This window comes from Dendrobates tinctorius, unplaced genomic scaffold, assembly GCF_039654945.1.
Source record: "Dendrobates tinctorius isolate UK_male_01 unplaced genomic scaffold, ASM3965494v1 ptg000027l, whole genome shotgun sequence".
Classification (NCBI taxonomy): Eukaryota; Metazoa; Chordata; class Amphibia; order Anura; family Dendrobatidae; genus Dendrobates; species Dendrobates tinctorius.
The window spans coordinates 16,285,213-16,357,301 of NW_027361695.1; positions in this window are offsets into that span (position 1 = coordinate 16,285,213).

A 72,089-nucleotide genomic window follows, 5' to 3' on the forward strand; every position below is an offset into this window, starting at 1 on the left:
TCCAGCGCTGCTCAAGTGCCCCTAGCTTTGCTGTTTCAAGGTGAGTTAGTGGATTATTGTAGATGGTGAACTTTGCGAAAGCCAAGTAGTGCTTGAAGCGCTCTGTTACCGCCCAGACAATGGCGAGGAACTCCAGCTTAAAGGAACTGTAGTTGTCGGGGTTCCTTTCAGTGTGACGAAGCTTCCTGCTGGCATAGGCAATCACTCTCTCTCTGCCTTTCTGCACTTGTGACAGCACTGCTCCCAATCCCACGTTGCTTGTGTCAGTGTAAAGTACAAATGGTTGGTCATAGTCAGGGTAGGCCAGGACCTCATCTCCCATGAGGGCCAGTTTCAACTTGGTGAAGGACTTTTCTATCCTTTTGTTCCACTCGAATGGAAGATTCTTGTTCTTGGCCTTCTTGGATTGGCCCACTAGAAGATTTTGCAGCGGTGCTGCTATCTTGGTGAAGTCCTTGATAAATCTTCGGTAGTAGCCTACTAACCCAAGAAATTGCCTCACTTCATGGATAGTGCTGGGTCTTTTTTCCAGTCCCGGATAACGGTGACTTTGTCAAGATCGGGTGCCACACCTTCCGCGCTCACCACATGGCCTAGGTACTGCACCTTGGGTTTCAAAAGGTGACATTTGGATGGTTTTATTTTCAGGCCAAAGTTTGACAGGGCTTCGAATACCTCGGCTAGGTGCTTCAAATGGTCTTCGCAGGTTTTGGAGAAGACGATGATGTCATCCAGGTACAGCAGAACGGTTTCAAAGTTTTTATGTCCAAGGCAACATTCCATTAACCGCTGAAATGTTCCTGGTGCATTGCTTAGCCCGAACGGCATGTAGTTAAACTCGCAGAGGCCCATTGGTGTTGTAAACGCCGTCTTCTCTTTGTCTGCCTCTGCCACTGGAACCTGCCAATACCCACTGGTGAGATCTAAGGTAGAGAAATAATTAGAAGTTCTCAGTGCAGCTAGTGATTCCTCAATTCTAGGCAATGTTTACGCGTCGTTATGTGTAATGCTGTTAATCCGCCTGTAGTCTGCACACATTCTCATAGTACCGTCTTTCTTCTTAACGAGGACTAATGGAGCTGCCCAGGGGCTACAACTATCTCTGATTACCTGTTAGCGTGGGTGGTCTGGACCAGGAAACTCCGGGAGTGGACTCTCTGGACCGTGGCACCGAGGATCCCCGGGCGAGCTGCCAGGTGGAACCGACCCCTATACAGGGACTGTTAGGAGCAGGCCCAGGGGTTTGAGTACCATGGTAGCCGGTACCGAGAGGGGCGGCTCAGGATGGACCGGAGTAAGATTGAGACTGGAGTAGAACTTCAGGAACACTGAAGGCAGGACTGGAGTAGGACAGCAGGAACACTGAAGGCAGGACTGGAGTAGGACAGCAGGAACACTGAAGGCAGGACTGTAGTAGGACGGCAGGAACACTGAAGGCAGGACTGGAGTAGGACGGCAGGAACACTGAAGGCAGGACTAGAGTAGGATGGCAGGACTGTAGCAGGACGGCAGGAACACTGGAGACAGAACTGCGGAAGAGAACAAGGAACACGGGTAGCAGGACTGAGAAGCTGCTGCGAGGAGCAGCCGACACTGGTACTGCAGGAGCAGAGTGCACACGATGAAGCAAGGCCAGAGTGTCAGGAAACACAACGATCAGGCGCCTCCCTCAGGGGGAAGCAGTCTGATATGGCCCCATCTGGTCAGCCATTGGTCCAATGGTGCTTCCGGGTCAGGGCCCAGCTGGAGCATAAGAAGCAGGAAGGAGACGCGGCCGCGGCCTATGGCACATGCGCATAGCATGCAGGGAAGGCATCGGTCGCGAGCCCGTCTCATGTGACCACCGTGGCCGTCGGGTGGAGAGAGGCTGTGGCGTGGGAGCAGAGGCCGACTGCGGCTTGGGAGCGGAGGCCGGGTGAGTATGGCGGAGGGGTGTAACATTACCCCAGTCTCCTTCATCTCGTAACATACTCTTGGCACATTGGTAGTGTGCTGGGGGTACAGGCCAGTATCTCTCTTTAATGGGTGGATGATCTACGGTGGGGATATTATGTTGAACCCCTTTTGCCTGCCTAAAATCTAGAGGATGCTTGCTGAAGACCCGTTCAAATTCTCGAGCCACCCAGTAAGCCCCATGCTTTTGGTGTGAAGGGGTGGAATCAGTGCCTACGTGTAGCTGCTGACAACAATCCTGCTGCCCTTCAGAGCCATTCTCTTCCACCTTGTCAGACGGAAGCAAGGGTTCTAGTGTCTCGATTGCATTGTTACTGACGGTGAACAATTTAGCAAGGGTGGCATACCGGGGTAACTGGACCTCTCTCTCCCCACAATTTAAGATGCGTATTGGTACTTTCCCCTTGCGGACATCAACTACTCCTCTGGCTGTCAGGATAGTGGGCCTACTATCAGAATACATGGGTTCTACCAAGGCTTGGTAATCTTGACCCCTTAGGTCTATTGCTGCCCAACGCCAAATTAACATTTGACTTCTGGGAGGTATTGCAATGGGGAAAGGATCACTTACTCTGACACTGCTGACTTCTCCACCAGACAACTCTACCTGTTGTCTCTGCATCAGGGCTCTGATCTCCTTTTGCAGAACCCTTGCTGACTGGAACTGGTGGTCTCGGCTACCTGTTGTAACAAAACAATAATTTCTCCAAGACAATTTTCAATTACATTAGTGCCTAAAGTGATCATAGGATGACATTCTCATTTGTCAATATCAACTATTATCAAACCTTCCGATTGCAATTCTACTCGGCCAATCTTGATGGTCACCTCTTTATATCCCATCTGAGGCAAGGGCTGACCATTGCTGGCAAAAATGGTAAGGTCTTTATCAGGGCTATGAGTAATGTCTGAATCTGCCCAGTATTGCTTAAAAAGAACATATGGTATCGTTGTCACCTGGGAACCAGTGTCCAGTAAAGCGTTCATCTGAAAACCATCAATCACAACAGGCAACACTGGTCGTCCTCCTATGTACTTGTTTCGCCAATTTGGTGGGCTTGGTCATCTTACTCCTAGGGGATGGACATTTGCCCAGGGGTTGCTTGTTTAAATGACAGTATCTTGCTAGGTGTCCTGCCTTGTTGCAGCGGCGACAGATGGGCAGTCCGTCCTTGTCGTAACGATCGCTGTCTCTCCCTCTGGTCGGCGGGATACTCTTCTGCTGTCGCCACGGGATGTCTTCTGGACTGGAGGCCAGCTGGATCTTCGTCTTTGGAGTCACTTGCAGGGACTGCACAGTTTTTTGAGTGTGTAGCCACACTTTTACATAGTTCCTTGACTTGGAGACGTAAGTCTGCAGCAGAATCATCATCTTGGAATGGCTTGTCAGTCTCAATAGGGGCCTTTTGAAAGGATGCTGTCTCCTGCTGGTTTGTAATTGCAGGATGCTTAGAGGGCTCTGTGCTGCTAGGGTTTGGTTCACGCAGCACTCTGAAGGCTCTATCCTTGAAGTGTGCAAAGTCCAATTCAGGATTTTGTAGAGCCAATATGCGCAGCTGTGTCCTTCGATTGTTAGACTGGAGTCCCTCTATGAACTGCTCTGTTAGTAATCTATCTTCATCTTACACGCATCTTACACGCTCTCAGGATAAACCTGCTATGCAGCCCATAGTGCCTCCAGAAGATTAAGGGCATAGTCCCGTATACTGTCCTGCACTCTCTGTTTGCACCCAAAAAATCTCATTTTTATCTCTGTTGCAGTACGGGTATCAAAAGTGTACTGTACTTCAGTCTGGCTAAAATTTGTTTGACAGTTCCTTTATCAGTGTCCAGCCAGGACTTTACTTCCTTCTGAAGTAACTGGCCAATGAGGATACTGACTTCTTGACTCTCAGACAGGGGGTACACTTTGAACAAACTACATAGTCTTTCCTTAAAATCGATCAGGGTGTGCGACTCCCCTGAGTACTGAGGTAACCAGGCTGCGCCTGGTATATAAGGCATTGATAGCAGCATTATGGAGACTGCGGCTGCAACCGCCGCTGAATCTTCACCCGCGTTGGGCATTTTCTTCCTGTTTTTCACTTGCTCACAATAGAGTGCAGTGCCAGCTTCACTGGCATGCCCCTCTCTGCTGTGTGATGCAGTTATGGCGGTGATTTGAAAGCTCATTAAAGTCTCTAGCACTATAAAATAAAGTTTATAGATGGTTAAATACGTGACGCCACCTGTGGTATTCTAGTCAGAGGTGACCAGCGCTGCGGTGTTGCTTCTCTGGGATGGATGTTGGGTGCAGCTATGATGTTGTAGCCCTCCACAGGTAGGGCTGTAGTCCCAGGGCAAAAATGTTAAATAAATAGTAAAAGTGGCAGTAAGCGTTGGGGTGCAGATAAATGAGAGAAAGACACAGAGAGGTGCAGTTTCTTTACCTTTTACAGGTAATAGGTTGCAGTGTGTGTGGGTCTCCACTGTATATGACTATGCTGCGACCCTCTATTCGTGATGGTTTCACTAACCTGTACGGCTGTCAGAGTGAGCCTATTCCACGGGTACCGTTCTCTTCACCGTCGGCCCCGGGCTCCTTATCCGCTGCCGTGCCCTCAGGTGATTAATGCGCACAGGAATTTACAATCCCCTGTACTTTCAGATTCGGCTATCAGGACTTACAGCTCCTGTCAGCCTAGGACTCTGATGTCCCTTTTCTCTTTATTAGCGCTTCACTCAGGGGTCTGCTATATGCAGTATTTTAGCTTCCCTAAAGTCTCTCAGTCTCTGCTCTTGTCCTTTCCCTCTTTACAGATCAGCTGCCTGTCTTGAACTGACAGGATCTTCCAGAAAGATCTCTTTACCTCACGTCCTCTCGTTTAACTGGCATTTTTCCTCACAGCTCACAGCTGCTTCGTTTCCATGACAACTCCCTCAGCTGACTTCTAGCTGACTCACCAACCCCCTCTGCTGGCCAGAATTTATAAGGCATCTCCCTTTTATGACAAGCAGCAGGAAATTGTGATTAAATCTATGCTACCTGGCATGGGGGTCCCTTTCTGCCTCCAAGCATGACTTCACCTCTTAGAGTGAGGCAATGTCACTGTGACAACCAGACTCTGGGGTGTCACAGAAGTAACACAAAGGAACTGTAAACTGGAAATGAAAAAAACGATTATAGAAATGGTACAAAGACAGATGGATAGAGGTAGATAGAGGGATAAAGTGTGGCACTCGCAGGTATGCAGGACTGTCATGGTTTGAACAGGGTTCTTGCCCTGCACTCACAGGGTTAAGTGTTCGTGGCCTCTTTCTGGATCTAGGAGGGGTATTTATACTCACTCTTTACCAGGGTTCTCTGTCAGCTATACTGTTGTTCTGGGGTGTCTGACCCCTGGTGTGCGTGTATTCTGCGTTGCTTGTTTGCTTCCCGTGTATGACCTGGCCTGTCCCCTCACTCTGTACTCCGTCTCTCGCTTTGGTACTACTGTCTTCTCCGGTTCTGACCTCCTGGCTTGGCTATCATTACTCCGTTACAGTTTGTCCCTATTGTACCGTCTATTGCCCGTTCTGGTTTTCTGACCTATTGCTACGTCCTGACTATCCTTTCTGTCTAAACCCCGTGGTACTGTATTGCTATCTGGTGCTTTGACCCTGGCTTCGTCTGGTTTCTGTCTCTGTCTATGCCCCTTGGTAACATTGCCCCGTAGTTACCTTTCTAGGAGTTTCCCTGCAGCTCCTAGATCTGTGGAGCTTAGGCCACGCCCCCAGCAGTCATGTGCTTCAGGTCCTGATACTCTGAAGCATGCATCGTCACCGCTGCTGCCCTGCTCCACAGGTATCTCTGAGTACTGTCTTTGTACTCAGGACACCCGCACTGGCACAGTGAGCAAGTGCAGTGCAGTGTTCCTGACATTATAGCTGACCATTTCAGTTTTTTTTTTCCCCCTCTGAGGAAAAAAAAAAAAAAAAGTGTGTTATCCTCATGGATCCCATACAAGCTTTGGCTGGTCAGGTCAAGCACCTGACCCAAATGTTCCACAAACTTAATGTGGAACAGCGCACGATGGCCCAGACCCATCAACAGTTGGTGGATACGGTACAGGGGGCTGCCTCTACAGGGGATTCTTGTGCTGGGGATAGAGATGTGTCATTGGCATTCCCAGAATCTCCGGTCAAATTGCCAGACCTTTTCTCAGGGGATAAAAAGGAGTTCAGGTCTTTCAGAGAAGGATGCAAGCTGTTTTTTTCTCTGAGGCCCCGCTCTTCCGGGGATGAGTTCCAGAGGGTGGGGGTCGTCATTTCCCTACTTCGGGGGGGGCTCCACAGGCATGTACTTTCTCTCTCTCTTCCTCTGCTCCTGAACGCATGTCTGTGAATTTGTTCTTTGAGGCTCTGGGGCACATTTATGATGAGCCTGATAGAGTGCGTCTGGCAGAGGATATGTTGATGAGTGTGACACAGGGAAGGAACTCTGCTGAATGGTTCTGCTCTGAGTTCAGATGCTGGGCAGCGGAGGTCTCCTGGGATGACGCTGCCCTCCGGGGTTTGTTCTGTAGAGGCCTGTCCGAACATTTGAAAGATGCCCTAGCCCTTCATCCTCCACCGGATTCTTTGGAGGACGCTATGATCCAGGCTGTCCGCATGGACCGTAGGCTGCGGGCAAGAGGGGTCATGCTGCAGGGGACCCCTTTATTCTCCAATCTGAGAGACTCTGCATCTAGTCCTGAGCCCATGGAGGTTGGTGCCACGTCATTGGAGGAAAAAGAGAGGAGACACCGAAGAAACAACCAATTGTGCTTTTACTGTGGATCCGCTGGACATTGGAGAAGGAACTGTCATTCTTGCCCTTCTTCAGTGAAGCCGTCAGGAAAACGACTGAGTCTGGGTAACAATCGAGGAGGTTGCCCAGACTCCCAGGTACCCTTTTACTCGCTTACTAAAATTCTGCTTCAGGTGGAACTGGAACTTACAGGCGGTCCGGTTGGGACTACCGCCTTTGTTGACTGTGGTTCTTCTATTAATCTGATCGATGCCAAAGTTGTGACTTTTCATAAGATAGGGACAGTCAGGTTAAAAGATCCTGTTAAAATCGTGGCAATTGATTCTTCTCCTATCACCCAGGAGGGAATTTGTTTCATGACTGATACCTTTTCTCTGAAAGTGGGTTCCACTCACGTGGAAAAATTAAGATGCTTTGTCATAAATAATCTGCCGGCTGGACTGATACTGGGTATGCCTTGGCTTCAACGTCACAATCCTACTATTGACTGGGTCACAGGGGAGATCATTCAGTGGGGTTGTATGGCTAACGGTCTATGTTGTAACTTGACAACCCTTGTCACCCCAGTAAAATCTGTGTGAGTGTCGTCTGTCGATCTGGAAGGTATTCCGGAGTGCCTGAAAGATTTTGAAGACGTATTTTCTGAAAGTGAGGCTGAGGCACTACCACCACATAGACCCTTTGATTGTGCCATTAATCTAGTCCCTGGAGCCAAGTTACCCAAGGCTCGCCTGTTCAATTTGTCCGGGCCCGAACGTCTAGCCATGAAGGAGTACATTACTGAGAGTCTCCGCAAAGGGCATATTAGGCCTTCTGTTTCACCTGTGGCAGCGGGCTTCTTTTTTGTTAAGAAAAAAGATGGTGTTTTGCGGCCGTGCCTCGACTTTCGGGAATTAAACAAAATTACTGTGAAAAATACATACCCTCTCCCCCTAATTCCTGATCTATGTAACCAACTCACTGGGGCCAAGTGGTTCTCTAAACTGGATTTACGTGGGGCATATAACCTTATAAGAGTCCGTGAAGGGGACGAATGGAAAACAGCATTCCTGACGACTGAAGCGCTGTTCGAAAACTTGGTTATGCCCTTTGGTCTCACCAACGCTCCTGCTGTTTTTCAGAATTTTATTAATGTAATTTTCTCTGATTTAATTGGTCGTTTTGTGGTTATCTATTTGGATGACATACTGGTGTACTCGGTGGACAGTCAATCTCACTTGCACCATTTGCGGATGGTTCTCATGAGACTGAGGGAGAATCATTTGTATGCCAAGCTGGAAAAATGCTCATTTTTCATGCAAGAAGTATCCTTTCTGGGGTTGATTGTGTCAGGGGAGGGGTTCCGCATGGATCCTAAGAAAGTCCAGGCTGTTACGGAGTGGGTGCAACCTCATGACTTGAAAGGGTTGCAACGATTTTTGGGCTTTGCCAACTTTTATAGGAAATTTATTAAGGGCTTTTTGCAGGTGGTAAAGCCTCTAACGGACCTCACTCTCAAGGGAGCTGATGTAAAAAATTGGTCTGTAGCTGCAAAAAACTCTTTCATGTCATTAAAAAAGTGCTTTTCTTCAGCCCCTGTATTGGTACAACCCGACCCATCAAGACCTTTTGTCGTGGAGGTTGACGCCTCGGAAGTGGGGGTGGGGGCAGTTTTGTCTCAGGGCCCTCCTACCCTTACTAACCTGAGGCCTTGCGCCTTCTTCTCTAAAAAATTTTCCTCTGCCGAGAGAAATTACGATGTCGGCAATAGAGAGTTGTTGGCGGTAAAGTTGGCTTTTGAAGAATGGTGGCATTTCCTGGAGGGGTCTGTTCATCCCATTACAGTCATCACTGATAACAAAAATTTGGCCTATATCGAGTCTGCCAAGAGATTGACCCCCAGACAGGCTCGGTGGGCGCTTTTTTTTTTCTCGTTTTCAGTTTACCATCACATTCCGCCCAGGATCTAAAAACATCAAGGCTGATGCCTTATCCCAAAGCTTTGATTCGGTGTCCCCTCCAGAACCTCCCTCCTCCATTCTTCAGCCAGGAGTAGTGGTGGCCGAAATCTCATCTGAGTTACAGAGAGGGATTTTGGAGGCCCAGGCCCAGGCTCGGGCTCCTGGTGGTAAACCCCCGGGTAAATTGTTTGTACCGGAACGTTTCCGTCTCGGACTTATGCAGGAATTTCATGATTCTGTGTTGAGTGCTCATCCTGGGATTGCAGCTACCCGGGGGGCAATTGCGAGGGATTTCTGGTGGCCCTCTATGGTAACAGATATTAAAAAGTTTGTGACTGCATGTGGGGTGTGCGCTCGTTCTAAAAGTTCTCAGGTCTGGCCGGCCGGGGAATTGGTGCCTTTGCTAATTCCGGATAGACCATGGACACATTTGTCCATGGATTTTATCACAAATCTTCCTCCTTCCAGGGGCAACTCGGTGATATGGGTGGTGGTGGATAGGTTTTCAAAACAAGCTCACTTTGTACGTCTCCCCGCATTACCATCTGCTGAAACCCTGGCCCGCTTATTTATGCAGCATATAATTAGGTTACATGGAGTGCCTATGAATTTGGTGTCAGACAGAGGGGTACAGTTTGCAGCCAGGTTCTGGAGGGCTTTTTGCAAAAAGCTGGGGATTTCGTTGTCCTTCTCCTCTGCCTACCACCCAGAGTCTAATGGACAGACGGAGCGCACGAACCAATCGTTGGAGCAGATTCTGAGATGCTTGGCCTCTTCCAGGCAGGAGGACTGGTGTGAGGTATTGCCCATGGCAGAGTTTGCATTCAACAGTCGTGTGAGTCAGTCTACTGGGAAGTCTCCTTTTCAGGTCAACTATGGCTTTAACCCACATTTTGGAGAGTTTTCCCGTATGGATTCAGGTTGTCCTGGTGCTGAGGATGTGACACAACGTCTTAGAATTCTTTGGAGGGAGGTTCAGAGGAATATTTCCAAGGCCCAGGAAAACTATAAGCGGTTTGCTGACAGGAGGAGGGGGCCAGGTCCAGCATTTGCAGTAGGGGAGAAGGTGTGGCTATCCACCCGCAATATCAAGCTTAAGATACCTTCTATAAAGCTGGGCCCCAAGTTGATTGGCCCATACAAAGTTGTGGAGGTTGTTAACCCAGTAGCCTACCGACTGCAGCTGCCCACCTCCTTTAAAATTTCTAATGTCTTCCACAGGTCCCTGTTAAAGCCTGTGGGGACGGTGAGAGAAGATCCCTCATCAAATGCTCCGCCAGTGCTGGTAGAGTGGCAGCTGGAGTAAGAAGTAGGGCGCATTGTTGACTCCCGGTGGGTGCGCCGGAGACTCCAGTATCTGATACACTGGAAGGGGTACTCTCTGGAGGATCGGTCATGGGTTCCGGCCAGTTCGGTGCATGCCGATCGTCTGGTGTGGGCTTTCCATGCCAGATACCCAGACAAGCCTGGGGGTCCAGTGGCCCCCCATTAAGAGGGGGGTACTGTCATGGTTTGAACAGGGTTCTTGCCCTGCACTCACAGGGTTAAGTGTTCGTGGCCTCTTTCTGGATCTAGGAGGGGTATTTATACTCACTCTTTACCAGGGTTCTCTGTCAGCTATACTGTTGTTCTGGTGTGTCTGACCCCTGGTGTGCGTGTATTCTGCGTTGCTTGTTTGCTTCCCGTGTATGACCCGGCCTGTCCCCTCACTCTGTACTCCGTCTCTCGCTTTGGTACTACTGTCTTCTCCGGTTCTGACCTCCTGGCTTGGCTATCGTTACTCCGTTACAGTTTGTCCCTATTGTACCGTCTATTGCCCGTTCTGGTTTTCTGACCTATTGCTACGTCCTGACTATCCTTTCTGTCTAAACCCCGTGGTACTGTATTGCTATCTGGTGCTTTGACCCTGGCTTCGTCTGGTTTCTGTCTCTGTCTATGCCCCTTGGTAACATTGCCCCGTAGTTACCTTTCTAGGAGTTTCCCTGCAGCTCCTAGATCTGTGGAGCTTAGGCCACGCCCCCAGCAGTCATGTGCTTCAGGTCCTGATACTCTGAAGCACGCATCGTCACCGCTGCTGCCCTGCTCCACAGGTATCTCTGAGTACTGTCTTTGTACTCAGGACACCCGCACTGGCACAGTGAGCAAGTGCAGTGCGGTGTTCCTGACAAGGACACAGTGATGAGGCATGAGACGGTTTGGGCTTTTAGTATTAACGTTTATAGGCCTAGAGGTAACTGTCCTCAGTTGTAGCCTGACCAACCAAAGGGATAACAAGAATTGCCCTCACAAGGGCTCTATACAAGCAAACACAAACGGGGTAGAACACAACTATGTCTGGCAATAGCCGGTCACTATAGGGCTGCAGTATGGCCGACTACGGGTCCTTAATTATATAGTCAACTTAGCCGTCCAGAAGTCCCTCGCTGTTCGGGATGGTGGTCTTTTGGCGTAGCAGTCACTGGGCCCAGTTACTGAAGCGTTGACAAAGTCTTCGAGCGCTCCGGCGCTCTGATGACACCGGAGCACGACAGGCCCCGGAGGAGTCCTTGGACGGATGGGCCGCAGCCCCCGGACGGGGGCAAGTGTCAGAGATGTGGCGTGGCGAGGGGCAGGCCTCCTGCGCTGCTCACTGCTGCGATGGGGAATCCGCGGTGAGCAACGGCCCCGCCCTTGCCACGGACCGGAGTGGGACAGTGGTGGCCGCCGGCAGCACTGGACTTGCCGTGGCCCCAGGTAAGAGCAGGACGACCGCGGGTGGCGGGACACAGGCCGCAGCCGCGGGCCGGAGCGAGGCGGCAATGGCCACGAGCGATCGTGGGCAGGCTGCAGCTGCGGGCAGGGGCGAGGCGGCAGCGGCCGCGAGCTGAGGTGAGGCGGTAGTGGCCGCGGGCAGAAGCGGGGCAGCGGCTCTTAGACGGTCGTCTGGGCGCCGTCCCTCTGATGTCCTCACGGAACGTCTCTCCTGGTTCTGATAAGTCACTCTGGTTCTCAGTCGCTCCCACGGTCTCCTTCTGCTTCTGTCCCAGTCTGCTGACTCACGGTGCCTAGCGTTCCCTGCCCCTTTTATACTGGCTCCTCCCCCAGCCCATCTGTCCATCTCAACGGTCCATCCCTGAACTCTGTCCCCCAGGAACAGTTTCCCCTGGAACCTAGGTGAAGGTCCCCTTGGTTCTGGCCTGGACACTCGGCGGGGCCCTTCTTCCCACACTCCCCCGTCCTGTATGTTCGCCAGTCCTCGGGCGAGGTTTTTAGTAGACTCGGGTTAGCCTCTCGAGATGGCAGTCCTTGTCGCCATACGAACTGGTCCTGTTCGTAACGTTCAGGGGGTTTGCCAGCTGTTGATCGCTCGGAGCGTCGAAGCTCGGGAATGATGGAGTCTTCTGGGGTGGTGGATGGTGGTAGGATAGTCGATTCTGGTGGGATGCCCGGGTCTACTGTGGTTTTACTACTTGGGTGACCCGCGGATGCAGTTGGGGGGTCCTCTTCATCGTCCAGGTTCTAGACCATCGGCGGGGGGTCAGGGACCTGCGGGACCGGTTCCGGTCGTAAGGGGTCAGTGGACGCACAAGGCCGTAACATGTTACGGTGCACAACATGAGTGAGAGGTGCATCATTTCCTTCGGATTGTATTTCGTACATAGGCCCATTGGGGCTTACTCGGCGCAACACTCGGTATGGGTTCTCCTCCCACCGTGGTTCTAACTTGTTTTGGGGGCGTTGATCTACCACGAGCACCCGATCCCCAGTTTGGAAGTCAATCGGTGGGGGCAGTGCTCCCCCGGGTCTTCTTTATCCTGGAACTTTGTATGGACAATTCGGTGGAGGGTCTGCAGCCGGTGCCGGTGATTTCGTACCCACGAGGACTCTCCGGTCTAGGGCTAGGGTTCCTCCGGGTTTAACTCCACTTCCGTGATTCCTTTACCTTCCCGTCCGAACAGCAATGAGTAGGGGGTGTAACCAGTCACTTGGTGCACCCAGTTATTATATATCCACACCAGCTCAGGGACATATTCAGGCCAGCGGGCCTTTCGGTCGCTCTCCAGGGTGCACAGCATTTGGATCAGTGTCCGATTGAATCGCTCGCAGGCTCCGTTTCCCTGCGGGTGGTATGGTGTAGTCCGAGACTTATCGATACCGTAGAGATGATGTAGTTCTTCCATGACTCTTCCTAGGAAGCACGCTACTTGGTCCGAATGTATTCATTGTGGGCAGCCGTACACTTGGATAAAGTTTTTACAAATTACGAAGGCGGCCGACTCCGCTGTTTGGTCTCGGGTGGGGATGACCACGGTGAACTTGGTGAAATGATCCACCATAATGAGGCAATGTTCGTACCCCTGGTAGGTCAGACCTATGGTCAGATAGTCCACCGTGAGGAGCTCAAGGGGAGCTGATGTTACAATTGTCTGCACCGGGGCTCGTTGCGCGGGAGGTTTGGCGAGATCGCACGGGTGGCAGGTTCGGCAAACTTCTTCTACAGCGGCGTGCAAGCGTGGATGGTACACTACCTGCTGCAACCATTGCCAAGTCTTTTGAGCACCGAATTGAGCCCCCTTTTCATGGGCTTCCTTAGCCAGCTGGCTGAGGTGGGCTCCGGGCACGATCACCTGCCATAGTGTAGCAGACGTGGTTCGTGACACGGCTTTCCGATATAAAAGTCCCTTTTTGATGACTAGCTTTTCCCACTGACGCAACATCAGCAACATATCCTGGGTCATAGTCTGTCGCTGTGCGCTAGTGGGCAGTTTGCCGGTGGCCACCCATCGACGTAGGAATCCGATCTCTCCATCTTCCTGTTGCTGTTTGACCCACTGGTCGCGCGGCTGTTCCAGCATTCCCCCTAAGGGTTCCGAATGAGGTGCTTCTTGTGCATTGGCTGTAAGCACGGCGGTGGTGAGGGCGAACGGCGTCTCTTCTCCTTCTAATTCGTCATCTTGATTCTTCCCTGGGGTGGTGTGTCGGATTCTGGAGAGTGCGTCAGTGTGCACGTTTTCAGCCCCTCTTTTGTAGATGATCCTGTAGTTGAACTTGGCCATTCGAGCCACCCACCACTGCTCCAGGGCCCCCAGTTTGGCATTCTCCAAATAAACTAGTGGGTTGTTGTCAGTCCGCACTACCACCTCGGAGCCCGCCAGGTACTCTGCGAACCGCTCCGTCATTGCCCACACTACCGCGAGGAGCTCGAGCTTAAAGGAGCTGTAATTGTCCGGGTTGCGTTCTGAGTCGTGCAGCGACCGGCTGCCGTAGGCGATCACTTTCTCTCGGCCGCCCTGCACCTGTGGCAACACAGCTCCAAGTCCCTGGAGGCTCCCGTCTTTATGCAGGATGAACCGTTGCGAGAAGTCCGCATATGCCAATATCGGGGCGTTCGAGAGTGCGGCTTTGAGATCTTGAAACGCATCCTCCTGTGGTTGCTGCCACTGGATCTTCCGTCCATTCGCCCCGACTGGAGTCCCCCTCAGCAGGTCCTGCAGGGCTCGGGCTTGGTGTGCGAAATTCTTTACGAACCGACGGTAGTAGCCGGCCAACCCCAGGAAGGCCCACACGTCTTTCACCGTCTCGGGGGTAGGTCACCCCTGAATGGCAGCAACCTTTTCCAGGGACGGTCTGACACCTTCCGCCGAGACGGTATGCCCCAGATATTCGATTTGGGTGTAGAACAGGTGGCATTTCTGGGGCTTTACCTTTAACCCGTACTTCTGCAGCCGGCCGAGCACCTGCCCCAACCGCCGCAGGTGGTCCTCGAACGTGGCGGAATAGAAGATAATATTGTCCAAGTATATCAACATGGCTTCAAAGTTGAGGTCTCCCAGACACTGCTCCATCAACCGCTGGAAGGTTCCTGGGGCGTTGGCCAGCCCAAACGGCATCCGATTAAACTCGAACAATCCCATGGGAAGGATAAATGCCGTCTTGGCTCTGTCTTCCTCCGACATCGGCATCTGCCAGTACCCACTGACCAGGTCCAGAGTTGAAAAGTACGTCGCGTTCCCCAAGGCGGACAGAGACTCTTCTATGCGGGGCAGCGGATACGAGTCCTTGATGGTGCACGCGTTCAAATTTCGGTAATCCGCACAAAACCGCAAAGTGCCGTCTTTTTTGCAAACCAGTACAATGGGAGCTGCCCAGGGGCTCTGGGTTTCTCGTATGACCCCCTTCCGAAGCATTTGGGCTAATAGGGTTTTCACTTCTTGGTATAGCTGCGGTGGTATTTGCCAATATCGCTCCCGGATGGGGGACGCTCCGGCTGTGTAAATCCCGTGCGTGATGGCCGTGATACACCCGAAGCTATCCTCATGGCTCGTGAAGAAACCATAGTATTGTCCCAGAAGTGTCTCTACCTGGAGAAGTTGGGCTGGCGCTAGGCCGGAGAGTTCAGCCCGCATTCTCTCCAGGATGGCTCGACCCTTCTCCTGGGTCAAGAATATGGCATTCTGTAGAGTTCATACCGTTACTGCCCAAGGATCTTCGGGTTGCACCTTCAACTGGACTGCAGGGTCCGGCAGCATCTCTTCCAAGGGCCTCACTAGTTTGGCCATTTCAGCCCGGGGCTTCAAGGCGATATCTTGGTCTTCCAGGTTGTCACAACGCACCAGGATGGTCCCCTCCCGCACTGCAGCCAGGGAGCGGGCTACCAGTATGCCAGGGTGCAGGCGCTCCGAGTAGTATGGTTCCACCTGCACCTCCATGCCCTCCAGTGGCATAGGGGCACGGATTGGCAGGGCCACCACTGTCTGCCCTGGGGGAAGCACAAGCAGGGGAGCCGCCGGCGCGATGACCTTGCCCAGCGCCTCACCCTCCTGACACTCCTGGAGCACTCGCGCCTCCCGCACAAACCGCTGGAAGACCTGCCCTTGGGCCGTGCAAGAACCCCACTTGCTCAGGGTCTCCTGCGTGGAGTCATTGAGGAGTTGATTCCGAACTCCCGCAGTATGTTCATGCCCAAGATAACTGGATGATGGTCGTTAGTTTCTCCTTGGGTTAGAACCACTCCCCAGCGGCCGAGAGATTTCCCACACAGCGTCATCTGGAGCCACACCATTCCGGCAACAGGGACTGGCAGTTGGTTTGCGGCTACTAGTCATATCATGGACCCCAACTGGGGTCTTGCCGCTTCCGGGAAGTGCTGCCGGAAGTACGTTGCAGGCATGGTCGTCACTTGTGACCCAGTATCCACTAGGCACCATACAGCATGACCCTCGACTTCGGCCCACACTACTGGGGACTTAGCGACCAGATCTTTGGGACTTCCCCCACCCCTTGTTGTGGCTTCTGGCTCCGAGCGGTGTCCCCCATGCCCGGAGCCCTCTAGTTTAATGCCCTCTGGGGTGGGTATCTCCCACGCCGCAGACACTCTCGTGCGAAGTGGCCCAGTTCTCCACACTCATAACACCAGGGCGGTGAGGCCCGACCACCCCGGGTATTGCGAGGCCCCCAAGGCCCGGGATTGTTGCCAGGCCGGTTGGGCACAGGCTCCGTTCTCTTCTTCACTTCAGCCAGCTCGCCCGGGATACTCTTCAACTCTTGTCTCATTTCCTCAATCCACTGAGGCTCTCCGACAACGCTTACGGAAGCCTCCATGCTCCGGGCCTTCCCCACGGGAACCATCATCCCCTGCTCCTGGTCTTGCAGCCGGGCCTGACTCCCCACTTCAGAGAAGGCTATGCATGGGTTCACTCTGATCTGCTCCCGCAATGCCTGCTTAATTAACGGGTCCTGGAGCCCGGTCACTAACAGGTCACGCGGGGTAATGTCGATGGGACCTACCCCTATTCCATCCTTCCGCTCTATGGCTGTGTATAGCTCCAGGAGAGCGTTCATGTACTGGGTGATGGTCTCTCCCTCCCCCTGCATCCGACTAAACAACCGGGTCCTCAACTTTCCCACGTTTGTTGGATCCCCGTGGGTTTCTTCCAAAATCTGCAAGACCCTGGCAAAGGTGTTGCAGTGCCCCGGGGGTCTCAACATCACTGACTTCCGGGCTTCCCCTTCCAGCGCCATGAGGGCCACCTCGGCCTCTAAATCGGGGGTCATCAGATGCATGTGGAAAAATGCCCCGCATATGCTCTGTCCAGCTCCACAACAGCATATCGGAGTCAGAAAACTGGGGCAAATTTACTTAGCATAGCACCCAGAGAAAGGCTGGAGCGAGGGCCCCCATTATCAGCGGCACCCGCGGCCCCACTTTGGTCTGGCGCACCGCCGTCTGCGCTCGGAGACTGCATCCTACCGACTACGCCAAATGTGGTACTCGCAGGTACGCAGGACCCAGTGACGAGGCACGAGATGGTTTGGTGCTTTTAGTATTAACGTTTATAGGCCTAGAGGTAACTGTCTTCAGTTGTAGCCTGACCAACCAAAGGGGTAACAAGAATTGCCCTCGCAGAGGCTCTATACAAGCAAACACAAACGGGGTAGAAGACGACTATGTCCGGCAATAGCTGGTCACTATAGGGCCGCGGTATGGCCGACTAGGGGTCCTTAATTATATAGTCAACTTAGCCGTCCAGACATCCCTCGCCATTCGGGTTGGTGGTCTATCGGTGTAGCAGTCGCTGGGCCCAGTTGCTGAAGTGTTGACAAAGTCTTCGAGCGCTCCAGCGCTCTGATGACACTGGAGCACGACAGGCCCCGGAGGAGTCCTTGGACGGATGGGCCACAGCCTCCAGACGGGGGCAAGCGGCAGCGATGTGGGGTGGCGAGGGGCAGGCCTCCTGCGCAGCTAACCGCTGCAACGGGGAATCCGCGGTGAGCAACAGCCCCGCCCTTGCCATGGACTGGAGCAGGACAGTGGTGGCTGCCGGCGGCACTGGACTTGCTGCGGCCCCGGGTAAGAGCAGGGTGGCCGCGGGCAGTGGGAGACAGGCCGCGGGCTGGAGCGAGGCTGCAACGGCCGCGAGCGACCATGGGCAGGCCGCAGCCGCGGGCAGGGGTGAGGTTGCAGCGGCTGCGAGCTGAGGTGAGGCGGCCGTGGCCGCGGGCAGAAGTGGGGCAGCAGCTCTCGGACGGTCGTCTGGGCGCCATCCCTCTGATGTCCTCGCGGAACGTCTCTCCTGGCTCTGATAAGTTGCTCTGGTTCTCAGTCGCTCCCATGGTCTCCTGCTGCTTCTGTCCCAGTCTGCTGACTCACGGTGACTAGTGTTCCCCACCCCTTTTTTACTGGCTCCTCCCCCAGCCCATCTGTCCATCTCCACGGTCCGTCCCTGAACTCTGTCCCCCGGGAACAGTTTTCCCCGGAACCCAGGTGACGGTCCCCTTGGTTCCGTCCCGGACACTCAGCGGGGCCCTTCTTCCCACAAGAGGTGAATAGATAGATCTAATATGTGATAGATAGATAATACATAGATATATAATAGGTAATGTGTAGGTAGATAGATAAATAGATAATGTATAGATAGTGTCATGGTCACGTGTGACTGGACACACCGCCTCCAGCAGGGCGAATTTATATGACACGCGTGACCCTGGATACACCGCCTCCAGCAGGGCGAATTTAAATAATAGAACGTGCAGCAGGATGCACTGCCTCCAGCAGGCAAATTTCAGTAGTACATGTATGTCTGGATACACCACCTCCAGCAGGGCGAATTTCAGAATAAAGGGGAAAACTAGGAAAACAATTACAATGGTGGCCCTGCGATAGGGAACGGGGACGTGGAGACCTCCTGCACTCCCCTGAGTCAGTGTCTCTACAATCCTAATGATCCCTAGGCCAGTTCCGCACCGGGTGGCGGTCAGGATCCCTAGCTTGCCCTGAATCAATCCCTTTCTAGTGAAGTGGACGGTGCAGAAACTAATCCCACCGATGTACTAAACACACACATTGAGGAAAGTGATAAACAGGGAAACACCACTTAGCTTTGTTCTGTTGCTAATGCTCCAAGCAACAGAGTCCGACGCCTGAGTGCATCTTTTCCTCCAACCGGATACAACACCTGAGTGCACCTTTCCAGCAACAGAGTCCAGCATCCAAGTGCAGATTTCAGCAACAGAGTCCAGCATCTGAGTGCAGCTTTCCAGCAACAGAGTCCAGCATCTGAGTGCAGCTCTCATCCAGCAACAGAGTCCAGCATCTGAGTGCAGTTTTCCAGCAACAGAGTCCAGCATCTGAGTGCAGCTCTCTTCCAGCAACAGAGTCCAGCATCTGAGTGCAGCTTTCACCATAGCTGCCACTCCACCAAGCTTTGCAAGAACTCCTCGCTGACACAATAGCTGCCACTCCACCAAGCTTTGCAAGAACTCCTCGCTGACACCATAGCTGCCACTCCACCATGCTTTACAAGAACTCCTCGCTGACACCATAGCTGCCACTCCTCCAAGCTTTGCCAGAACTCCTCGCTGACACCATAGCTGCCACTCCAGCATTCTGACTGAGCTGCCAGGAACTCTCTCTAGCTCCTTCCTTCACCAAGGATGGTTGGAAAAGACCAATATCACCCACCGTGAGTGAAACCACCTGCTACACCTTTATAGGCAGGACCCAAGGAATCACACCTGCTTCATTATCATGTGCAATAACGCTCACCACCACCGGGGGCAAACTAGAACAAAAGACACCAATGTGTAATAACCCCAATGGCCACTGGGGGCAAAACCAACTCCAAGCATCCAGCTCATAGGAAAAAAAAGGTTACTTATTCAAAACCTGCAAAACACAAGCCGTGGAGACACCATCACATGTTTCTCAATGCAAGCAATGACTAGCCAGGTCTTTCCACAGCTGTCTGTGGATGGATACCATGTTTTGGCATAGGTGGTTTCCTTCATTGGAGACTGCCCTTCCCGTGGTTGTTCCTTCCCGGGGAAAGACCTGGCTAGTCATTGCTTGCGTTGAGAAACATGTGATGGTGTCTCCGCGGCTTATGTTTTGCATGTTTTACATATTTCCCATAAGGGATGGGGGCATTGCTCTAGAATCACTGAAACATGAGTTGAGAAACATGTGATGGTGTCTCCGCAGTGTTGGATGTTGATCTCCATGAGTTCATTCATCCTCATTTTTCACACTTATTCAAAACTTGTCATATCCTGTTAGGGACGGCGGAACGGACTAAATAATAGGAAGTGCGTTTGCAGCCCGGGGTCCACCATGCAGTAGGTGTAACGACCGCTGCTGAGCAATGGCAGACTCGCTATAAGGCGGTATAGTGCACTCGGGTTAAACGTCACCCAAGGTGCGCAGAGCAGACTCTGTTAAACTCACAGAGGCGCTTTAGTACAAATAAAGCATAAACGCCGAGCCTGTTAGTTTCACAGGTCTCAGCTGGCGTGCACACATGGTATATGGTCACAGGACACGGCCCAAGGCAGAGGTCGGTGTCCGTCTTGACCTACCGTGAGTGCGGCGTCGCTACCGTGGACGCCAGTAAGTGTTGCTAACTGCAGCGTGGTGGTAACTACTGCCGCTGTACGACAGTGCCATGAGGCATCACACTATCAGACGCTAGTGTAGCGGTGCAGTATGCACTGTGGCGTATGGCTTGCCATTGACTGGCGCTGACTATAACTCTAATTCCCAATCCACAAGCGTAATATCAGACACCAGAATCATACATCCGTCACCATTCTCACATAGCAAGTATAGTCTATACTAGCGCATGGCCAAGCGGCCAGGTGGGCCTTTTATAGCCATGCGCTTCTGGGACCTTCCAGACCTCTGAGATGGGCCAATCAGATCAGGACAAGGACCTGAGCACATGACCCCCGATCTCCACTGGGAGATTGTCTCGTGGGCATGCCCAGTAGTGCGGCGAGAGGAATTAGCCTCTGGAGTGGGTTCCTGCAAAGCAGGTTGCACTACCATTGCTGGTCCAGAGGTGGCAGCAACATCCAGACCCAGAGAGCTGGTCTAAGCAGGGCGCCTGGATCGCTGAGATTGCTGTGCAGGCCCCTGAGCGGTTGGAAAGGAATGGGAGACTGCTGGATGTATGACTCTGGATTCCTGCCGTGCAGCTGCAGGAATCTGATGCCTAACATGGCCCCCCTCTGAGTCTCGCTACGCTCAAAGGCCGCGATCAGGAGCGGAGCATGGATGTTCTCCACTGGCTCCCAGGTCTGGGCCTCTGGACCATGACCCTTCCAGTCCAACAAATAAAACTTTTTGCCACGCCCAATCCTGCATCCCACAATGGCGTTAACCTCAAACTCGTCCAAAGACAAGTCTGATGACCCGGCAGATGACTCAGAGAACCGGGCCATGTGAACAGGTTTGAGAAGGGACACATGGAAAACGTCAGAATTGGCTAAATGTGGAGGAAGAGTCAGGTGGTAAACCACCGAGCTGATTCGCTCAAGAACCTTAAAAGGTCCGATGTATCGCGGCGCGAACTTGGTGGACTCTGCCTGCAGCTTTATGTTTTGAGCAGAGAGCCACACCAAGTCGCCGGGGGAAAAGGTTGGAGTGGGTCGCCGAGGTGTGTCGGCAGATGCCCTCATTCTTTCTTTAGAGGCACGAATAGTATCCTGAGTGCGATCCCAAATGTTGCAAGCCTCCACTGCCCAGTCTGCCACCCTGGAATCAGCGGAGGACACTGGCATCGGGACAGGGATGCGCGGATGTTGGCCGTAATTTAGAAGGAACGGCGTCTGACCAGTGGAATCAGCCACTGCATTATTCAGGACAAATTCAGCCCATGGTAGCAAGGATGCCCAGTCATCCTGCCTGGCAGAGACGAAGTGCTGCAGGTACGTGACCAAGGTTTGGTTGGCTCTCTCAACCAAGCCGATCGTCTCAGGATGGTAAGTGGAGGACAGGTTTAGCTCAATGCTGAGTAGGCTGCAGAGCTCCCTCCAAAACTGGGATGCAAACTGGGGACCTCGATCTCTAACAATTTTGTCCGGCATGCCATGCAGACGGAATACATGTTTTATGAACAGTGTGGCAAGACCACGAGCGGAAGGCCGTAGCTGAGGAGGCATAAATGTCTTGCACGGTGGCGCTGACTCGAGAGCAACTAGAGCCACGGTCGTAAAGCTCTCCGAAGGGAGAATTAGCCGTGGCTCAGCCTCCCCTTCCTCTGCTGAGACCACCGAGCGTGAGAGAGCATGCGCACGGACGTTCTTCTCTCCAGAGAGATAGTGCAAAGTGAAGCAGAAGCAGGAGAAGAAGAGCGACCACCTAGCTTGACGAGAGCTCAAGCGCTGGGCCGTTTGTAAATAGACCAGATTTTTATGGTCCATATACACCTGGAAGGGAAACCGGGCTCCTTCCAGGAGATGTCTCCACTCGGAAAAGGCCAACTTCATTGCTAGCAGCTCCCTGTCCCCGATGGAGTAATTCTTCTCTGCCGGCGAAAAGGTCTTAGAGAAGAAGAAGCATGGATGCTTCCGACCTTGAGCATCCTTCTGGAAAAGGACTGCTCCTGCACTGACGGAAGAGGCATCCACCTCCAGGATAAACGGTTTATCCACATCAGGATGGTGTAAGATGGGAGCGCCAGCAAAATGGGATTTTAGAGAAGAGAAGGCCTTGGAGACCTGTTCAGACCAAGTGTTAGGATTAGCTCCTTTCTTTGTGAGAGCAACCAAAGGAGCTCCCAGTGTGGAGAAGTGAGGTATGAACTGGCGGTAATAGTTGACGAACCCTAGGAAGCGCTGCACCACTTTGAGTGAGTGTGGTTCCTGCTAGTCCATTACCACTTGCAGTTTGGCTGGATCCATAGCCAACCCCTGGGCCAAGATGATGTAGCCCAGGAACGTCAAGGACTCCTGCTCAAACTGGCACTTCTCCAGCTTGGTGAAAAGAGAGTTCACCCGCAGACAGTCGAAGACCCTGGAGGTCAAATCTGGCGAGAAGATGAGGATGTCATCCAGATAGACCACAACCGAGGTGGAGAGCATATCGCGGAAGACGTCGTTGACAAAATCCTGGAAGAAAGCAGGCACATTACAAAGGCCGAAGGGCATGACCAGATATTTGTAGTGGCCATCCCTGGTATTAAAGGCTGTCTTTCACTCGTCTCCTTCGCGAATGCGGATCAGGTTGTACGCCCCCCGTAGATCTAATTTCGTAAAGATCCGGGCCCTCGCAACCTGTCAAATAGCTCAGAGATCAATGGGAGAGGGTATTTGTTTTTAACTGTTATGGAGTTGAGACCTCTGTAGTCAATGCAGGAACGGAACTCTCCGCTCTTCTTCTGCATGAAGAAGAACCCTGCACCAGCCGGCGACACCGACTTTCTGATAAAACCTCTAGCCAGGTTCTCCTGGATATATTGAGACATTGCCTCTGTCTCAGGGAGTGACAGCAGATACACACAGCCTCTAGGAGGTTCCGTGCCTGGCAGAAGATCTATCGGGCAATCGTAATGACCGTGCGGCGGGAGCGTCTCCGCAGATTTTTTAGAGAAGATGTCCGCTTACTGGTGGTAAGGTTTAGGAAGCGCGGAGAGATCCGCGGGCACTTCAGTGGAAGCTACCTGAACACTGCCCCTCAGGCACCTTCCCTCACAGTCCTTGCTCCAACCAAGTATATTCCCCGAAGCCAAATCAATATGAGGGGAGTGACAACGGAGCCAGGGAACTCCGAGAAGCACCTGGTCGATGCCATCTGGCAAAATGAACAAGGACAGAATCTCCCGATGAGATTGTGAGATTGAGAGCCCGAGTAGGGTTGTCTGCTGGGTCACCTGAGATGGTAAAGGTGCACCATTAACCACCCTGATGGTCAGAGGTTGGGGCAGTAACACCAGTGGATTAGCGTATTTCTGGGCGAATGTCGAGGACATAAAGTTCTCCTCAGCCACGGAATCCATGGTAACCTCTACCTCCCAGGTGGAGGCCCTGCTATCTAATGTCCCTCAGAATACCGGTTTGGGAGAAAAGGGTTTCATATTTGTCTGACCACCACCTACAACCTCAGGACGTGATCATTTTTCTGACCACAGAGGACACGTGCTAGCCGAGTGACCAAACTGCCGGCACTGGTAACAACATGCGGAGCTTCGCACCGGACGTGGCTTGGGGCTGGCGCAAGACACCTCCATAGGTTCGGAGGGTGTAAGCTCCTGAGCGGGAGATCTTAGCGGCTTGGTGAAGGTGGGAGCCAAGTTAACCCTTCGTCTGGATTGCGCACGTTCCAGCCCGTGCTCCGTAAATGGGAGATCAATGCGGGTGGAGATGGCAATCACTTCCTCCAGACTTGTGGGGACCTCTCTAGTTGCTAGAGCATCTTTGACATGCTCTGCTAACTCTCTCCAAAACACAGGGATGAATGCTTTATCGGGCCACTCTAGTTCGGAAGCCAATGCATAATGGCTGACCGAGAGAGACCCCTGTGTTAGGGCCAATAATTGGAGAGAGGTGTCGTGCGTGATCCGTGGTCCCAAAAATACCTGCTTCAGAGCCGCGAGGAACTGAGCAGCCCCCTGAACCACGGGATCATCACGCTCCCACAATGGCATAGCCCACTCTAATGCCCTGCCAGATTAAAGAGAAACAATAAACCCCACCTTAGTCCGCTCTGTAGGGAACCATGCAGCCAGTAACTCAAGCTGGATAGAGCACTGACTCACGAATCCCCTACAGGTGGCGCTGTCACCCGAAAACTTGTCGGGGAGTGGGAGGCGAGATATTGTCGGCATAGGTGTGTGTGTGGGCACACATGAGACAGCCTCTGCGACTGCTTGAGCAGCGGCTACCGTAGCATTCTCAGCTGAGGTGGAGCTCTCGATAGCCGCCAACCTGCTCTCCAGCTGCCGAATGTACCGCTGCAGCTGCTGCCGCCATTACTAGCCAGACCCTGGCACTAGTATAATGTTAGGGACGGCGGAACGCACTAAATATAAATATTAGGAAGTGCGTTTGCCACCCGGGGTCCACCGTGCAGTAGGTGTAATGACTGCTGCTGAGTAATGGCAGACTCGCTATAAGGCGATATACTGCGCTCGGGTTAAACGTCACCCGAGGTGCGCAGAGCGGACTCTGTTAAACTCACAGAGGCGCTTTAGCACAAATAAAGCATAAACACCGAGCCTGTTAGTTTCACAGGTCTCAGCTGGCGTGCACACACGGTATATGGTCACAGGACACGGCCCAAGGCAGAGGTCGGTGTCCGTCTTGACCTACCGTGCATGCGGCGTCGCTACCGCGGACGCCAGTAAGTGCTGCTAACTGCAGCGTGGTGGTAACTACTGCCGCTGTACGACAGTGCCGTGAGGCATCACACTAACGGACGCTAGTGTAGCGGTGCAGTATGCACTGTGGCGTATGGCTTGCCACTGACTGGCGCTGACTATAACTCTAATTCCCTATCCACATGCGTAATATCAGAGGGAAGGGGTTTTATAATGAGTCAGTCACCAGAATAATACATCCGTCACCATTCACACATAGCAAGTATAGTCTATACTAGCGCATGGCCGAGCAGCCATGCGGGCCTTTTATAGCCATGCGCTTCTGGGACCTTCCAGACCTCTGAGATGGGCCAATCAGATCAGGACAAGGACCTGAGCACATGACCCCCTATCTCCACTGGGAGATCGTCTCCTGGGCATGCCCAGTAGCGCGGCGAGAGGACTTAGCCTCTGGAGTGGGTTCCTGCAAAGCAGGTTGCGCTACCATTGCTGGTCCAGAGGTGGCAGCAACATCCAGACCCAGAGAGCTGGTCTGAGCAGGGTGCCTGGATCGCCGAGATTGCTGTGCAGGCCCCTGAGCAGTCGAAAAGGAATGGGAGACCGCTGGATGTATGGCTCTGGATTCCTGCTGTGCAGCTGCAGGAATCCGACGCCGAACATATCCAACCCGGATCATGATAGATAGATAGATAGATAGATAGATAGATAGATAGATAGATAGATAGATAGATAGGGTATGGGTATATGCAAAAATTATAAGCATCTACTACCCATTCATAAAAAAGAGCAGCACCTGGATGACACATGGATGGCATCCTAATGTTATATTCAGTCTTCCCGTCATCTCTAAACTCCTTTAATGCTTGGTCCGGTCTCGTCTAATCTGCTATCTCTCAGATTACTCCCTTTGTTGACCACTCTTTACACTCTACTGAAACTGCCCTCACTAAAGTCTCCAATGATCTACTAACAACTAAATCTTATGGCCACTACTCCATGCTGATTCTCCTGGATCTCTCTGCAGAATTCAACACTTTGGATCTCCAGCTCCTCCTCACTATGATCCACTTATCAAGAACACCATTCTCTCCTGCTACTCCTCTTACCTCTATGACCGCTCCCTGACTGTATCTTTAGTTGTTTCCTCTTCCTCCCCTTTTCCCCTTCCTGTCGAGGTTCCTCAAGGATCAGTCCTAGGCCCCCTCCTCTTCTCTTTGTATACTGCCCCTATTGGACAAACAATCAGTAGATTTGGTTTCCAATTATACCCAATTATCCACTTTGTCTCTTGACATCACCCCTGCATTACTACAAAACACCAGTGATTGCCTTATCACTCTCTCTAATATCATGTCCTTCCTCTATCTTAAACTGAACCTTTCAAAAACTGAACAATTTGCGTTTCCTGCCTCCACTAACCTGCCTATGCCCTATATTGTAATTTCCATGTGTGGTTCTATTATTACATCCCAGCAACACGCTGCTGTCTTGGGGTCATACTTGATTTCAGATCTTTTATTCACTCCCTACATCCGATCACTTGCTCGCTTATGCCACCTACACCTCCAAAACATTTCTAGGATTTGACGTTTTAGTACTTTTGACTGCAAAAACTTTTACTTTTGCTCTTATCCATTATCATCTAGACTATTGTAACTCTCTTCTGATCGGTCTCCCTCTTACTAAACTCTCTCCTGTCCAATCCATCCTGAATGCAGCAGCCAGGATCATATTCCTCACCAACCATTACACCAATGCCTCTACCTTATGCCAGTCATTACACTGGTTGCCTATCCCCTACAAAGTTCAATATAAACTTATCACTCTCACCCACAAAGCACTCCACGGTTCAGCACCACCCTACATTTCCCCCATTATCTCAGTCTGCCACCCTACCTGTGACCTCCATTCTGCTAATGATCTAAGGTTAACATCCTCAATTATCCAAACCTCCCACTCCCACAACAAGACTTCTCACATGCTGCTCCAATTCTTTGGAATGCACTACTCAGAACACTTTGATTAATCCCCAATACCCACAATGTTAAACATGCCATAAAAATGCATTTCTTCAGACTGCCCTATCACCTCAACATACTTATCTAACTATCCCTGTTTTGCTCATACAAAATTTTCTTCAAAAGCGGGACCCCTGTATCATCTGTCCTCACCCTTCATGCAATTAATAGCCCTCCATGTCTGTACTTTTACACATACTGGCCGGTGACCGGTTCAGATAGAACAAGTATGTGAAACATGGAGGTGTGAACAAGGCTTCAGATGAAGGCTGCACACTTCATTAATTCAAATATGGGTAAAGCAGGAAAAGCCTTGAATTACTTAAGTCCTTTACTTGCTCCCTGCTGTGAGAAAGAAGTGGGTCATACAGGATGCATGTGTCATCATAGCTTGGTAGATGATAGATAGATACCACATACTTGGTACAGTACGAAATAGAGTGAAGGGTCTATAACTCTGTGTACTGTAGAAGTCTGCATTTCTATTCTATTAAGAATTTTGGGGGACAGAGAAAGGTAAGCAACATCTTTTATGAATAATGTCAGGAAATGTGCGTTTGGAATTTTTTCAGTGCTGTCAAAAATTGACTTTTATATTTGAAACCACTTCAGGAAAAACTCTTCCTACAGTTTTTTTAGGAGGTTTTAATTTCCTGAAGCAGTTTTCGGGAAAAAAAAATTTCAGAAGCATTTTTTTGTAGTCTTTTAGTTGAACAGTGCGTTGTTTGGAGCGGATTCCATCAGGATCTGCTTCGATGGAGTGACGCGCACTCTCTTTTATCTCATTCAGGGATTTTTCAAGATGTGAAGTGGTACAAAAAAGCTCAAAAGACTGAACAAGTGGACAACAAAATAAACAGGAAGAGTCTTTCAAAACATCTGAGCAATTTTTCAGTTTTTTTTAGAAGCAAACCCAATCTTAAAAACTAATGTGCACATATCCTAATAGCTATGCTTTGTAGTTGTCGTTCCTCATCTATTATTTATGAAGAAATCCAATATAATTCTGAATAAGAGAAAATGGTATATGTAGAATAATACAAGCACCTACAGTACATGACCTGGCTGCTTGCCCAAGCTTTGGTGCTTGCCTTGATCCATGGTGATCTGTGCCTTGTAGGGATCTATTCTTTATGGATCAGAGGTACAAACAGTATTGAGCCCCTGTTGATCACTAGGTGATATAATGCCTCTATCAATGCCTCTTATTTTGTACTATTTTATTGTGTATCAGATTTTTTTTTTTTTGCGAGGCATGTTATTATTGTTTGCAAAAACTCCAAGTATTATTTCCCCGAGAATGAATGCAAATGCCAGGTCTGCCTAGCAGAGGTCATTTAATATTCATTTGTAAGTCTAAATCTCTTGTGCGCTCCATAATTACCAATCAGTTTTACATGAAGACTAAAATTAAGACCCATTATTTTAATTCAGAACAGAATTAAATGGATTAATTAAACATGTAGAAGGGGCATCTTCAGCCAAACAGATCCTTCCGATAGCAAGAAAAGCGAAAACAATTAGGAAGTCACAAATAACCTCAGAGTGTGCGTACCACATATCATTGTAGACCCGCTAGAAACGGAAAGCAATTATAGGATTTTATTAAGAGTGAATGTTTTAATGATGCAGCTTTATGGGCTGTGCAAAGCAGGAAAATAAATTACTTTTTTGCACTTTTTTGTTCAACAAATCATTAAAAATGAAATTGTTTATTAAATAAAATATAGACCGGATCATTATTCCAGTGTTAGGAGTAAGTGAATCAGTGTTTTCTCGTTAGCATTATGAGTTGGCTAAACCGAAATAGATTCTTTAACTATTCCTGATCCATGAGTTACACAAATTGGAATCTGTATTGAACACCTATCTTTTTGGCGTCCCTATTGATCAGATGATTGTGGGGGCCTCTTCGTTACAAGGAGTCCCCGACTTACATAAGACTCATAGTTAGGAACGTAAGATGTAAAAAAATTCAAAATTAATATTTACCACATCGCTCACCTCTCAGCAGCCATAGGACGAAGATGGCACACCTAAGGATGAGACACTACCAGCAAGCAAAAAAGAAAAGGGCACACAGCAACACCCAGAAGTGACAACAAAAAGTACAGCCAAGAAGTAAAGAAGAGTGGTAGTGGTGGGAGACTCACTACTGAGAGGCACAGAAGCAGCCATCTGCAGACCGGACATAACCAAAAGAGAAGTATGCTGCCTCCCAGGTGCGAAGATCAAGGATGTGATCGATAGGATACCAAAGCTCAACAGTTCCAAGGACGACCACCCATTTCTTCTAATACAATCTGAAAGGACTTTGAAGAGTTGGGGAAGAAAGTAAAGGAACTGGATGCACAGGTATTCTTCTATCCTTCCAGTAGACGGGCATGGCACCAGGAGATGAAACAGGATCCTTGATGCTAACAACTGACTAAGATGATAGTGCAGACAGTAAGGATTCGGATTTCTGGACCACGGTGTGAATTATGTGTACGACGGACTCCTCGCCAGAGATGGACTACATCTCAACAAACCTGGGAAGCACACATTCGCCAGAAAACTTGCTTGACTCATCAGGAAGGCGCTAAACTATAAGAAGAGGGGACGGGAAGAAAAATGTTAGACACGAACATGAAGTCAGATAATATACTGATGAAGGATATGAGGTGCCAGCAAAAAAAAAAACCCAAGACAACATACTCCGAAGGGAGGTAAGAAAATTTCTAAAACAATCCAAAGGGAGGAGATTGGAACAAGACAAAATCCTCTAAACTGCATGCTTGCAAATGCCAGAAGCCTGACAAACAAGATGGAAGAACTAGAAGCAGAAATATCTACAGGCAACTATGACATAGTGGGAATAACCGAGACATGGTTAGATGAAAGCTATGACTGGGCTGTTAACTTACAGGGTTACAGTCTGTTTAGAAAGGATCGTATGTAAGGAGGAGGAGTAGGGGTTTGCATTTATGTAAAGTCTTGTCTAAAGTCCACTTTAAGGGAAGATATTAGCAAAGAGAATGAGGATGTCGAGTCCATATGGGTCAAAATACATGGAGGGAAAAATAGTAGCAAGATTCTCATTGGGGTCTGTTACAAACCCCCAAATATAACATAAATCATGGAAAGTCTACTACTAAGGCTACTTTCACACTTCAGGTTTTCGGCGTCAGGCGCGATCCGGCGTCGTGCCGGAACGCCGGATCCGGCATATGTTTCTGAAAACCGGATGTGACGGATCCGGTTTTCTGCCGGATCCGTCTTTTTCTGGACAGACAAAACCGGATCCGTCTCATCCGGTTCATCCGTTTTTCTATCCGTTTTTTCGACGGATTACGCCGGATCCGGTTTTTAAAATTGACCCTTGTGGCCTTCCGAACGGGATTGGCTACTGGAAAACTATATATAGCGTGTTCCTACAGCCCTTCTTTGACAGGTTGTAGAGGAGAAAGTGCAGGTTGGAGAGAAGAGCAAGTTACTGGCGAAGATGGATGTTGTGATTGGAAATATTTTGAAGAATTTGGCGGATTTTACAGCGGAGGCGAATCGTTTGAGGGTGATTGTTCTGGAGAAGGAGAGAGCGAGACAGCAGCGCATCAGGCATCGTAGACGACGTTTGTGGATCCACCCCATCACAGCCAAGAGAATGACGCGTGGGGTCTATTCTACACTATGCATGGACCTTCGACGAAACCCGGATACATTTTTTGGATATGTTAGGATGAAAATGGAGAATTTTGATTACTTGGTGGAGCACATTGCACACCTCATAAGAAAAGCGGACACCTATTGCCGCTTCTCTGTTTCACCCGCAGAGCGTCTGATGGTGACTTTAAGGTAAGCCACATTTATTGGATGTGATCGCATCAGAGCACACTTTCACTGCAATCTTGTTGGTGGTAATTTGTATCTCCAAGTGTTATAGGTCAGTTTTGGTATGTAATGCTGTGATTTAAAACTAATTTATTGTTTTTTAATTCCCCACAGATTTCTTGCAACTGGAGAATCCCTTTCGTCACTGCATTTCCAGTACAGACTCGGGATTTCCACCATATCTGGAATTGTGAAGTACACATGCCGTGCACTGTGGGACTCCTTAGCTGAAGAGTTTTTACCAGAGCCCACAACAGAGAGGTGGATTGAAATTGCTGACAAGTTTCAACAGATATGTCAGTTTCCAAACTGCTTGGGCGCTGTGGACGGGAAACATATCCGCATTGTAAAGCCAGCTGGATCGGGATCTGAATATTTCAATTACAAGAGATATTTTTCAATTGTCCTCATGGCCATCGCTGACGCGGAATACAAATTTATTGCGGTTGATATTGGGGCTTATGGCCGCTCCAATGACTCTCAAGTTTTCAAACTGTCTGCCATGGGGCGTAAACTGTATGGAAACACCTTCCAGTTCCCACCACCTAGACCGCTGCCGCAAACATCTGGTCCACCTATGCCATTTGTCTGTGTAGGGGATGAAGCCTTCCAGCTGTCAGAACACCTTTTGAAACCGTACTCTAGCAGAGGATTGACAAGACCAAAACGCATTTTTAATTACCGCCTCACAAGAGCAAGAAGAATGGTTGAATGTACCTTTGGTATTCTGACAGCCAAATGGCGGGTCCTATTGACTGCGATCAACCTCAAGACAGAAACTGTGGACGAGGTGATCAAAGCGTGCGTGGTACTCCACAATTTTGTTATCTGCAAGGAACCCATTTCCATTGAGGACACCTCTGAAGAAACCACCTTGCAAGATTACCATGACATTACCACTAGAAGTTCTGTGACAGTTTCAGTAATGAGGGACAATTTTGCACTATACTTTATGTCACCTCAAGGCAGAGTACACTGGCAGGATGACAGAGTGTGAAAGATTTGTGCCCTAACCAAACTTGTGTACCTTCTGGACCAACAGTATATACCTTTGCCAACCAAAGTTGGCTATCTTGTCATGGTCTCTATTTTTAGCTTTAGGCCACAGGTGTGTACCTGGTTGTGTTTTATGCAAAGTATTTCACCTTTTAACAAAAGTTGTGTACATTGTTAGGAAATCACCAACAATAAACACAACTTTTTAGGTGAAATACTTTGCTTCAAACACAACCAGGAACACAACTGTGGCAAAAAGCTAAAATTTACCCACAGTTATATACCTAGTTTTGAATACCATTTCACCTTTTAAATACCCTGTATTTAACCTTTTTCGCCGCAGAAAGAAATGACAGACAACCAGTGTAAAATAATTTAACTTTTATTGAAAAATGTTTTTTTTAGTAAACTTTTTTAAAATTTTAATAAACTTGTTTAATAAAACTTTGAAACTATAAAACTGAAACCATAAAACTGGTCATTTTTATTTAAATACACACATTATAATTCTGTGTAGTGTGTGGTGGAAATACTGCTGTAGGGGCTGCGGGACACTTCGACACTGGGAGTGTGGAGAGAGGACTGGGATCGTGGTGGGGAAGGAACAGTTAGAGGTGAAGGTGTGGAAAAAACTACAGAATGGGTGGACATGTGGGAAGCAGAAGAGGTGGTGGGTGGTGGAGTGGAGGGTTGGGCAGGGACTGTAGGAGCAGATGATGTTGATGGCAAGTTGTATGGGGAAGGAGTTTGGTACGGGGCAGGTTGCTGGAAGTGGGGAGATGTCTGGTACGGGGCAGGTTGCTGGAAGTGGGGAGATGTCTGGTACGGGGCAGGTTGCTGGAAGTGGGGAGATGTCTGGTACGGGGCAGGTTGCTGGAAGTGGGGAGATGTCTGGTACTGGGGAGGTTGCTGGTACTGGGGAGTTTGCAGGTACTGTGGAGGTTGCTGGTACTGGTGAGGTTGCTGGTGCTGGGGAGGTTGCTGGTGCTGGGGAGGTTGCTGGTGCTGGGGAGGTGGATGGTGCTGGGGAGGTGGATGGTGCTGGGGAGGTGGATGGTGCTGGGGAGGTGGATGGTGCTGGGGAGGTGGATGGTATGTAATAGGAGGGGGAGGATGGAAAGTGGCTGGAGGTGGATGGTATGTAATAGGAGGGGGAGGATGGAAAGTGGCTTGAGGGGGTGTAGATGTAATAGGAGGGGGAGGATGGAAAGTGGCTGGAGGGGGTGTAGATGTAATAGGAGGGGGAGGATGGAAAGTGGCTGGAGGGGGTGCAGGTGGAGGAACTACTGTGGTGGGAGGAGGAGGAGGTTGGGAGGTAACTTGCTGGAGAGCAGCGTGGCATGAATGCATTACATGCATCTGCTGGGCAGGAGAGAGCGTTTCCATGCGCTCCACAACAGACCTGAAAAAGGTGTGGTTTGGCGAAGATCTTGCTTCTGAATGCATGGTTTGCAGAAGTGTCTTCACCTCCAGAATGCTGGAGTTGATCTGCTGATAGCCTGCGGATATTTGCTCTGAAAAGACTTTGAGACAGTTCTGGAAAGATGCATTCAGATGCAAGAACTCTGGCGCATAAGTCTTTTCCTGACCCCTCTGCCGCTGCCGCCCAGTACCCGCAGGTGTACTAGAGGTGGCAGGGGCAGAAGGGTGGGGTAAAGGGAAAGCGATCTCCTCACCAGCAGCTTCATGTAATGTAGGCGGCCACGATGCTCCTGTGCTGGTGGATGGGACAGATGGGTCGAATGTGTGGGAAGGCTGGGAAGGTGCAGATGTACCGGGGCGGTCGAAGTGTCCCTCGGTGCCGGTCTCCTCAGGGATCGCCTCAGAAGGGTCCAATCGTGCCGGCTCCCGAGTGCTGCTCACCGTGCTGTGGAATAAAGAGAAAAAAAAACAATTAAAATACTGACATGGTATGGCCCTGGCTGAAAAAATTTTTTACATATAACATTTTTTTTCACATGTGGTGTGTAATATTTACCTTCTGGTGAACATTGTTTCCAGGAGGAACGACAGGGCTTCTGCGTACTTGTACTTGCTCCTGCGTCCTCCAGATCCACTCGGGGCTCGCATCTCTTTATTGAACTCCTTCTTGAAACGATCCCTCACAGACCGCCACCGATTCACAATTCTGTTCCCTGAAACAAGAAAGGAGTGGTTAGTATACAACATCAGTGTTTCCCAAACTCCAGTCCTCATGGTCCCCAGGGGTCATGTTTTCATGATTTCTATAGTAAATAGAAATCCTGAACACATGATCCGTGGGGACCACGAGGACTGGAGTTCGGGAAACACTGGTTTACATCAAGCAACCGGTACTGTATATACTTACGCTCTTTAATCTGGGCCCGAGCTTCGAGGTCCTCCCAGCGGCCCACAAGGAGAGAACAGATTTCCTCCCAGAGTCGTCGGGTAACAATCAGGTCAGCGTGGCGGCGGTCAGCCATATTCCAGAGCGGCTCCCTTTCTCTGACGAGATCGATGAGGCGGTCCACATCAATCCCTCCATCCTCACCGTCAGAGTCGGGAGCACGCTGTGAAGGCTGTTAAAGAAAAAGACAAAAATAACATAATTAGCCTCCACAAAAGAAATGAAATAAAAAGTGCAAAAAAACAAAGCAAAAATATTTATACTTACACGCTGGTGACCGCCACGTTGCTGTCGCCGACGACCCTGGGAGGCACTGCGAGGACCTCTTGGCCAAGCACCAGATTATGAAGACTAGAGAAGAAAACAAAAAAAGTTATGTCTTTGGATGTAGGCATTTGTTTGCTGTGTGTGGTCTGCAGAACATTGTTTTCTATGTGTTGTGTGTAGTGTGATGTTGTGTTTCTGCGTTTGATGCAAAAAACTTACGAATTGTGAGCCCACTCCAAGTGTCTGTCCACCCCTTCCTTCTTCTTCTGGGAGCTCCTCTTCATCTTGTGATTCCTGTTTTGAAATAAAAGGCCATGAATAGACATATATTACAGAGAAGATGGATTTTGGAAATAAAAACTTACCGTCAAACGCTGACGATGCGAGGGAGGGCTCCCAGAAGATGTGCTGTCCTCTTGCTGGCCAGACTCCATGGCTGTGGGTGGTGTTACAGCTGCTGCCAGTGAAGCCAGTGCTGCTGCTGCTGCTGCTGCATCTCTTGGGTGGCTGTTGAATAAAGAGAAACAAAGGGCCAATGAATATCTTGATATTCAATAGCCCTAGTTTGGAGGAATGGGGAATTTGATAATTACCGTCTCTCATCTGCTGCTGGCCTCCCCTCCTCAGCATGTTCTATTTGCTGCTCCATTTGGGGTGGTGGTGGTGCGGATGGTGCTGCAGTGGTCTCCTGCCTTCTCCTGCGCCTGGTTGCTGTCTTGGGTGGCATGTTGGGTGTGGCTGTGGGTCCCACTGTCTTGCTTTTATATATGTCTTGTGGGCAGAGCTACTGAGCATGCTCAGACCAAAAAACCGGATCCGGCCGACGGATCCGGCTTTCGCCGGATCCGGCGCATTGCGGCGCTCATAGGCTTTCATTGTGTGAAAAAGCCGGACACGCCGGATCCGGCGTGTCCGGCTTTTTCTCCGGAGACAAAAAACGTTACAGTCACCGTTTTTTCCAGACGCCGGATCGCGACACATTGCCGGATCCGGCGAAAACCGGATGAAACGCATGGCCATCCGGCGCGATCCGTCGCAAATGCAAGTCAATGGGGGGGAAAACGGATCCGGCATTGCATTTCGCCAGATCCGGTTTCTGTCAAAAGCGCCGGATCGCGCCTGACGGCGAAAACCTGATGTGTGAAAGAGGCCTAAGGCAGATAGATGAAGTTGCAACCCATAATGAGGTCCTTGTTATGGGGGACTTTAGCTACCCGGATATTAACTGGGAAACAGAGACCTGCGAAACCCATAAAGGCAACAGGTTTCTGCTAATAGCCAAGAATAATTATCTTTCACAATTGGTGCAGAATCCAACCAGAAGAACAGCACTTTTAGACCTAATACTATCTTACAGGCCTGACAGAATAACAAATCTGCAGGTCATTGGGCATCTAGGACATAGCGACCACAATATTGTACAGTTTCACTTGTCTTTCACTAGGGGACATGTCAGGGAGTCAGAAAAACACTGAACTTTAGGAAGGCAAAGTTTGACCAGCTTAGAGATGCCTTGATCTGGGACAATGTCCTCAGAAATGAGAATTCAGATAATAAATTGGAAATGTTTAAGAACATCCTTAATAGGCACTGTAAGCGGTTTATACCTTATGGGAATAAAAGGACAAGAAATAGGAAAAACCCAATGTGGCTAAACAAAGAAGTAAGAGGGGCAATTAACAGGAAAAAGAAAGCACTTAAACTACTAAAGCAGGATGGCACCTCTGAAGCTCTAAAAAACTATAAGCAGAAAAATACTTTATCTATAAAACTAATTAAAGCTGCCAAAAAGGAAACAGAGAAGGACATTGCTAAGGAGAGTAAAACTAATCCCAAGCTGTTCTTCAACTATATCAATAGTAAAAAAAATCAAAAGTGAAAGTGTAGGCCCATTAAAAAATTGTGAGGAAAGAATGGTTGTAGATGACTAGGAAAAAGCTAATATATTTAACACATTCTTCTCCACGGTATTAACAGTTGAAAATGAAAGGCTAGGTGAAATGCCGAGAGACGTAGAAAACCCTATATTAAGGGTCACTAATCTAACCCAAGAAGAGGTGCAAAGCTGGTTAAATAAGATTAATATAGATAAATCTCCGGGTCCGGATGGCATACACTCACGAGTACTATGAGAACTAAGTAATATAATAGACAAACCATTATTTCTTATATTTAGGGACACTACAGGGTGGGCCATTTATATGGATAAACCTAAATAAAATGGGAATGGTTGGTGATATCAACTTCCTATTTGTGGCACATTAGTATATGGGAGGGGGAAAACTTTTCAAGATGGGAGGTGACCATGGTGGACATTTTGGATCCAACTTTATTTTTTTCAATGGGAAGAGGGTCATGTGACACATCAAACTTATTGATAATTTCACAAGAAAAACAATGGTGTGCTTGGTTTTAACATAACCTTATTCTTCAATAAGTTATTTACAAATTTATGACCACTTATAAAATGTGTTCAAAGTGTTGCCCATTGCGTTGGATTGTCAATGCAACCCTCTTCTCCCATTCTTGACACAATGATAGCAACACCGCAGAAGAAAGGCTAGCACAGGCTTCCAGTGTCCGTTGTTTCAGATGCTTCACATCTCGCATCTTCACAGCATAGATAATTGCCTTCAGATGACCCCAAAGATAAAAGTCTAAGGGGGTCAGATCGGGAACCTTGGTGGCCATTCAACTGGCCCACGACGACCAATCCACTTTCCAGGAAACTGTTCATGTAGGAATGCTTGGACCTGACACCCACAATGTGGTGGTGCAACATCTTGCTGGAAAAACTCAGGAAACGTGCCATCTTCAGTGCATAAAGAGGGCAACACATCATCATGTAGCAATTTCAGATATTGATGAAGTGTTGCCCTCTTTATGCACTGAAGATGGCACGTTCCCTGAGTTTTTCCAGCAAGATGGTGCACCAGCACATTATGGGTGTCAGGTCCAAGCATTCCTACCTGAACACTTTCCTGGAAAGTGGATGGGTCATTGTGGACCAGTTGAATGGCCACCAAGGTCTCCCGATCTTACCCCCTTAGACTTTTAACTTTGGAGTCATCTGAAGGCAATTGTCTATGCTATGGAGATACAAGATGTGCAGCATTTGAAACAATGGATACTGGAAGCCTGTGCTAGCATTTCTTCTGCAGTGTTGCTATGGGAAGCACTTTGAACACATTTTTATAAGTGGTCATAAACTTGTAAATAACTCATGAAAGAATAAAGTTACATTAAAACCAAGCACACCACTGTTTTTCTTGTGAAATTCTCAATAAGTTTCATGTGTCACTTGACCCTATTCCCATTGAAAAAAATAAAGTTGGATCCAAATGGCTGACTTCAAAATGGCCACCATGGTCACCACCCATCTTGAAAAGTTTCCACCTTTCATTATATTAATGTGCCACAAACAGGAAGTTGATATCACCAACCATTCCCTTTTTATTTAGGTGTATCCACATAAATGGCCTACCCTGTATATTGACGGGGTCTGTTCCACAGGACTGGTGTATATCAAATGTGGTACCAATATTCAAAAAGGGCTCTAAAAGTGAACCTGGAAATTATAGGCCAGTAAGTCTAACCTCTATTGTTGGTAAAATATTAGAAGGGTTTCTGAGAGATGTTATTCTGGATTATCTCAATGAGAATACCTGTTTAACTCCATATCAGCATGGGTTTATGAAGAATCGCTCCTGTCAAGCCAATCTAATCAGCTTTTATGAAGAGGTAAGGCTATAGACTGGATGAAGGTGAGTCATTGAACGTGGCATATCTTGATTTTTCCACAGCGTTTAATACTGTGTCACACAAGAGGTTGGTACACAAAATGAGAATACTGGGTTTGGGGGAAAATGTGTGTAAATGGGTAAGTAACTGGCTTAGTGATAGAAAGCAGAGGGTGGTTATAAAAGGTATATTCTCTAACTGGGTCGCTGTGACCAGTGGGGACCGCAGGGGTCGATGTTGGGACCTATTCTCTTCAACATATTCATTAACGATCTGGTAGACGGTTTACACAGTAAAATATCGATATTTGCAGATGATACAAAACTATGTAAAGCAGTCAATACAAGAGGAGATAGTATTCTGCTACAGATGGATCTGGATAAGTTGGAAACTTGGGCCGAAAGGTGGCAGATGCTTTTTAACAATGATAAATGTAAGGTTATACACATGGGAAGAAGAAATCAATATCACCATTACATACTGAACGGGAAACCACTGGGTAAATCTGACATGGAGAAGGACTTGGGGATCCTAGTTAATGATAAACTTACCTGGAGCAGCCAGTGCCAGGCAGCGGCTGCCAAGACAAACAGGATCATGGGGTGCATTAAAAGAGATCTGGATACACATGATGAGTGCATTATACTGCCTCTGTACAAATCTCTGGTTAGACCGCACTAGGACTACTGTGTACAATATTGGGCACTAGTGCTCAGGAAGGATATAATAGAACTAGAGCGAATACAAAGGAGGGCAACAAAATTAATAAAGGGGATGGGGGAACTACAATACCCAGAGAGATTAGCAAAATTAGGATTATTTAGTCTAGAAAAAAAGATGACTGAGGGGAGACCTAATAACCATGTATGAGTATATAAGGGGACAACACAAATATCTCTCCAAGGATCTGGTTATACCAAGGAAGGTGACGGTCACAAGGGGGCATTCTCTGCATCTGGAGGAAAGAAGGATTTTCCACCAACATAAAAGAGGATTCTTTACTGTTAGGGCAGTGAGAATCTGGAATTCCTTGCCTGAGGAGGTGGTGATGGCGAACTCAGTCGAGGAGTTCAAGAGAGGCCTGGTTGACTTCCTGGAGCATAACAATATTGTATCTTACGGTTATTAGGTTCTTTAGATGGACGTAGATCTGGGGATTTATTCTGATGGAATATCAGCTGAACTGGATGGACAAATGTCTTTTTTCGGCCTTGCTATGTTACTATGTTACTGCTTGCTGACCACCATCCGGTCCCGTTCTTTCTGCTGTCATGCGTCATATCCCCAGCCACATCACTATATGACAGAACTCCAGCCACATCCTGAACTCGGAGGTCACTGCATGTTGTACGGTCACAACATTGTGACGTCAAGAAGTGTGAAGCAAACTTATGATGTGCAGTGTCCTCCGATGCAAGAAGTCTTTGCATAGTAGAGAACAGAAAAGTGGCACATTTCAGTGGAAAGAAGAGGACCGGATAGTAAACAGCAAAGCAGCTGGAAAGGGAAGTGATAAGGTGAGTATTGGTAAAAAAAAAAAAAAACTAAGTAATACTCACCCCTCCAGCCTCCCCACTGTTTGCTGCCCGCTGTCCAATCTTCTTCTTTCCAGTGTTGCATGCCACATCTCTGGCCTCATCCCTACAAGCCAGAACTTCTTGCTGTATCTAGGCCTCAGAAATTCTTATGCAGCATAAGTTTGTGGCGCATGTCATGACTTCACAATACTGTGACGTTACAACATGCAGTGACCTGCGAGACCTGTACACACCGGGAAAACCTTACTTATAGGGAATAGGCCGGAAATGCAGCACAGGACAGCAGCAAAAATAAGAAGACCAGACAACTGGTAGAGAGCAGCAATGTGTTTAGAAAAATCAGCAACGAGGTGCGAATTAGGTTTTTTCCTGTTTTCTCTTGCCAGTGATGCACCAGTTGTAACTTACATAAAAATTCAACTTACGAATAGAGATGAGCAGACCCATTGAAGTTTGAACTCTGGTACACGACCCAAACTTTATTCCAGATTCCAGAACTGTACGCAAGTTTGAACCAGAACCCAAAGTCCATTGAAAGCAAGACCCGAACTTTTGAGCTGAAAAAAATCTCTTTCTAAAACTTCCCCCCGAAATTCCTTGAGAAGTCCATGTTTGGTGTTAGCATCAAACACTAACTGTACGAACCCCGAACTTTTAAGTTAGGGTTCAATCATCTCTGGTTACGAACAAACCTAAATAACCTAGCTAGTTTGTGACCCTGGGACTGCTCATTTATATTAGTCACAGCTCCATACATTTTGCAGCATGCACTGCAATGGGATTAAGCATCAATAAACTTGTTGGACCCTCACAGTTCTGATATTGATGGCCTATACTGAGGACAGGTCATAGATAACAAATTTCAAGAAAACTTCTCTAAGGGACAGATGAATGGTCAATTGTGTACAGAGCCAGGCCAGAGAGAGTTTGTAGTCTGTTGCCATGAGGACAAATAGTTTTGCTTAGTTGCGGTAAATGGTTTTTCATTAAAGTGATCTAGTTGTTTCAAGTGACTTTTTGGGAATATGCTGTCTTGTATATGCATAACAAATAATAATATCACTTGTGACCTGAAGTTTACACCAGTTCAGGCTTCATCTCTAATTTTTGGCCATCTAGAGGGTGTCTGCCCTACACAGAACTCAGATACCTATGGGATTCCTGATATCCAGCGGACACGAATCACGAAGATTGATGATGAGAGTCTTTGGAATCAAACACTCCTAATTTATAAAGAGGCGTTGGCCACTTCATCAATCAGGAGCATTTAACAAATGGCGTACACCTCTTTATGTGCCTTGCCAAAAATTATACTTCAGTTCCCACTGATGTAAGATTGGGATGTAGCAAAATCATCAATTTAACGAGCGGTGGTCACCACGTCCCCATCCCATCCCAGCTCTGCCTACTATGTCAGAACTGGGCAAAAATTGCACGAGAAAGGCAAAAAAATCACATCATTTTATCCAAATTTGAATTGCATCAAAATTATGTGACTTTTCAAAAGTTTTTTATACCAAAATACTGGTGTAAAAGCTTTGATGAATCAGGTCCACAGTCTTTAAAAGTAGACCCTCAAAAGCAGCAGCAGCATGGAGTACATTATACAGCAGTACTGAGCTGGGTATGTCACGGGTTTACGTCAGAGATGAGACAGAGAGGAGCCAGAAGGTCGCAGCGTCTGATTTCTCATTCTCCTGCACAGCTTAGAAGCACTTCACCTTCATATTAAACAGTGCAAGTTTCTTTTAACAGTGCAGGGGTTAATCTACTCAGTTGAGAGCTCCAGGAAACTTTCCTGCATTAAGGCTCTCAGCTGTTCCCTGTTGGCCACTTCTCTATCCTATATATTCTGGGCCCTGGCAAGCACTCTTCATGCAGCATGGGTAGGAGATGGTGATTTGTGGTTGTTGTTTGAGAAGACGTTGAGTGGATTTATCTGAGACTGTTGCTAGGTTTTGAGTGTGTGCTAATCCTCTTCCTTCTCCTACTTTGTTTTTATCCCATCCTCTACTCCCTGGTGTTTACCTCTGTTGGTTGTGTGAGTATATTTGTATGATTGGTATTTTTCTTTTTCCTGTTTGTATTACCTTGTTAGCCTGGTTGGTGTATTACAGCTCACTACTACTCCTCTCTTCCCTGGGTGGGACAAGGGTACAGACTGAAGGTGGATTCTGGAATGAAGGCAAGGTACATGGCCCTGGCATCTTCACCATCAGAAGTAATCCGGGGAACACGGAGAGGTAGGACACACCTAGCCTTAGGGACAGGGAAGGAGCCCCTGGTCCTGGGACACCCAACAACAGAGTTGTGATAGGGTAGTTGTGAATCTATCACTGAGGTGATATAAAACAATTACTAGAAAGCAGTAGCTCTGTCACTCCCTCTACTTCTCCCTCCACCTCCTGCACTGTTCCCTCTCGTTTTTCATAGACAAACTGTAATTTGACAGCTCTATAAATGAGCAGTCAGTCTTGTCATCAGCAGGACAGATTTTAGCAAGTTTTCAGAGCGAAAGATGAGTACAGGAGATAGAGGACACGAAGAAATGGCTCATAGGTGGAGAAAAAAGCAGATGTCTCCAATAAAAAATATTGCAAAGTGTGTTAAATTCATTTTCACTATTGGTGTACGCTAAGTTTGTTGAAAAGATAGTGACTATTTGAAAATATTTATAAGATAGGTTAATTTTTCATTTGTTTCAAATTCAACCACATTTTAAGAAAAAAAAATATATAACATGCTAAATATTCATTAAAATGATTTTTCTCTTTTGTCAATCTGTAATGCATCCTTCAATGGATCCAGCACCGGCTCTCCACCGCTGGTCTGAGTGTTTTGACTGAGCTCAATGGCTCGGCCAATATAGACAACATGAGCCGCCGAGCTCAGTGATTGGCTGCAGTGGTGATGTGAGCTGTTGACGTGATGTCAGCGTTGCTCCCAAAAAACTGAGACCGGAAGACTGGTGGAGAGTTGATACTGGACCTGGGAAGAGCTCTAATTTTGGTATTTTTTATTACACAAAACATTTGGGGTCCAGTTTTTCAAAATTGTAAATCCCCTATAACAGCAAAACCCTAAAATAGAAATCAAATTCGAAATAACAACATTTTCAAAGCACAAAACAGGTTTTTTTTTCTTAGAATCATAAAATTGTTTTCAGATTTATTTTCCGTGCAGAAACAGATAAAACTCCACCTCTCTTTTAATGAGTATTTTATTGTCAGTGTAAATTTGTCTTGATGGGAATTTTTATCTTGGGAACCTTGAATTATGTCTAATCTAGATGTTTGGAGCAAGCCCGGAAGATTCCGCACCATTTTAGCTGTGAAAATGGCTCCTTCTGGCAAACTGAGAGCAATTGAAGTTCATTTTAATTAGCTGCCTTCTGTAAATATGCCATTAGTCTTTTAGCTCAGTGCAGCAGTTATATTTGCAAGGAAACAGATAGCAATAATTATATGGGAATGTAGTTAGTCAGTATTAGTTAATGATGGATTGTAATTACTGTAGATGCCATGCAAGACGAGCGCTGTCTCATGTCTGGGTCATGTCATGTTACGTCTGTGCAATTCACACGAGAAAGTAGTGTATTAGTGCATTTCACTAATAATGAGCCAGAACAGTCTATAATTTTAAGGGGAGATTTTAATATTGAAAGATAGAATATCAAAAATAAAATCCAGAAAATCACATAGTATAAATTATACAGGGTGGGCCATTTATATGGATACACCTGGGTGGTGCCGACTTCAAAATGGCCGCCATGGTCACCACCCATCTTGAAAAGTTTTCCCCCTCCCATATACTAATATGCCACAAACAGGAAGTTGATATCACCAACCATTCCCATTTAATTTTAGGTGTACCCATATAAATGGTCCCCCAAGGTCAAACCTTGTAAATGGCTCACCCTGTATAAATTCATTTGCATTTTGCAGTGAGAAATAAGTATTTGATCCCTCTGACAAACAAGACTTAATACTTGGTGGCAAAACCCTTGTTGGCAAGCACAGCAATCAGACGTTTTCTTTAGTTGTTGATGAGGTTTGCGCACATGTCAGGAGGAATTTTGGTCCACTCCTCTTTGGAGATCATCTCTAAATCAATAACATCTTGAGGCTGTCGCTTGTCAACTCAGAGCTTCATCTCCATCCATAAGTTTTCTGTGGGATTAAGGTCTGGAGACTGGCTAGGCCACTCCATGTCCTTAATGTGTTTCTCTTTGAGCCACTCCTTTGTTGCCTTGGCTGTATGTTTTGGGTCATTGTCTTGCTGGAACACCCAGCCATGACAGCAGAGAAACAACTCCAAAACATAATGTTTCCACCTCCATGCTTCACAGTGGGGATGGTGTTCTTTGGGTCATAGGCAGCATTTCTCTTCCTCCAAACATGATGAGTTGAGTTAATTCCAAAGAGCTCAATTTTCATCTCATCTGACCACATCACCTTCTCCTAATCACTCACAGAATCATCCAGGTGTTCACTGTCAAACTTCAGACTGGCCTGCATATGTGCATTCTTGAGAAGGCGGACCTTGTGGGCACTGCAGGATTGTAAACCTTTACGGTGTAATGTGTTGCCAATCTTTTTTTTGGTGACTGTGGTCCCAGCTGCCTTTAGATCATTAACAAGTTCTCCCATGTAATTTTAGGCTGATCTCTCACCTTCCTCATGATTAAAGATACCTCACGAGGTGAGATTTTGCATGTTTCCCCAAATCAATGCCGATTGACAGCCATTTTGTATTTCTTCCTTCATTTTCTTACTATTGCATCAACAGCTGTCTCTTTCTCACCCAGCATCTCACGGTCTGATTTTTTTACCTATTCCAGGTCTATGATCATGTCCCTGACATCATTAGATAAATCTTTGGTCTTGCCCATGTTGTAGAGGTTAGAGTTTGACTGATTAATTGAGTCTGTGGACAGGAGTCTTTTATAAAGGTGACTAGGTAAGACAGCTGTCTTTAATGCAGATAATGAGTGGATTAGGAGCATCTAACTGGTCTGTCGGAGCCAGAACTCTTAATGGTTGTTAGGGGATCAAATACTTATTTCTCACTGCAAAATGCAAATAAATTTATATAATTTATACAAAGTGATTTTCTGGATTTTATTTTTGATATTCTGTCTCTAAATATTAAAATTAAACTACTCTTAAAATTATAGAATGTTCTTGACTGTGTCGGTGGGCAAACTTACAAAATCAACAAGGGATCAAATAATTATTTCCTTCACTGTTTGTCTGCCCCTGGCCCATTATTATTAAAGAAAAACTTAATTATTGATACTTTTTTTCATACATATGTGCCCTTTCAAATGCAAGTAGATTGGTGGGGATCTGAATCTTGAGACCCCCACCGATCCATCAGAAAATTTTCTGACATAAAAGCTGGTCAGGAGACAGGAGCGCAAAGCTCCTGTCTGAGCACGTGAACACAGTAGAGTACACTCTTCATCCACACTCAGACAGGAGCTATGTGCTCCTGTCTTCTGAGTTGTGCACATGTCAGGAAGTTATAACTGATCAGAGGGGGGTCTCAAAACCTGATTTCCATGATCTGTTTGCACACATCTTGGGGTAATTGCGCAATCAGCGGGGGTCTCAGGATCAACATCAACATTCCCTATGCTATCAACTGCTTTTCTTTTTTTTCCTACTTCCTTTTCGATGGCGCTTCGTTTGAGAATTCCAGTGCATGCTGGGATAATCAAATGAAGCGCCATCGGTGATGTCCGTTTCAAGAACTAGGCTAGAAAAGTAAAACTCTACACACATGAAATTTATTCTGAAATTAATAATAAAAAAAATGACCAAGGTGTTAAAAAAGGAAAAAATGGAAAAACCCAGTAAACATGGAAATGAATAGTACAAACGCACAGAAGATAATTATTTCCCAACTGTTTAGTTGTCTACCGGATTTTCAGCATGTTCCAAAAACAATCTCCAACTGATCTGTTCCACTTGTAGCTCAGGGGGCATTGTCAGTCCCAAAGGGGTTGAGTTTACCAATCTTTTGCCCTATGGCAGACAAGGCAGAAGGGGGAGGATTCTGCTGTAGCCAGTTGTTTTACAACAAGAAATAAGACTTAGAGGAGAAGGAACTGGACATAGCTGAGATCCTGAGACACAGATTTTTCTATATATTTCTTATTTTTAATTGCAATATGGTGTTGAGTTGACCAATCTTTTACCCCATGGCAGACAAGGCAGAAGGGGGAGGATTCTGCTGTAGCCAGTTGTTTTACAGCAAGAAATAAGACTTAGAGGAGAAGGAACTGGACATAGCTGAGATCCTGAGACACCGATTTTTCTATATATTTTTTATTTTTAATTTCAGTATGAGACACAGCCTAGGTTTGAAATAAGGCAAAAGGAAAAAAAATGGTAGGGTGTTTTTGTTTTTTTTTATTTGCTTTGTATTATTTTCTATTTTCAGCGTCCCTTAGACAAATTATTATAATCTTGTCCAGATTGCTCATAGTGGGAAAATCTTGTTGCAATAAAGAGATTATAAGTAACCCACAGGTTTTTTTGGCAGAGGACCCAAAAAGATGTGTGAGTGCGATTAGGTGGTTCCATGGGTCGAACATTACCTAATTATGACTAAATAATACTGTTAAATTAGAAAATGAATGAAGTGGGCCCCATACTGTACGAAGGGCATCCATAGAGCCTATATTTTTCTTAAATCTGAGATCTGTGAAACACATTATTAAATGTGATTTGGAAGGCCAGACTGCTTGCTGTATGATTCAGAACAGAATGACATTATCGACAATTTTAATGCAACCAGCCAAACAAATTACCCTTAATATAGTCTGAGCCTAATGAAATTATTTCATTTCATATTCCATTAATTCACTCTCGAAAATGATGAGACACCGCAAGTGCATAATTTGCCTCATTTTACAACATTTCAAAGAATAACAGAAGTGAGCATGAAATGAAGAACTCTGCAACATTCTAGATTGCTGCATATCTGATCACTGAAGCTCTACTTGTATCGCCGAGATAGAGAAAAAAAAAATTAAAAAAAAAGGGGCAACAAGATGTTAAAAAACACGAATATCTGAATGAGCCCATTCGTATTTTTTTTTCACGTACGTAAAAACCAGTACCTTTGTTCCAAGTTTCGTCAGATTTTCATCAGTGTCATCCGAATTTCATCTTTAAACAGCTTCATCAATTTTTCTTGGACGAGGAAAAAAGTTTCTAAGGCTTTTTTTGATCTATTCATAAGTGAAAAACGAACCTCACTCCAAGTGCTGTCTGATTTTTTCACAGACTCATAGGCTTTCATTGCCTATTTTAGGCTGTGTGCCCACGTAGCGATTTTTAAGCGTTTTTGCTGCGATTTTTGGCGCGAAAACACTGCGAAAACGTTTAAAAATCGTGTACAGAACGCCCCCATGCATTCCTATGGCATTCCGCACATGCTGTGCTAATGCCGCGCTTTTTTCCACGGCGGAATCGCATCGCGGAAAAAATCGCAGCATGCTCATTCTTTTGTGCGGAATCGCAAAGAATTGCCGCGATTCTGCACCCATAGGAATGCATGAGAACCGCTTACTTCCCGCATGTGGCTATGCCCACCATGCGGGAATTTAAGTGTCTCATGTGCGGTTGGTACCCACGGTGTGGAGGAGAGGAGACTGTCCTCCAGGCCCTGGGTACAATACCCCTGTAAAAAAAAGAATAAAAAATAAAAAATCGGGGTATATTTACCTTCCGGCGTCACGCGCTGCATTCCCGGCCTCAGCGTTCCCAGTAATGCCTTGCGGCAAGGTCCTGTGATGACGTAGTCTCGCGTGACTCTAGCGGTCTTGCGAGATCGCTATAGCAACGCGAGACCAACGTTATTATGACAGGTCGCGCAAGGCATCGCTGGGAACGCTGAGGCCCGGGAATGCAGCGCGGGACGTCAGAAGGTAAATATACCCCGATTTTTTTATTTTTTTTAGCATTTTAACATTCTATCTTTTACTACTGATGCCGCATAGGCAGCCTCAGTAGTAAAAACCCGGTCACACTTGTCAAACACTATGTTTGACGAGTGTGAGCAACCTGTCAATCACTTTCCAAGCGATGCTTCAAATCGCTTGGAAAGTGCTTGAATATCGCACGCAAAAATCGCGGCAAAATCGCGATCATAATCGCGGTGAAATCGCGGTGAAATCGCGGGGGAAAAAAAGCGCGATTTCTGGGAAGGAGTCCGGTTTTTAGTGTCCGGAATAAAACGCTACGTGGGCACATAGCCTTAATACAACAGTGGGATCAATATTGGTTATGTCTCCATGATTTATGTTCCTCATGGTTATTCGGTACTATTTTTTTTTTCCTATGGGCCTAAAAGCTAACAGACAGGTAGTGGTTGCTAACTAACTGACTGTTCTACCCAGCACTGGCAAATAGTGGTTGTTGACTGTTCCTGCTGGTGATTCAGTTCCTCAATGTCAACAGGACAGCTCTTCCTCTTCCATGCTACTCTGTCGATGGAGTTTGACTGCCGACATCATGCTGATTGACAGTCACGTGACATTGGCAGTCACTTCCTGTCAACAGAGCAGCATGAAAGAGAAGCCGCTGATCTATCGATGTGATGTCAACAGAAGCCACAGAATCATCGTTAGGAGCAGTCTGCAACTACTCTTTGCCGGCAGAGTTCGGCACTAGACACAACAAGCAGGTAGGTAGCAACTACCTGTCTGTTAGTTTTTAGGCTCATATTAAAAAAAAGAAAAAAATAGTCTTGGATAAACCCTTTAAGAATGTGATTGAACCCAAAGGTCTTCAAAGTAATCAGGCTGGAGATAAGCAAATCTTTCGAAATTCGAATTTGGCAGATTTGCTAGAATTTATCTCGGCTTTGCATAAAATTTATTTCTGACAAATAGGAACACCTAAGCAAATCACTAAAACAAAGCCGTGAAGTAAACAAACACGTCACCAAACCACAAGACTTCAAACAAGGCAAAATAAACTAAAAATAATCTTTATTAAAAGAAATTCATAAAATATAAAAAAAAAAATAGGCAGGTATCACAGGTACAGGAAAAGAACGTGGGTAACCCAAAGAGTGACCAAAAACACATATACGCTAATGACCATACATATGTATAACATACACATATAAATAGAAAAATCAATGCTGGTTCTATGTAACTATGCACAGGAAAGAATGGAACTGTAAATATACATAAAAAAATGCCATAAATGGTATCATAATAAGTATACGTTGTAACCCATTGTAAACTACCTAAGAACACATAGCAAAAAATAGGGCATAAGTATGTAAATATAAGTATAAGGTAACAAGAATGAACAATCTGTCTTGTTATGATTGGGTCACCGAGGAGGAAAACAAAATCAAGCTAAGTCACAGAAAACCAGAGAGGTTGGTAACTACGCAGATTGCAGACCCTTGATCCTAACCACACAACTAACAGCAGCCGTGGAGCGCACCTACGATGATTCTAGATGCCTCGTCACAGCCGGAGGACTAAATAAGCCTAAAGCAAGAAAAGGGGAAATCTAAACTGCCCCAGAGCAGACCCCAAAGGAATAGACAGCCCCCACACATGTATTGACGGTGAAACAAGATGAAAGCACAAACACAGGTAGGAAAATAGGCTGAGCAAATGATGGGGCCCACACTAACTAGAAAGGACAGGAAAGGAAAGATACTGTCTGCAATCACGCCAAAAAACCCTGCAAAAAATGTCCAACACTTCTGATAGCAAAAAAAACCCTGAAGTCACTAGACTTCACCCACTATATCAGCACTCTGGCATATTCTGAGAACAGAGCAAAAAGAGGCCAATCTAATAAGGGACAAAAAGCAAACTGGCACATACAGTAACATAAGAGTGGAAATTCAGCACAGCCCCAGCTGGGGCTGGCTGACCACACAAAAACTGAATAGACAGCACCAAATCAAATGTGAATGTTAGCAGAGAAAACTTAGCCTGAGAAGACAGGAACAGAGCTGGAAACCAAGACCTCAGGTGGCAGGAAAAAATCACCAGCATGGGAATAGGGAGTCGGCTGTCTTAAATCCAGCCTGAGTCTCCAGATGTCCAATCGTCATCCTCATTATCAGGTGGCAGGTATCTGTTAATTAGATAAGCTTTATTACCTCCTGCCACCACCAGAGGGAGCCCGGAAAGAGAACTCATAACTCCTCTGTCAGCACAAACAGTTCCCTCACCAGAAACCAGAGGCAGACCAGAAAATGAGTTCACAACAGTGCCCTAAGGAGCACTCCTGGGTAACCCACCACACCCGATGCGCGTTTCGCAATGAAATGCTTCGTCCAAGGGGTCGAAGCATTTCATTGCGAAATGCGCGTCGGGTGTGGTGGGTTCCCCAGGAGTGCTCCTTAGGTAACTTCATTTATTCAATTCCACGTATTTTACATGGACACCCAGGGCCACGGACCAGGTCACTGCCACTGCGACACATCCCTTTAAGACACCGGCCCGGTACCGAGTAACCCCACAGCCCTGGGGGTGATCTATTTTGGTGTCACAAACAGGTTTACAAAGCCCGGTGCCACCGGGTCCTGTGTGCCACCGGGTCCTGTGTGCCAAAGATTTGATTGACTTGAGAAATTCTAAACCTGAAATGTGCAAATGAATCGATTTATTGGACTGTGAATTGAACTGTGATTTGGACTGTAAAGATGGCTTCCATGGCGGTGAAGTAAGGTGTGCCTTCGTGGGCGGCACCCAAGTAAAGGCGCAAAAGACATGAACCTCCCCTGCCTGTACTTCTATGCTACTGCGTCATGGCCGACCAAGAGATGGGTCAGGATCTTAGCCTGGTATGGCGGCAAAGGAAAAAGGCGCCGCCCCTTGGGGGTGGAGAGAAACCCCACGTCGGGAAACAGAGCGGAAGAGAAGAAACAGTACCAGGAGGCCATGATGGAGAGCAGCAGGAGGCCTGTGGAGCACAGCGGAGAAATGTCAGCGTCTCCCGGCTCCCGGGAATCAAGCTCTGGTCTCTCAACACCGCTCGACCTGTTGCAGCTGGAGGAAGAAGTAGTGGAGCTGCACAGAAAATTACAGGAGAAGCAGGCTTTGCTGCAACGGCAACGCCAGGCTGTCCAGGAGGAGTCCGCCATCTTGGTACCCTCACCACCGGTGCCTACAGTCATCCCTCAGGTACCCTCACCATCGGTACCCACCTGCAGATCCTCAAATTTGTGGAAAAACCTTAGTTTGGTGGTTGTCACTAAAGAATTTTTGATACTGTGTACAGGGACAGAGTGTTTCCAGATCTGGTGGTGAACCTGATAGGTGAAAGCGGTTGCTCCAGTAGCACTTTAAGAATGACAAGAATTAGGTAGCACTTAGGACATAATATAAGATAGTATTAGGACATAGGTTGTTGTTACCAATATGTTATGCAACGTTCAAGCAGTAGTCCTCTCCTTAAGAGATGTTTTATACCATTAATTTACAAAGCAGAATTTGTATGTTCCAGTAACATCTTGTTTTCTCATGTGTTTACAGCCCACGGACGTGCTGCAGTTAACGGGGGGTATGTGGCGTCCCGGAGGGTTCAGTTGCTACAGAGGTACTGCACCTCCTCCTGAGGTGTAGTATCCCACTTTCCAGGTAAGATGATAACACCTGACCAGACTCCAGCACCTACATCCAGCACAGACACCTTAGAACAGCAGAGCACCCTTTATGGCAGCTGCTTTGGTTCTTGAAGGGTGCTGGGTGGTTAGTGGAACTTGGATTACACTACAGGGGAAAGCTGACAGGAATTTAGGTCAGAAGTTCCCCGCAGGGGGAAGCAGGGAGCAGACCTACGGTATCTGCAATCGTAATCCCCATAGAAGGGGAGAAGAGGAGTTCCCTTATGGGGGAAGGGGAGAGAGTACGTGTTTGCAGCAGCTCCTGGTGAGCTGGAGCTGTTGGCAAGGAAAGAGAAAGAAAGAAGGATCAGTTGTTCAGAAGGAAGATAGGAACGGAACATGAGTAGGAGAGAGACTGGGGACTAGGGCTAGTGCAGAGCCCTTTCCTAAGTTTAATGTGCCAAGGCCGGGCGCCGGTATCCGAGGCTGTGTGTGATACTAAACCACCTACAGCAGAAACCGGAGGAATAGAAGTTGTGACCACTTTATTCCCACCTAAGACTCAAAGACACAGCAGCAACGTGTGTGAGCCGGGACATGATTGTATGGAGTCCCGAAGCAGGCTACAGTTGCCTGTCATACAAGTGGAGGTATAAGTAACATCAAGAAGGAGGAACTTCAAGAACCACAAGTACTTCAGATTAGCGCTAGCAAGGAGGCGTTCAGAACAGGCACACGAGAGGGAGTGCTAGAAGGGTGTATTCCATCTGCCAGGGAGTTGGCTGAGCCCCTGATCTGGAGACCACAGCACTGAAGCGGGCACCTGTCTGTGCCAGAAACGTGAGTAAAAGAATTGGTACTGCACTCAGCTGTGTCATTGCCTCCTTCCTGTGCCAACCTACTCAGCACTGCTACATCTCTGTGCCTATCACTACACCATCTACCTCAACATCTACTACTACTGCCCTGGGACTACAGCTCTACCTGTGGAGAGCTATTCCATCTTTGCTGCCTTATACCATCTGTCCCAGAGGATCTGCCACGCAGCGTCAGCTTAACACCTTCATTGCTGAGTACCACAGGTGGCATCACAAATTATCTACATATAAACTTTATTCAATTCCACCTATTTTACATGGACACCCAGGGCCACGGACCGGGTCACTGCCACCGCGACACATCCCTTTAAGACACTGGCCCGGTACTGAGTAACCCCACAGCTCTGGGGGTGATCTATATCCACCCACACACACTGAACATAAATGACATTAGCGTGCCCGCGTGCACTGCTGAGAGCCTTTTATATGCTAGGCTCCACCCCAAACACTCACACCCCAGTCGGTCGTGGCGACGCCCGCAGGTCAATCTGGAGCCGCCACATCACCAGAGCAGCTAACATCCGACCACCAATGAGAAGACGCCACATCACGGACATGCTCAGAAAGGTGATCTCTGGACTTAGACTACAGAGCGCAAGGCTGCACCTGAATATCACCAGTTACCATAGCTATGCCTAGAGAGCCAGCAGCAGTCAAACGTATACCACGAGCCTGAGCAAAACGCTGGGACTGTCGTCTGTGCTGAGCAGCAATCGCAGCAACCGAACTTGAATGGGAAACCGCAGGACTAGATAATGTTTGGGATCTATCCAGCGCAGTGGAAAAACCCGCGCCTAACACGCCTACATGTTTGTATGCGGCTTTGCTCTAAACATTATTAGTGTTTTCTTTATTGTTTTACAGATTTAAAAAATAGCAGTAAAAAGATACTAAAGTAACTAAATAAAGAGGAACAAAAGTTTACAAAACGCACAGGAAATGAACAAAAAGGCTAAGAAAAGGTACTTCAAATTTACAAAACTGTATAGAAAAGGAGGGATTCCTGAAGCACCTTCTGCTTAAAAAACATAGTGGAAAGAGTCTTCAAAGAGATTATCTCATTCTGTAGGTTTAAGGGGTAACGTTTCTCTTTGTAGAGAATGGTATGCCTGACATGCCAAGGTAAGGAGACTTGCCATGCAATGCTACCCTGGGAAATTAAATATGCCAATTGCCTCTTCAGAGAGGAAGAGGACATGAGCTATAGTGCCACCTATAGGAAGTAGCAATCCTAAAAGTCAATATTGGCCTTTTAACAAGCCTTCTCATATGACTTAGGATAAAAGCCAAACCAGATCTCAATTTGCAGACATTGCACAGCCTATAAGTCTCCTTACTCTGGCATGTTACTCTGTAAGGAGAAATGTTACAGAGGCCTCTGACCTAGCCAAGTCAGATCTCATGTTTGCACGAAGAAGGGCAACATTCCGAAACACGACATGTCTGGAACTTGATATTCTGGTTTGGCTTTTATCTGAAGTCATGCAGTAAGCGTCTTTAAGGGTCAATATTGACTTTTAGAATTGCTGCTTCCAGTAGGTGGCTGTAGAGTTCCAGAACTGTTCGTCTCTGAAGAGATAATTTGCATTATACTGACAGACCTCCGATTACAATGCCAATAGTGTAATGCTTCATTTAGCTTGTCACAGTGCAGCAGGGTAATTGATCATTTTAAGTCATAGATTTCAACTGATCAATAGTGGTTCCAGCAGCAGGAGACCCTGCGATCAAATAATTATCATGGAGAGCTCATCTAACAAAATTGTCCAAACTGGATGATTAGTCTAAAGGGGTTTTCGGTGTCTGTAATATTGATGACCTATCCCAAGTTTACAGAGAAAAGAACCCACCATACTCTCTATTCCCTTTCCAAGAAAAAGGCCATCAAAAAAGCTAGAAAATGGACAAAAAAATATCAGTAGCAACAAGTGGCAGGCAGAAGTAATAGTGTGTTGTAGACAAGCCAAATTAGACTAAACTTGGAGCTGTGACTAAAGATGAGCGAATTTGTTCGGATTTTGTCCCTGAATCTGATTTCGACATATTCAGGCCATATTCTGACAATGTTTGTGCTAAATGTTTGTCTTATGATCGGTTCCGAACATATTCGGTAATTTCTACTTCCATTGACTCTAATGACGTTCGGCTGTGTTCGACGAATATTGCAAAAACAAAATTTGATTCCGATTGTATTCGGAACCGAATACGAACAAATTTGCTCATCTCTAGCTGTGACGTCATCTCACTATCCAGATTCATCGCAAAAAGGCCCCATCATTTCCTGCTGATGAAGGGTAATTCGCACCCCTCAAGCTTTGGTGGAGCTGGAATAGTGAAGATTTTTTTGAAACTTGAAACAAACACCGACACAAACATAATTAACCCTCCGTCAGGAACAATATTTGCACTAACTCGTTATGGAACAATGTGCCTGTCAAGCGCAGGCTAGAAAAATGCCTAGAATATCTAATTTTCTCAATTTCAGTGATCTTCATAGGGATGTAATAAAAGAGACTACACATTATCAGGTGCAAAACAAACCCATTTACTCAACATAAAAGTAATAACTTTGATATACACAAATTTCAAAACTCCTGAGAAGCACACTTTCATTTGTAAGAAAATCTGCCTTATTTATATGAAATATCCACAAACCTTTCTCTATCCATTCATAAAACAAGCTAAATAAACAATAGTAGTGACTAAAAACATTACATACCAACCTTATAAAGTGTGATGTGTTCGGGACCAATGAGCCTGAGAAGCCAGCACAGCTATATCTTCCTTCCTGAAGCTCTGCAGACCAACTGTGGTATCAGGTTTCACACAGCAGCTAGAGCCAGGAGACTATCTAGAGTGAGGGGGTTTCCTGAAAATCTGGTGAGAATGGAGAAATTAAAGTAGAAGAGCTGCGCCTGTCAGATCCATTGTTCCAGATGGAGGGTTAATAAATACACACTAAGCATTAAAAGGGAAAGTACATGTTTTAAAATCATTTTATTTTCTTAGTAAAATTTATAAGTCAGAAAAGAGCACTAATAATAGTTATGAATTTCATAAAATCAGAATGGATATAATGATCCCGAGATCTTGAAAATTAGAATCATTTTAATGTAAGGTCACAAAGGGATAAAAAAAAAATTGTTTTCATTTTTTTTCAAATATTTTTCTTTTTCTTATCTGTTTTTCCATGTAAAGACTGCACTTTGCACAAAATAACTGAATATTGCTTTCTGTGAAAAGACTTTTATGACTATTTCCACTAAACAATGATGAAATTACATAGCTACGTGTGCTTATTGGCCACTCTCACAAATGATTTTCTGTAGAAAGTTCATACCGTTTTATATATAAAACTTGGAAGCAAAAAAGTACACACAGTTCCAATCCTTTGTTAGCTTCACCTTTTAAGTTTTCTTCTTTTTTGGCAAACTGCCTTTCAGTTCATTATTTTTAGCTTTATTGCGCGGCTGTATTTGGCCCACTCTTCCCTGCGTGCTTTGTATTTGTAAAACGACTAAACTTGTCCACTTTACTTTTTTTTTGTAATGTGTTGAATTGTGTTGCAACGTTAAAACAAAAGTGAGAAAAAAGATGAACAAAGTTTCTAAAATCTACTTCTGGGTGATTCACTGAAGCCACATCATTGATCCAATCTAAGCATGGGATGTTAGATACGAGTCTTAAAAGCAGCTTCTTGAGACTGGTAAGCAGTATCAGTAAGACTTGGACAGTTATTATAGAGAATATGGGAAGCAAGTTGAGTAAGGAGTCATTTCTTGAGACCATTTTTCTTGATCTTTACAGGAAAAGAATAATCTCCCTGGCATATCTCAAGATAAATGAGTCTTCTGAAGGCAAATAAAGGTTTTGGATAAAGTAGGTAGAGATCAGTAAATCAGTTCGATGCAAATTGCATTCACTTTGAATTCTTCAAAAAAATTGTGTCAAGCCTAAATTTACCAAATTTACCGAATCCAATTGTTTTGTCATTCATTTCGAGCAAAAAGAAAAATGGTGGAATCAAGGCCACCTTTTTCTTGGTTGTAGAGGGACAGTAAAGGGAGTAAAAGTATATTTAAAAGAATTAAAATTATACTCATATGTCTCGCTACCCAGTTGTCCATTGGCTTCTTCCACCTCTAGTCTATTATTATTATTATTATTTATTTATATAGCACCATTGATTCCATGGTGCTGTACATGAGAAGGGGTTACAAACAAATTACAGGTATCACTTACAGTAAACAAACTAACAATGACAGACAGATACAGAGGGGAGAGGACCCTGCCCTTTCGGGCTTACATGCTACAGGAGGTCTGAGGTCTTCCTTCACTCAGACAATCAGTGTCATGATACCCTGATGTCGTGACATTACATCATGCATCATCCGAAGCCCTAGTCGAAACAGAAAGGACCACCATAGAGTTAAAGATGACTAGGAGATTCCGGAACTGGATAGAGACTGCAGAGAATTGGGTGGGGCACTGTGGTGATTAGACAGGTGATTGTACTATTTTTTATCCCTTAGATTTATTAGAACCTGGAGGTCTAGAGAAACCCCAGAACATAATAAGACACGTTCGATTCAGATTGAATTTGAATTTCAGCAAATTTGATCATCATTAGCACACAAAAGGTTGATACATAAAATGAGAACAATGGGGATAGGGGAAAATATGTGTAAGGGGGTTTAGAGTTGGCTCAGGGATAGGAAACAAAGAGTGGTTATTAATGGAGCACACTCGGACTGGGTCATGGTTAGCAGTGGGGTACCACAGGGGTCAGTATTGGGCCTGCTTCTTTTTAACATATGTATTAATGACCTTGTAGGGGGCATAGAGAGTAGAATTTCAATATTTGCAAATGACACTAAACTCTGCAGGGTGATCAATACAGAGGAGGACAATTTTATATTACAGGAGGATTTATGTAAACTAGTAGCTTGGACTGATAAATGGCAAATGAGCTTTAATGGGGATAAATGTAAGGTCATGCACTTGGGTAGAACAAACAAGATGTATAATTATGTGCTTAATTGTAAAACACTGGGCAAAACTGCCACTGAAAAAGACCAGGGTGTATGGGTGGACGACAAACTCACATTTAGTGGCCAGTGTCAGGCAGCTGCTGTAAAGGCAAATAAAATAATAGGATGCATTAAAAGAGGCATAGATGCTCATGAGGAGAACATAATTTTACCTCTTTATAAGTCACTAGTGCGACCACACTTAGAATACTGTGTACAGTTCTGGTCTCCGGTGTATAAGAAAGACATAGCTGAACTGGAGCGGGTGCAGATAAGAGCGACCAAGGTTATTAGGGAACTAGGGGGTCTGCAATACCAAGACAGGTTATTACACTTGGGGTTATTTAGTTTGGAGAATCGAAGGCTTCGGGGTGATCTTATTACAATGTATAAATATATGCGGGGACAGTACAAAGACCTTTCTAACGATCTTTTTACTCTTGGCATCCTCTGCGTCTGGAGGAAAGAAGGTTTAAGCATACTCACAGACGCGGATTCTTTACTGTAAGAGCAGTGAGACTATGGAACTCTCTGCCATATGATGTTGTAATGAGTGATGCCCTACTAAAATTCAAGAAGGTCCTGGATGCCTTTCTTAAAAAGTATAATATTACAGGGTATATACACTAGTTTCCTTGATATTGCGTTGATCCAGGGAGCTAGTCTGATTGCCGTATGTGGAGTCGGGAAGGAATTTTTTTCCCCAATGTCAGGCTTACTGTTTGCCACATGGGGTTTTTTGCCTCCCTCTGGATCAACATGTTAGGGCAAGATAGGATAGGATATGGGTTGAACTAGATGGACTTAAAGTCTTCCTTCAACCTTAATAACTATGTTACTATGTTACTATGTAGAACAATTGACAGATGGATTGTTACGTGGAAAGGTGATTGAAACTGATTTTGAAAAGTGTTTGTCCCATTAAGAAAACCATTTTTCCTATACATTATTAGTGCACATTGAAATTATAGATGGTTAGCTCCCTCTTGGAATCACAGTAGAGCAGCTCTTTATTACATGGACTGGAATGCAATAATATATTTCCCCTCTAGTGGTCGCTGCAGAAAAAAAGTATGGCCAACAGGAGCTTCTCAAGCACAATCCATGATGATCACCTGATCGCCAGGTCTACTTCAATTTAAAACTTTAGTTGTCATATAGAAGTATCTAAAAAATAAACTAGTTCTTGAAAACTGTTGATACCGTGACAGTGATCTCATTATATACATTGATATGGAAAATAGGCTCAACAGCCAGTGAAATTGACGGCTGAAAGAGAGAATTGATAGAAAATACCCAGCAGCGATTATATAGACAGAGCAGTTTCCAACACAAGCTACCTGATGTGTCTGTGTTCAGCCTCAGGGTGTACAATGATCTTACAAATTTCTGATATCCTAGTGAATATTTCCTACAGTCAGAAGTGGCATCATTTCATGTCTCCAGCAAATCATGCGAGTTTGTTTTTGATATGTCAACTTTATCGCTATGAGTATATAACAATGAGCATAGGTTCTACAGTCAATGAATACTGAATACTGTAGCTTTCAGAGTCTCATATCTTTGAATTTGAATTGTTTAAATTTATTTCTTTAACTATTTAATTACATTTATTAGTTCTAGTTATAAGAAACTATCATACAGATGCATCTTCAGTAGATTTTCTGCACTCTTACCAGTGCTTTCCATTCCTACTAGTAACTGAGCATGGGGTCAGAGTGGAGACACATGAGGTCAAGATGGATCCAGATGGAGGCAGAGTGGAGACACATGGGACAGAGTGCAGACACATGGGGGAAGGGTGGATACACATGGGAGCAGGATGGATACACGTGGCGGCAGAGTGGAGACACATGGACAGGATGAGAGAACATATGGGGCAGGATGGGAGATCATATGAGGCAGGTTGGAGACACATGGGGCAGGAACGGAGAACATATGGGGCAGGATGGGAGATCACATGAGGCAGGTTGGAGGCACATTGGGACAGGAAGAGAGAACATATGGGGCAGGATGGGAGATCACATGAGGCAGGTTGGAGACACATGGGGCGGGAACAGAGAACATATGGGGCAGGATGGGAGATCACATGAGGCAGGTTGGAGACACATGGGGCAGGAACGGAGAACATATGGGGCAGGATGGGAGATCACATGAGGCAGGTTGGAGACACATTTGGACAGGAAGAGAGAACATATGGGGGCCAGGATGGGGGATGTTATTACAGGAAGGGGTCAAGACGTGGGATATTATCACTGTAGGGGCTAATTAAGGGATATTTTTACTGCTGTGATGTATTTTATTTTTGAGGATACTCTTTTTTGAGTAGGGTGGGGGTCGTGTTAATGTACAGGGTGGCACTACGTTGCTATTTTTTCTTCATCTGATGTGGTGTAGAAGTTGGGGAATGTGCTATGGAAGCGATTACCTATGGATAACTGTGTCTTATTTTTTGCAGAGACGAGTCCGGGCTGGAAGACGTTATGGCACTCTTCAATGGATGAAGAAGAAAAGTGAAGATGAATGACTTCAACTACAGATGTCACTGGTGAGTCAGTGTGTTACCCGTAAAAACATGCAAAACACAAGCCGCGGAGACACCATCACATGTTTCTCAACGCAAGCATGACTAGCCAGGTCTTTCCCCGGGAAGGAACAACCACGGGAAGGGCAGTCTCCAATGAAGGAAACCACCTATGCCAAAACATGGTATCCATCCACAGACAGCTGTTTCGGGGTATTGCCCCTCATCAGTGTGGAGTAGGAAACTGGCTAGTAGGAGCAATGCCTAGTAAAAGACTGTGAAAAATGAGGATGAATGAACTCATGGAGATCAGCATCCAACACTGCGGAGACACCATCACATGTTTCTCAACGCAGTGATTCTAGAGCAATGCCCCCATCCCTTATGGAAAATATGCAAAAACATGTAAAACACAAGCCGCGGAGACACCATCACATGTTTCTCAACGCAAGCATGACTAGCCAGGTCTTTCCCCGGGAAGGAACAACCACGGGAAGGGCAGTCTCCAATGAAGGAAACCACCTATGCCAAAACATGGTATCCATCTACAGACAGCTGTTTCCGGGTATTGCCCCTCATCAGTGTGGAGTAGGAAACTGGCTAGTAGGAGCAATGCCTAGTAAAAGACTGTGAAAAATGAAGATGAATGAACTCATGGAGATCAACATCCAACACTGCGGAGACACCATCACATGTTTCTCAACGCAGTGATTCTAGAGCAATGCCCCCATCCCTTATGGGAAATATGCAAAAACATGCAAAACACAAGCCGCTGAGACACCATCACATGTTTCTCAATGCAAGCATGACTAGCCAGGTCTTTCCCCAGGAAGGAACAACCACGGGAAGGGCAGTCTCCAATGAAGGAAACCACCTATGCCAAAACATGGTATCCATCCACAGACAGCTGTTTCGGGGTATTGCCCCTCATCAGTGTGGAGTAGGAAACTGGCTAGTAGGAGCTAGTGGTATTATTGGTCATCACCCAAGGCATACTACCAGTTAGATTCCGCATATAACTATTCAATATAAAATAAAGTTGAGTATTGTAACTGTTAACCTGTCTGTAAATATGTAACTGTTTAAGCTTTTGTACCTACAGATAACCTGTAAGACTTTCCTTTAAATTTTCTAGTTTTTCCCTTGTTTATGGACATTGGACCCCAGGACTGCGTGTGGTTAAAAACTTTCCTTGTAAATAGTTCACCATTTGCCCGGGAATGGACCATGGACATTGATGCTTGGACTTATCATAGGACCATTTTTGAAGCACTTCTTTTTTGTAACTTTTTCATTTTTTAAATCTTATACAATTATTATTGTCTAACTGTTTACATGGTTCATGCTTTGTTCAGCCCAGGAGTGCTGACTTGCACTAGGAGGGAATGTGGCGCCCCCAGGAGTAAGGTCACCACAGTGGCTTTGCCTTCCTCCAGGGAGGGTAACGCCAGGCTTGGAGGCAATGACGGGTCTCTCTCGCAGTCAATCTATGCATGCAACACAGTTCCACTCCAGGCCAGCAGAGGGAACTGTGAACCGGAATTAAGAGGAAGAGTGCTCTCTGAGGGCCAAGAGGAAGGAGTGGGTAGTTAGTCTGTGGAGAGTGAAGTGTGCAGACGTGTGGAAGGAGCGCTGAGATAGAGCTGAGAGGAAGAGCTCATCTCCCGTAAGAGCGCATGAACTGGAGCCTGGTCTCCATGGCTGTATGGACACTGATGGTCCTACAGCAGACACCAGAGGAGTAGAAGGCAGTAAATGCAATACTCCCATATAAGACTTGAGGGCACAACAGCAACACGGATAGTGAGCCGGGACTTAGGAGTGAGGAGTCCCTGGAACAGGCTACAGTTGTCTGCTGTACAAGTAGAGTTCTTGGGAACATCTGACAGGAGGAACTGCAGATCTGCCGCCCTAAGGAGGCCATTCTATCAAATGGCGAACTACGGCGGATCCGCCGTCTCCCGCCATTTTGACGGCGCCAAAAAATGAATCAAAGTCTGTTCACCTCAGACAGAATCCGCCAGAAATCTGGCGGATCCGCCGAATAGCAGACGTAACAGACGACCATCTGCCAAAATCTGCCACTAATGTAATTCAATGGATAAAAAATGTCGGATCCGCCACAAAAAAAGCGGATCCGCCATTTTCAAATTTTGGCGGATTTTGACTGGTTTGAAAAAACTGATGTGAGAAACAGGCCTAAGGTGTTAGAGAAAAATAAATAAAAATACACCTAAAAAAGTATTGGGTAATTTAAGAAATGTTTAATGTGTTAGAGTAGAGTAGGGCCTGCCAAAAGAGTCTACCTTTTCGTGGTGACAGGCTGAAAAAATCTTTTGTCCAAAACAAAAGCTGATGGTTATGTATGGTGTTTGATGGGAACTTCTAATGTGTGACTAGTGAGGACATAGTGCAGAAGTGGAGTTTTTTGAAAACTGGACAGTGGAACTGTGGAAGGTTTTAGGGGTGGAAGTAGAGCTGGGGTGAAGCCTAGAAGGAGTCTCAAGGGAGCCCGAAAAATTTGCCAGTATGGGGCCCTGAAATTCCAGGTGGCAGTCCTGGTTGTATGCATACATGTCGATATGAAAAAGCATATCAAATGTGTCCTTCTGTCCTCCATCAGGTGGATAGATGCCAATTAGTGATGGGTGAGAAGCACCGTTGTTCGGGTCTCCCCGAGCATGCTCAGGTGATCTCCGAGTATTTTGGCGTGTTGGGAGATTTAGTTTTCTTGGTCTCAGCTGCATGATTTGCGACTTGTAGACAGGCTGAATACATGTGAGAATTCCCTAACAAACAGGCATTCCACGCATGTATTCAAGCTGTCTAGCAGTCGCAAATCATGTAGCAGAGGCGACAAAAACTAAATCTCCGAGCACGCCAAAATAGTCAGAGATAACCCGAGCAACGAGTATATCGCTCATCACCAATCTCAATGTATATACAGTATGTTTAAGTTGGTTGTCTGATTTAATTTTTATTTATATCTGTTTGCTTAAAAAATAACATAGACAGTTGTACTCACCCACTGACACTCCCTTGCCGGCTCACCAGTATAGCCTGGAGTCCTTGCTGATACCTCCGCAGCAGTGATGTCACATCAAAATCAGGTGAGCACAGCAGTCAATTACTAGCTTGAGTGGTTTGGTGCCATCCACGTCAGTATCAAATTCCTATTGGCTATGACTTTGGATGGGAAGTTTTCTTTTTTGTAGATTTATTTAAAGTCTGGTCCTTCCATTAATGAAAAATAAGTCTTGCTTAGCACACCATGCTAAAGCTGTGCTGTTTGATAGTCCCAGTGCTCGTAAACACGTATTAATAATTGGAGTTCAAAAGGCATAGAAGAGAGCTGCTTTTATTCACATGTGGGAATAGTTGTTGGTTATTTTAGTACAGAAAGCTAACAGAGTAAAAAAAATATCAGTACAACTTTTTTTATGTACATGACGGTAGTTTTTCCAGGCATGGTCTATGTATTAAATGTACAACTCAAACTTTGTGTTAGTCTATATTTGACATGTCGGTGGGATGGCGAGTGGAATTGGCCGGGTTACCACAATGCAGTCAGAGTGAGAAGGATTGAGGATGAAATAGTCTCCATGTTCTCTCTACTCTGATGCATATTATCCCCTTCCTTCATTGTTGACTTCTTAAGAGGTCAGTTGTTTGCATTGCACATAATAATAATAATCTTTATTTATATAGCACCAACATATTCCGCAGCGCTTTACAATTTAACAGTTTTAAATCATAAGTCATAAGTAACATCTTTAACAATACAATAATTAAAGCAAAATTAGACGACCCTGCTGGTGAGAGCTTACAATCTACAATGAGGTGGGGGAGATACAAAGTACAGGTGTGTAATTACAAAGATATATTTACAATGATGGTCCAGCCATCTTGAGGGAGTGAGGGATGGATGAGATAGTGAATGGGCCACACACACACACACTTACACATAGAATGACTTTGATTAGTGAACGTGATAGGCCGCTGTGAACAAATGTGTTTTGAGGGAGTGCCTAAAACTATGCAAATTGTGGATAGTCCTAATTTCTTGGGGTAAAGCATTCCAGAGGATTGGCACAGCACGGGAGAAATCTTGGAGTCGGGAGTGGGAGGTACGGATTAGTGCAGAGGTTAGTCAAAAGTCGTTTGCAGAGCGCAGTGGTCGGTTAGGCCGATAGACAGAAATGAGGGAGGAGATGTAGGGGGGTGCCGCACTGTGGAGAGCTTTGTGGATGAGAACAAGTACTTTGAATTGGACCCTATAATGAATGAGCAGCTAATGTAAGGACTGGCGAAGAGTGGACGCGTCCGAGTACCGATTTGCCAGATAGATGACCCTGGCTGCTGCATTAAGTATGGACTGGAGAGGGGATAGTCAAGTAACAGGGAGGCCAATTAATAGAGCGTTGCAGTAATCCAGGTCATGTCATGTGTTGGCGAATTAACAGTGCAAAAGATCACATAGAAATACTGCAGCCAGGGAGAATGCATAAGGATTTTCTTTACTGGGCATTGCAAACAGAAAAAGTACCTGCAGTCTGTTCTTTAATTTATGCAACTAAAGATGAGTGATTTGATCTGTGGAAGATCAAGTTTTAATTGAATCTCCTCATATTTGCGGTTTCATGCAAATTCGAACATTTTGAAATTTGATTTGCGGCTCGCAAAAAAAAACTTGTTCGACACCATTTCCCACATTTCTGAATCATCAGAGAGCGGGGTAATGCTGTTTTGCATTGCTGCACCTGCTGTACTCACCTGTACACTAGCCGTAAGAGCCTGCATCTGCTATACTCACCGGTATATCAGCCGTACCAGCCTGTATGAGCTTCAAGTATACATTCCCGCCAGCACCTGCAGTTCCTGTGTTCCTGCCATGCCTGCTTGTACCAGCTGTACTCTCCTAGGCCATTCCAGCTCCCTGTCCTTTGGGGGTCAACTGCTGTGTTCCAGTGGTCTGTCCTGGTGTAGCACCTGGTGTCCATCTGGAGCCAAGTCTAACCCCACCATCAGGTGAAGAGTCATGTGTTGACCTAATTACTCCCCTCCAGGCTCTCCTCGGACAATGGCACAATGGTTCATCTACTCCTGTTACAGTCGTTTCCATCTCCAGAGTCACTGGGTATGAGTCTCTCTCTCCTGTAGAGTGTAAGCTCTTATGAACTGCAGGGTCCTCTTTCTTCCTCTCTACTGTAAAGTGTAAGGTCTTATGGTCAGTTGGGTCCTCTTACTTTTTTCTCATGTAGAATGTGAGCTCTTATGAACAGCAGGGTCCTCTTTCTCACTCTTGCCTGTAAAGTTTAAGCTCTTATGATCAGCGGGGTCCTCTTTCTCTGTCTGTAATGTAGAATGTAGGCTCTTATGGTCTGCGAGGTCTTCTCACTCTTCTGCAGAGTGTAAACACTTTTAAGGAGCAGTGTTATGAATGGGTCACCGAGGAGGAAAACTAAACAAGCTAAGTCACAGAAAACCAGAGAGGTTGGTAACTATGCAGATTGCAGACCCCAGATCCTAACCACACAACTAGCAGCAGCCGTGGAGCGTTCCTACGATGAATCTAGATGCCTCGTCACAGCCGGAGGACTAAATAAGCCTAAAGCAAGAAAAGGGGAAAACTAACTGCCCCAGAGCAGACCCCAAAGGAATAGACAGCCCCCACACATGTATTGATGGTGAAACAAGATGAAAACACAAACACAGGCAGGAAAATAGGCTGAGCAAACGATGGGGCCCAAACTAACTAGAAAGGACAGGAAAGGAAAGACACTGTCTGCAATCTGCCCAAAAAACTCTACAAAAATAATGTCCAACACTTCTGATAACAAAATTAACCCTGAAGTCACTAGACTTCTCCCACTACATCAGCACTCTGAAATATTCAGAGACAGAGCAAAAAAGAGGCAAATCTAATAAGGGACAAAAAACAAATTGGCAAATACAGATAAATAAGAGTGGAAATTCAGCACAGCCCCAGCCGGGGCTGGCTGACCACACAAAAAACTGAATAGACCAACAAAATCAAGTGTGAACGTTAGCAGAAACACTTAGCTTGAGATGACTGGAACAGAGCTGAAAACCAAGAACTGAAAAGCCAGAAGGAATCACCAGCACCAGAATAGGGCATCAGCTGTCTTAAATCCAGTCTGAGATTCCAGAGATCCAATCGTTATCCTCATGATCAGGTGGCAGATCTCTACTAATTAAATCAACCTCACTACCTCCTGTTACCACCAGAGGGAGCCCGGAAGGAGAACTCACAACTGGTAGACCAGAAAATGAGTTCACAACAGAGCAGGGTCCTCTCTCACTCTTCTGCAGAGGGTAAGCTCTTATGGTAAGTGGGTTTCTCTCTCACTATCCCATAGTGTGTTAGCTCTTATGATCAATGGGGTCCTCTCTCCTATAAAGTGTAAGTTCCTAAGGTCAGCCTGATCCTCTCACTCTTTTTTTGGGGGAAAATTCTGCAAAGTTTTCAAATTCAATTTTTAAAAGATCTGTTCATCGCTTTTGGCTACCCTAAAGTATATCGATCCATCAGAATGTCATTGTGTTCCTGTTAGTGACTTATTTACATGTTTCTGACATACTATTAGAAACTGTACATATTTATGGCACATTTGAAATAAGTTTATAGCTTTCAGAGAATTTGTTAAATGATAAATAATATTTCAAAACTTATATACCCCAATTGTTATTATTATTATTTCTTTATATAGTGCCATTAGTTCCATGGTGCTGTACATGAGAAGGGGGGTTACATACAAAGTTATAGATATCATTTACAGTAAACAAATTTACAATGACAGACTGGTACAGAGGAGAGAGAACCCTGTCCTTGCGGACTTACATTCTACGAGATAGTGGGGAAGAGACAGAAGGTGGGGGGTGCAGCAGCTCCGGTGGTGATGTGGCAGCAGCTCAGGCAGTGGTGAGGTGGCAGAATGGTCATTGCAAGCTGTAAGCTTTCCTGAAGAGATGGGTTTTTAGGTTCCGTCTGAAGGATCTAAGGGTGGTGGATAATCGGATGTGTTGAAGCATGGAATTCCAGAGGATGGGGGATATTCGGGAGAAATCTTGGAGGCGGTTGTGTGAGGAACGAATAAGTGTGGATGAGAGTAGGAGGTCTTGGGAGGATCGAAGATTACATGAGGGAAGATTTTGGGAGATTAGTTCAGAGATATACCGAGGGGACAGGTTGTGGATGGCTTTGTAGGTCAGTGTTAGTAGTTTGAAATGGATTTGTTGGGGAATTGAGAGCCAATGGAGGGATTTGCAGAGGGGAGAAACAGAGGAGTAGCAAGGAGAGAGGTGGAATAGTCGGGCAGAAGAGTTGAGGACAGACTGGAGTGGTGCAAGAGAGTTGGCAGAGAGGTCACAGAGAAGTTTATTGCAGTAATCAAAGCGGGAGATGATGAGAGCATGTACAAGAGATTTAGTAGATTGAGGGCTGAGGAAGGGACGGATTCTGGAAATATTTTTGAGTTGGAGGCGACAGGAGGTGGCAAGAGTTTTGTCGTGTGGTTTGAAGGACAGGGCAGAGTCGAGAGTTACTCCGAGGCAGCGGAGTTCAGGTGCGGGAGAGAGTGTTATGCCGTTTACCATAATAGATAGATCGGGTAGGGAAGAAACCCCAAAACAAAAAGAAAAAAAACAATGAAACACCAATTAAACAGTACAGTTTCATGCTTTATGAAAACACAGCATGTACAACATATGAAATGGCAAATCTAACCAATACACTTTATAGCACAGGGACTTTGTAATGCTCACTAACAGCATTAAGCCTTTAGTTAACTCCAGCCATACACTTCAGCACCCACTAAGCAACTGCTGATCATATAGGGCAGCCTTAGTTACAGATGGTTGGGGGTCATGAGGTTAGGCTGGCGACACAATGTTGGTCAACAGGGAGAAGTCACAGTGACGGTGTTACAGCTGGAGAAAGAAAACTGGAAAATAATAACCTCTCTGTTCTCTTTTGTGTTAAATGTATTCTTTGCCCAGTGCAAAAAAAGGGATGTTTTATAACCCAGCCATCTACTGGGGGACTGGCTGCACCTGGCTGCACACAGAGCTATGAAATATTTATTCTTAGAAGTGACGGGCCCATGAAAAATCGTGCTTTCAGCCCCAACCTATTCTAGTTATGCCTTTGAAGAGGAAATATTATCAGAAAATAATTTATTCTATAAATCACATTTTTGGTAAAACGAGTTTTTATTTGCATACCATCATTTGTATTAAAAATACAATTTTTTTTGAAGTTTTGGGAATTTAGCCTATAACTTCCTGCTGTTTCAGGAAACAACATATGTACAAAGCCACAATGAACAAAGTCAAAACTTTCTTTTATACTGAAGCATCTAATGAGTGTCTGCAAAGGTCTTTGTGAAGAGAGGGGAAGAAAAGTCAGTTGTGATGTCGTCCATTATGAATGGTGGGTCCTTTTGTTGGCAACTATGACTGCCCCAAAATGAAAGTAATACATATAAAAAAAGACTTTATTAATCATAGAACATGGAAAAGTTGAAAATGTAATGAAAATGACCCATCATTTTAGATGGAACAGAGGAAAGTTTAATAATTGAATGGGGTCAAAGTAGGGGACCTTACAAAAAAAATTTAAAAGTATAGTGTAATAAGCAGTTGCCTAGAAGAGATAACTTTAGTGAACTTTTTAAGATCAGAAGAGAAAGTAATAAAGGAAAGTAATAAATGATGGATTTTTTGCCGGGGCTTAGATATGACAGTGAATGTTTACGTCCCTAAATCTGCTCTTACATTTAATAAAGAAGTTAATTGAGGTTTGAAGTTCAGTCCTTGGCAACATCACCTTTGGAAGTTCTCTGGAATAACATCACAATAAACTGTTTTACAAACTTTGGTACCATTTAAATTAACCTTACTAATTCGCGCATAGTCAATACTCTAAATGTTTCATTCCTATTGTCACTACTAAGGCCAATTTGGCCGAGATATTGACCTCAATCGAAAGCACAAAGTTTACACAATTCTCTAGACAGGAGTTGAAAATTTAGAAGAAAAAACTTATGAAAATTGGAGATTAGTACCATGAATGATTCCCATTGCGTCAATGAAAATAAGAGCCAATTTTTAACCCCTTAACAACCGCCTATACGCCTTTTAACGGCGGCAATTAAGGGTACCTATGCCTCAGCGCCGCTTTTTAACAGCGCTGAGATATAATTGTATAGTGCCCCCCAGGGTCGGAATTTCTCCGGGGTCTTGGCTACAGGGGGGTAGCTGAGATCCCAGAGAACATTATTCGGGTCAGTTTTTACTGACCCCAGTGTTGTGGTCGCCGTTATTAAAAAAAATGGTTTTGTAAATTTTGTTGGAAAAATGAGAAATCGCTGGTCAACTTTTAACCCTTATAACGTCCTAGCGAAAAAAAAAAATGATGCGCTGATGTAAAGTAGACATGTGGGAAATGTTATTTATTAACTATTTTGTGTGACATATCTCTCTGATTTAAGGGCACCAAAAATTAAAAGTTTGAAAATAGCAAAATTTTCAACCTTTTTTACAAATTTCCGTTTTTGCTATAAATAAACGCAAGTCATAGCGAACAAATATTACCACTAACATAAAGTACAATACATCTCAGAATCAGTGGAATTCGTTGAAGCGTTCCAGAGCTATAACCTCATAAAGTGACAGTGGTCAAATTGTAAAAATTGGCCTGGTCATTAAGTACCAAATTGGCTCTGTCACTAAGGGGTTAAAACACAACCAAACCCTTTAGGCTAGTAACATGTTTGACTTTTAGTATCCATGACTCGGACTTGTCAACTAGTCAAGCACAATAACCCACTGGCTTCAATCATCCAATTGACCTTATATTGTATGTTTGTAAACTTTTTAGTATTGGTAGAGTAAACTTCCAAAGTAATGCTGTCCCTAATGGCGGATGCAGATGACCTGTATCTCTCCATTTGGTCCAATTATGCTAATCACACTCTGATCACTCTGATCAGAGTTTGATCATAGTGTGAATAGATTAGTCCAATTTTCTCGGAGGTGGAAATAAAAAACAATTCTCCACCTTCACCAGTAGGACAGTCTGCCAATATCAGACAGCATTCGGATTTCATACTAGTGCGGTCTGATTTTTTTCACTGACAAATAGACATGAATAGGCGAGAGCCATCTGATTTTCAGAGGACAAAGAATGCATGCCACAGTTTTCTTCCTCGGACCACTCGGTCCAAGAAAATAAATTGGATATGTGTACGGCCCCATAGAGTAACATGGGTACGAGTGCTATGTGTCAAAATCACGAATAGCGCTTGTCCAATTAAAAGAGCATTTTGCACAAGTTCTCAAGGCCACTTATTAACAGAGAATGGCCAAATATTTTTTGTTAGACTTTTTTTTTTAGTTTGGTATTATTTATACTTTTTTCATATCACGATTAGTGTTGAGCATTCCGATACTGCAAATATCGGGAATCGGCCGATATTCGCTGTATCGGAATTCCGATAACGAGTACCGATATTTTTTCAATATCAGATATCGGAATCGGAAGTTCCCATAATGCAATGAGCCACTGTTGTGGCTCTGATTGGCTGCCGAAATGACGTCATCATGATGTGCGGACTGTGCGCATCATGATGCGCCGTCAGTTCGGGCCTTCCAGGGGGTCTGTGCTGACTGCCCGGGGGTCTGTACCGGCCTGCCGGGAGTCTGTACCGGCCTGCCGGGGGTCTGTGCCGACTGCCCGGGGATGTGTGCCGACTGCCCGGGGGTCTGTACCAGCCTGCCGGGGGTCTGTGCCGGCCTGCCGGGGGTCTATGCCGACTGCCCGGGGGTCTGTGCGGACTGCCAGGGGTCTGTACCGGCCTGCCGGTGGTCTGTGCCGACTGTCCGGGGGTCTGTGCAGGCATCGTCCGATGGGACTACAAGTCCCATCAGGCGATGCCTGCTACCATGACGGTGATTGACAAATTAGCCAATAATGGAACAGTAGTAGTCCCATCATCCGGCTAATGTGTTGAATGTAAAAAAAAGAAAATACATACTACATACATGCAACATACAGTGGGGCAAAAAAGTATTTAGTCAGTCAGCAATAGTGCAAGTTCCACCACTTAAAAAGATGAGAGGCGTCTGTAATTTACATCATAGGTAGACCTCAACTATGGGAGACAAACTGAGAAAAAAAATCCAGAAAATCACATTGTCTGTTTTTTTTTCATTTTATTTGCATATTATGGTGGAAAATAAGTATTTGGTCAGAAACAAGCAATCAAGATTTCTGGCTCTCACAAACCTGTAACTTCTTCTTTAAGAGTCTCCTCTTTCCTCCACTCATTACCTGTAATAATGGCACCTGTTTAAACTTGTTATCAGTATAAAAAGACACCTGTGCACACCCTCAAACAGTCTGACTCCAAACTCCACTATGGTGAAGACCAAAGAGCTGTCAAAGGACACCAGAAACAAAATTGTAGCCCTGCACCAGGCTGGGAAGACTGAATCTGCAATAGCCAACCAGCTTGGAGTGAAGAAATCAACTGTGGGAGCAATAATTAGAAAATGGAAGACATACAAGACCACTGATAATCTCCCTCGATCTGGTGCTCCACGCAAAATCCCACCCCGTGGGGTCAGAATGATCACAAGAACGGTGAGCAAAAATCCCAGAACCACGCGGGGGGACCTAGTGAATGAACTGCAGAGAGCTGGGACCAATGTAACAAGGCCTACCATAAGTAACACACAACGCCACCATGGACTCAGATCCTGCAGTGCCAGACGTGTCCCACTGCTTAAGCCCCTGTACATGTCCGTGCCCGTCTGAAGTTTGCTAGAGAGCATTTGGATGATCCAGAGGAGTTTTGGGAGAATGTCCTATGGTCTGATGAAACCAAACTGGAACTGTTTGGTAGAAACACAACTTGTCGTGTTTGGAGGAAAAAGAATACTGAGTTGCATCCATCAAACACCATACCTACTGTAAAGCATGGTGGTGGAAACATCATGCTTTGGGGCTGTTTCTCTGCAAAGGGGCCAGGACGACTGATCCGGGTACATGAAAGAATGAATGGGGCCATGTATCGTGAGATTTTGAGTGCAAACCTCCTTCCATCAGCAAGGGCATTGAAGATGAAACGTGGCTGGGTCTTTCAACATGACAATGATCCAAAGCACACCGCCAGGGCAACGAAGGAGTGGCTTCGTAAGAAGCATTTCAAGGTCCTGGAGTGGCCTAGCCAGTCTCCAGATCTCAACCCTATAGAAAACCTTTGGAGGGAGTTGAAAGTCCGTGTTGCCAAGCGAAAAGCCAAAAACATCACTGCTCTAGAGGAGATCTGCATGGAGGAATGGGCCAACATACCAACAACAGTGTGTGGCAACCTTGTGAAGACTTACAGAAAACGTTTGACCTCTGTCATTGCCAACAAAGGATATATCACAAAGTATTGAGATGAAATTTTGTTTCTGACCAAATACTTATTTTCCACCATAATATGCAAATAAAATGAAAAAAA